The sequence below is a fragment of the Dendrobium catenatum genome, unplaced genomic scaffold (genome assembly GCF_001605985.2).
Source record: "Dendrobium catenatum unplaced genomic scaffold, ASM160598v2 fragScaff_scaffold_390, whole genome shotgun sequence".
Taxonomy (NCBI): Eukaryota; Viridiplantae; Streptophyta; class Magnoliopsida; order Asparagales; family Orchidaceae; genus Dendrobium; species Dendrobium catenatum.
Window position 1 is genome coordinate 128,684 of NW_021318852.1, and position 72,089 is coordinate 200,772.

Consider the following 72,089-nt stretch of genomic DNA (forward strand, 5'->3'; position numbering starts at 1 on the left):
ATCATATTATATGATACTAAAATCATATTGGACGATCAGTTTCAAATTGAACTAATGATACGAGCTTCTATCTATCGTATAATACTATTATGTCATATTTAACTAATCGTACTGTATGATTCCATATCGTACTATATGATCAGAGTTCACTAAATTAAAAATTTAGGATTTTCTTACGCCTGGTTTACATATTGGCTTAAAGCCAAAAGAGAGATCAATCTTTAGGTTATTGAAGGAACTCTGAGGGAGAACTCTTGAGAGAATTATAGTGTTTTAGAGAAGGAGAAGGTGGGATAGAGTGGGAGGGAGGAGTGCTACCTTATTTCCTCCAAGGACTTGGTGAGTTTTTGTGGTAACTCAAGAAAGAGAAGTTTCAATGTCAAAGGTCGAGGTTATCTGCCTTCACTAAGAGAGTAAAAAAGGATTTCAAGTTATGTTGTCGTCACCAGGGGGTGGCATAGCTTTGAGATTCTCTGCCTTCATGAGGAAGGTGAAAAAGTTCCAATGTACTCTATCGTCACCATGAGGGTGGCATAGCTTTGAGGTTCTCTGCCTTTACCAGGAGGATGAAAAAGGATTCCAAGGTACGCTGCCTTCACCAAGAGGGTAGCATAGCTTTGAGATTCTCTTCCTTCACTAGGAGGGTGAAAAAGGATTCCAAGGTACACTACCATCACCAGAAATGTGGAAGAGAGTAAAAAAGGATTCCAAGTTATGTTGTCGTCATCAGGGGGTGGCATAGCTTTGAGATTCTGTACTTTCATGAGGAGGGTGAAAAAGTCTTCCAATGTACTCTATCGTCACCATGAGGGTGGCATAGCTTTGAGGTTCTCTGCCTTTACCAGGAGGATGAAAAAGGATTCCAAGGTACGCTGCCTTCACCAAGAGGGTAGCATAGCTTTGAGATTCTCTTCCTTCACTAGGAGGGTGAAAAAGGATTCCAAGGTACACTACCATCACCAGAAATGTGGCATATATAGCTTTCGTGTTCTCTACTTTCACTAGGAGAGTGAAAGATTTTCGTTCTCCACTGCATCAAGTTTGTTGGAAGTTATTTGTAAAGGCTTCTCCATCTTGTCGTGGGGGATAAAAGAGAGACACCACAGGAGTTAGTGCAATACCAGGAGAGAAGGACTATAAGGAGCAAACGTAGGTCAAATTTTGACTGAACCGCTATAAAATTTCTAGTGTGCTCATTCTTTTACTTGCATTTTCCTTTATCACATTTTATTTCTTGCATATTATTCTTGGGAAATATGTGGTGATAAATTTTATAATATATATGTATTAGTTTCTGTGAGTAAGAATTAATAGAAATAAAATATGAAACTCAAAAGTAACAAAAAAATATTTTTTAAATCAAACAAAAATATAAATAGCATTTTTGTCTCTGATATTTGCTTATGCTAGTATTTTTATTTGACATTGTTTGTAGAGAGGAACCTTTAAGGAACAAAATTTTAAAATATCAATTCACCACCTCCCGTTCTCGTGGTGTCCCTAAGGACCATTCAACGAGGTTTAACACTCTCCATTTAACTTTTAGTTTTATGTGACCAAAGCAGCAAATCATCTAAGATTCTCTCTAAGCTTATCTAATACTGGAGCTACTTCAACCATTTTACATATATACTCATTTCACATTGTCTTTAATGCATTAAGTCACTCATCCACATGAGCATCCTCATTTCTGCAATATTATACTTAGGCTTAGTTTGGGAAGACTTTTTTTACTGTATTTTTTTAAATGGAGTTTTAGTATAAAAATTGAAAATTTTATAATAAAATTTCATTTTAAGAAGCAATAAAAAGTCGTCACAAACTAAGCCTTAATCATATGTTTCTCTGTTGAGGGTCAATCATAAAGTATTGCAAGTTTCACAAATATCTTACAAAATTTTTCCTTATATTTGATTATTATTAATCTATCACACAACAGGCCTCATGAATTCCTCCACTTGAATTCTACTAATAATATCCTCATCTACTTCATAATCACTTTAATTCTTTGAACAATAGATTTGAGATATCTAAAAAAAAAGTATTCTTTTTAGTGACTTGATCACCTGTGTAAGATATTTGAAATAAATAATATGCAAAATATAGTGAGAGGTTATCACAGTTTTTTTTATTTTAATTTTTTTTAACCAAAAAAGCCTCATCTTACTCGAATAACGAAATTTCAGCAGGGAAAAAAAAAAGAAAGAAATTAACGTGACTTCTCACATGGTCATAACTTCAGCCACATGCTATTCAATTTTCAATTTGTATTCGCTTCTATATTTTATCTTTTTCCCATAGAAAGGCGTTCACTATGAGATAAATTGCTGGTTACATTTTTTTTTTAATTTGTTTTTAGAAAGAAATTAAATTATTTTACTGATTTATATAAAAGAACCGTAAAATGATTTTAATATGAAAAAAAAAGTTTGGATGTGCAAATAGATTATTTGAGCTAATGAAATTAGTTAATTAAATAAATATTTAGTTGTTTTTTTAAATAAATATTTAGTTATGATGGCTAGGCAATGGATGATTAGGTCTTTAAATTATGAGTTAAATTAAGTAATTTATTGTTCATTAAGTATCTATTAAGAATAACTACACGTTAATTAATACTTATTAACACTTTTAAATTATAATAATTTTTAGGTATTCCAATTTTTTTTTAACAGCTACCCGTTTGTCGCTCTAAAGAGAACGCTTGGCAGCGGAACCTAGCGAAACCATCCACCCGCATCGGGCTCATACTTGCTTTGCTCTGCTAAAGAGGCGAGGCCCATACTTGCTTTGTCCCATATAAAGGCGAGGTTGAAGTAGGGGAGATTCAAATCGAGGATGAGGGTTCCAAAATTTGCTCATTCACCAACCACCCTAAACCTCGGTGGATTTAGGTATTACAATTCAGCATATATTTAATATTGTTTAAAAAAATTAAAATGATTTAATTAATAAAAAATATAAATAAAACTCTTATGTTATTAATTAACTAATACATAACTAAATTAATTAGAACTTAAATAGATTTTATTATTGTTAAATCGTTGATACAATAAAGATGGAATAATTTTGACAATTAAAATATATTTTTATTACGATTATTAAAATAAAATTAATAATAAATAAATAAATTCAACATATAAGCAAGCCTTGATTGTCTCATTCGAGTTTAACGTCAGAGTTCAGACCTCAATGTTTCCTTCGTTCTCCAATTTTTTCCATCAACTAAGCCCACCACCTCAAGTACCCATAAAAACTCTCGCGGTCTTCTGCTTCATTCCCGTGATTAGGCTCTCTTCTCAGGCGTTCTCTCCCTTTTGAGATCTGATCGTGTCGGAGGTCGGAATAGTCTCAGAAATTTTCGATTTTTGTTGTTTAACTTCCCTGCGCCTAGCATACTTTGGCTTGAGAGGGAACAGTAAGCCATGGATGCCTACTGTTTGGGACTAAAGGGCAATGCTTTTGCCTTTCAAGTGGGCAGAGGAAGAAGTTTGGGAAGTGATGGTGGAATTTGGGGAGATGAAAATTGTTTCAGGTCTAAGGTTTTTGGGAGTAGGAAATGTGTTAAAGGAAGGAGTTTTGATGGAAGGGGCAAGGAAAGACCTGTTGTCTCTATTCTAACATCAGACGTCAACAAAGAAACTATGGTAAGAAGGTTTTCAGTGCATTCTAATACAGTTCTTTAACGATTTTTTTTGGTTTGTTTTTTCAAATTCTGAGGTTGCAAATCTATATAATATAAATTATGCTAAAAGATTGTATGTTTGATGAGTTCTATTAGTCTGTGATCTATGCTTTATGTATGATCATCTTAGATTTTAGAAAGGGCTTTCAATGTCCTTATGTTGTGGTTTATTAAGTGCGTAGATTTTACTTAAAGCTTTACGGTACAGGGCTTTTTAAGTTAATTTTTTTATCTATATTTTGTTTTTGTGTGTAATGAGACTATGAGAGCAAGACGGAGCTATTGGTTTTTTGGTTGAAAAGTTATTTTTCTTTCTGTTTTCATGAAAGAATGTTCTTTCATCATTCATCATTCATCTTTTCATTAAACGAAGTGGCAAAAGACGAAAAAACTGACTTTCTAGTTTTCTTTTTTCCTTTTTTAACTGTGTATTTGAACCCTTAAACATCCTTCCCTTCTTTTAATATGGCTATTTAAAAGTTTGATTTTCTTTCTCTGCATGTATATGTCCTGTTGGTTTTTTAAAGTATTAAAATTAAAATAATTAGATGTATAAGTATTGCTACTATCTCAAATATCTTTAAATGCTAGCTAGACAATAGGGATAAGTGCAACCTACTTTTTATATGGTTTTATTGTTTTAGTAGGGTAAAAAGATAGTAGCCTTTTGATGCCATCTTTTCATTTCTCCATAAAGATTTTTGCTTCTGTAGCTTGTAAGGTGAAACCCTGAAAAAGGCAAAAAGAAAAAAGCTTCATGTCTATTTACATATTACTAAAGCATAATTAGAAAGAGTGTTCTCCCAAATTTCTAGAAAAGCTTGTGAGTTCTATTTCAAAATAGTATTCTCGTCACTTTTTGATGATTATAAAATCAGATATAGAGGACATCTTCTCATTCATGAATTGCAAAATTTTAAATTTTTTGGTGAGATATTTTCCCTTTCTTTTTAATTTTTAAAATATCAAATATAAGAAAGAACAAAAAAATTTGAGCAAAAAAATACACAAATATGTTAGACTAATAATAATAATGTCTTATCAAATGATTTTTTAGAGTGTGATGTTAGAATTTGATGGGATCCTTATTTTTGTCTTTTCCAATCATTGTTGATATATCTGATGTTTCATATTGAAAGAATGTCATAAATTTCTCACAAGTGCATTTAAAACTACATATTTTTAAAATTTCCTATACCTTTGTAAAAATCTTTTATAATATATTAAGAATAAAAAAACCTGGTGAAGAAAATACACAAAAATGAAACATTATATTTTCTTATGACTTCAATAGTAAAGGTTATTTGTGAGTATGATATAAGTTAAGATCAACAATAAAGAATGACTTGAATAACCATTGAACTATTACTCCATAGATTGATTGTTGGAATATATCGTATTGGAAGCAACCTGAGAAGCTCTTTGCTGTTAGGGGTGGAGATTCAATCTCACCTTTGTCAGACATGCATTTCTTACCTGTTTATTTATTTTATTGTTCATAATTTCCTACAGTAAGGAATGTATGATTCAATGGATTTTTTGTTTTACAAATATTATATTTCCTGGCAATGCAAAATATATTTTCATGCTGTTCTTCTATACACATAGTTGTAACCAAAATTTACCAAAAGTCCCCCTTTGCTAAATCAGCCAATAATTTCAGGTTTTTGAAGCTCCAATGTTTGCAAGAGAAAGGGCAGAACCGAAGAATATTGCTTCCGTCATATTGGGAGGTGGAACTGGAGCAGAGCTCTTCCCTCTCACTAGTACAAGAGCTACAGCAGCTGTAAGAAACCGTTACCTGGGACCTCGGTTTGCAATTTTTTTTCAGTACTAGAATCTAAAGTCTTAGGAGAGAATAAGTACATAAAATTTTGCTTATTTGCCAATTTATTGTTCTTCACTTCTGGCATTTTTCACAAGTATTTTTATGAAAGAAAAAAATTATATTTCTGTTGGAGGGAGTTGAGCACATATCACCATTAATGCTGAAGTAGAAGTATGTGGATAAATTGTTGTTCATGAATCATGCTTCAATTTTAGGGGAAAAAGGCTTTAATTTCTTTAAGCTGCAGACTTGTATAATTATTTTGTACAGGAACTTTCCTCTGGGAGTTGACCTCTGTGGTGTTGTTTGTTGCATATTTTTTCCCATCCAAATTGGAAGAATAAAATTTTTAATTGTAACTTCTACATTCCATATCCCAATACCACACCCCATTCCTTAACAAAAATACACTGCACAAAAGAGCTGTTTATCCTGATAAATGCCACCTACCATTCTTTGGTTCTATTGACGTTGTTATGCTAAAAAAATGTTTTTTCAAATTAGCCAGCTTAAAATCTTTAAAAATCACATGAACAGCTTTCTTTTTGGCAATTAGGTTCCCATTGGAGGATGCTACAGGCTTATTGATATTCCAATGAGCAACTGTATAAACAGCGGCATAAACAAGATCTTCATCATGACCCAGTTTAACTCTGCATCTCTTAATCGACATATTGCTCGTACTTACAATTTCAGTAATGGAGTCAACTTCGGAGATGGATTTGTCGAGGTATGATTTTCCATTTGCTTTTCACTGCTTCACTTCTTGTTTACTTCTGCCCCACATTATTTGATACTTCAAGTTGAAACTTTTAATGCTACTGGTTAATCTGGGTCTTGCCTCCTACTAATAATGCCTGTTTTAAGAGCAGTGAATTTCAGACATTTTTGCAGTTTAATGAAAAAGAATAAATCTTAATTTAAAAATAAAACTTAACGATCTCAAATAAATTTATTTATTTTATTTGTTTAAAACCTGAAACAGTCATTATCTAATATTTGGTTTGAAGCTCTAATTTCTACTCTATATAATGTTCAGTTCGAATGGTTTTTGAAGGTCATCCAAAATGAATTTGATAAGTTTTCTTGAGAATTTGTTATAGATCCCTGTGTGATAAGCACACCACAATTTTTTCACTGATATTTATGTTTTATTGCCCGAAATAACAGGTTCTAGCAGCCACACAAACACCTGGAGAAACTGGAATGAACTGGTTCCAAGGAACAGCTGATGCCGTAAGACAATTCAGTTGGGTCTTCGAGGTTAGTGTTTGTAAACAAAAGAAATGAAAATCCAGTGAATTTTGGTGTCATTTCTTTGAAACAAGTAATAGTTATCTGCTTTATGTTTCTTTGTATTTGAACATATATACAGGATAACAGGAATAAGAACATTGAGCACATACTTATTTTGTCTGGTGACCACCTTTATCGCATGGACTACATGGACTTTGTGCAGGCAAGGAAATACTTCATTTATATATATATATATATATATATAGATTGTCTTGGTAGCATACTTTACCTGAATATTACATGATATTGGCTGCAGAAGCATATTGATGCGGGAGCAGATATCAGTGTTTCTTGTATTCCTATAGATGAAAGGTTTGTCTAATTTCCCATAGCTGTTTATTGTCTTTTAAGTTAATATCAATTTGCATACTAAGGCTCTTTCTTTTTATGGAACGCTCATTTTAGGAGGCAATGATGCCCTTCTTATGTGGAATCGATTTGTAATTAGTCTTGTGCATCCTTATTTCTAATTGGGCTCGTGTCTACTTATTTGTAACTGGCCTTCCTCCTTTCTTTCAATTAATAAAATATTTAGGATAGTTTATATTGTTTAAAAAATTGTTCTAATGAGTATTACCTGTATTTTATTTTCTATTATGACTGTCCAGAATTTGTACAATATATATTTTCTTTTGCTCTGATTTAAGGCGATTTCTATAATTCTCCCTTCTATTAAAATTTTGCTGATGTTCAACTAATCTCTAAGCAGAGGTTTGTCAACCGAAGTCATCTATAACTAAAAACAATAAAGGCATTAAAGCTTAGTAATCTATTTCTGTCATCTCTCTTACATAAGTAGTATAGATTAAATCTTAATGCACAAACAGTTGTATGAATGTTGTTCTGCTTATGGATCTATGAAGTTTACTAACCTTTTCCAAATTCTTTCTTTCACTATTTTATTCTTTTTAAATGTTACAATTTTCTCTAACTTTACTCTCTCTTATACTTTGAAAGCCGGGCATCCGACTGTGGCTTAATTAAGATTGATAAAACAGGCCACATTGTCCAATTCTCTGAGAAACCCAAGGGTGCAGACCTAGAATGTATGGTAAGAAGCTGTTCCTATCATTCCATTATTGCTAGCTCAGTCTAAATGCAACCAACATCTTCTCTAATGGAAATCTAATGGGTGATGGCAGAAAGCTGACACAACAGTCTTCAGTCTCTCTCACAAAGAGGCCATGAAATACCCCTATATTGCATCCATGGGGGTATATGTTTTCAGAAGAGATGTTCTGTTGAAGTTACTTAAGTATGTTTCACTTTTGAAGGTTAATTAATTACTTTGGAACTCTGTAAGTAGAATGATGTTCCTCATTTATGGATTCCCATAATGTTTGTTCCAGGTGGAGGTTTCCTACATCGAATGATTTTGGTTCTGAGATACTTCCTTCAGCTTTGCAAGAGTATAATGTTCAGGTGAGAAAGATTTGAACTTGTTTTACCACTCAACTCTCCTTTTTTCTGTTCTTTGTAGTTTATGGAAGTGTGTCCTTTATCAATTAACTTTTGATACCCAAAATGGATGCCAGAGTTATTTTATTTCACAAAATCCTAAGCATCATGAAAATTGCTAGGTCCTAATTGGAAAGCTGAAATTGGCAATTGGATTCCCAAACATGGTACTAGTCTCTAACATACCCTGCAATGAAACCTAAATGTGTAAATAAAAAGTATAATTACACTAGAGAATAGTGTGGGATAAATAAATGCAAAATATAGGAGAGTAAGAAAGGGAAAAGTAATATAGAGAAAGTGAACTACACAAAGAAGATCAAAATTTTACTTGGTTCAGCTATTTTTGATGTCTGAATCCACTTCTCAAGCCCTTTCTTGGGGATTCTACTAATCAACTTCACCAACTATGAAGGCCAAGCTAGTACAAGGTAACACTTCTTCCACTAAGAGAAACAACACAGGACTTTTTCTTGACTCATAGCCAACCATTACCCTTGGTATTATTTGTTTTCTCAAGATCAACCCTAAAAGTCAGCTCTTCCACTACCACTGAGAAGCTCCACGTGGACCAGTCACCAGACCATCAAGGAAACAAACTCATTACCGCCTCAACATATCCTAGCACTACATCTGTAAAGCTCGCCACACAAGCCTCTGTATAAATACATAGAGCTATAGTAAAGCCATAAATAAGAAATCTGAAACAGTGAAATGAATTCCTACATTCTAAGTTTCATTCTCTGTATGCGTTACTATTCTACCCTCTGTTTTAATTTCTCTGTTTATCTGCTTGTCTTAGTTTTACATGGTATCTTAGCCATTTCTGGCTCGCAGCCCGTACCCATCCTCCTCTCAACCCTTAGATAATCTCCCATAGAATTCACTCCCTCTTCTCACATCAGTGAGGATGTTCAAGACAGCACCACTATTCTCTCCTCCCTAAAATTTTTGATCTCCAATATCAAAAATATCGTTCCCATAGCCCTCTCTACTGATAACTTTCCCTCATGGAAATCCTCGATTCTCAAGTTGTTTAGAGCAAACAACTATGCCTCCTTGATCCCTCAGCAGTGGTACCTCCTTGCCTCGTTATGCAACCAGATGGAATTTCTTGACCAAACCATCTCTGTACCCAATTGATGCTGATCGATCAGAACTTAGCAGCCGCACTGTGCTCTACACTCTTTCCCTCCATCCTTCCCTACATCCTTATCCTAGACTAATGCGCGGACATATGGACGACGCTTGAGCGTCGACTATAGGCAACTAATCGTTCCCGAGTCATTCAGCTCAAGAACGAGGTGCACAACATATCTATGGGACAATACACAATGCTTTAGTACCTTACCACCATCAAGACATTAGTTGATAACATAGCTGCCGCCGGAGCCACCATTGATCCAGAAGATATTCTCCTTTACACTCTCAACGGTCTGCCATCTCTATCAGGCTTTTAAGACTCCCATCCGCACGACGCTATCTTCTATCAGCCTCGAAGATAAGTACTCCCTTCTTCTGAGCGAGGAATTAACCGCTCAGCTGACTTGGCCAAAGAAGCCGCAACTCCACAGCTCCAGACAGCCCTCTACACCTCTGGTGGAAGAGGCTGAGGCAAAGGCCGCTTCTCCTAAAACTCCTATAGAGGTCGCAGCAACACTTCATTCTCCCCAAGATCACCACAGCCTTCAACCAACGTGAGAATCACATGTCTGGTTTGCGGGAAATGGGGACATCCAACAAACTCATGCTGGGACAGACTCAACCTACAATACCCTACCCAGTCATCTCAGCCTACAACACTAGTCGCAGCCTTGCCAAAGCCCAGTCTCGACTGAATACTGGACTTCAGCGCCTCATCCCAACTCACCAACAGTCTCGACAACATCTTTCAATCGTCCGACTATGAAAGCATAGGCACAGTCACCATCGGAGATGGTCTCCATCTTCATATTACCCATTCAAGTCCCGACCACCTCTCGTAATCTCCTCCTTCATATTCTATTTCATCTACCGCAACTTTACTACAATCATATAGACAATAATCTCTTCATCCTTTTTATGATTTTGGCTTTCAAATAAAGGTCCGGACGACCAATTTAGTACTTCTTTCGGGACCCTGCCGTGATGGGATCTACTCTATCTCATCCAATTCAGCTTGTCATCCACCTGTTACGGCATTATCGGTTCACATTCCAACCTCTCTTTGGTGGCACCACCGCCTGAGACATTCTCATCAGCAAACCATGGTCACCATCTCCAAGTCCAACAAATCACTAGCTATTCCCACCTCCTCTCCCTGCTCATCATGTAAGATCTCTAAAGGTCATAAACTTCCATTCTCTAGCTCTCTAAATCATACTTACAAACCCTTGGAATTTATTCACACAAATGTATGGGGTCCTGCCCCCTTTTCATCAATTCAAGGCTTTAAATATTATGTATCATTTATCAATAATTCCTCTCTCTTTACTTGGGTTTACCCATTAATGTACAAATCAGATGTGTTTTCTACATTTGTTAAATTTCATATTGCACTAGAAAATCAATTCTTTTGCAAAGTAAATTGTGTATGCAATGATGGAGGAAAATAATACCTTAACACCAATCTACAAAATTACCTTCAAACTAATGGAATAACGAATCAGATCAGCTGACCCTACACCCCGAAACAAAATGGTCTTGCGGAAAGAAAGCATCGCAACATCCTCAAAACCATAAGAACCCTTCTACATACTATTCACCTTCCCTACCACCTGTAGCTCGATACCATTCTCGCCGTAGTCTACCACATCAACATGATGCTATCCCCCACTACCTCCAACATCTCCCTACACCAAATCCTATACAGCAAACCTCCACAGAATGACCACCTCATAATATATGGTTACGGCTGTTATCCACTTCTTCCACCTCCAACCAGACACAACTTTCCCCCAAATCCCCTCTCTGTGTATTCATCGGATATGTACAATCATACAAAGGATACAAAGGCCTTGACCCAACCACCGAGAAAATATACATATCTAGACACATCACCTTCGACGAATCAATTTTTCCCTTCTCCACCCAATCTCCAAATACCCCTCCAACATCCCATAACTGCTCACCAAACCCAAACCTCCTTCTCCCAACTTCTCTTTCAACATCCCGCTCAGTTCCCCCCTCTTTCCCAACACAGGCTCCATCAAACTCCACCCCCTCCCCCTCTACCTCAACCACTTCTCCCTTACCTGGAAACAACCCATCACCACCTCCTCACACTCGTCCAACCTCCAATCACCCTATGATAACCTGGTCTCAAACTAGCACTCTCAAACCTTGCCAAATACTTGGCCTTTACTCTTCAATCATCCCCGACCCTACCACCTATGTCGAAGCATATAAATACCCTCATTGGTGAGCTGTCATGGCATTTGAATTTCTAGCTCTCCAACAACAAGGCACTTGGCTCCTTGTACCTCCACCCCCAACCAACCGATTTGTGGATGTTGCTGGACATTCAAAACCAAACGAAATGCGGATGGCTCCATCGCCTGATACAAGGATCGTTTACACAAGGAAACCATAAAAAATACAGCTTCAACTACACTGAGACCTTCAGCCCTCTAGCCAAATTCCCCTCAATTCAGGTTTTCAAAATTGCAGTCACCCATCAATGGCCTATTCACAAACTCGATGTCACGAATGCATTTCTTCATGGATCCCTCAATGACACTATTCACATGGGTCAGCCTCGTGGTTTTGAAGATACAACCCTTCCCAATCACGTTTGCCTACTTTAAATCTCACTTTATGGCATTAAACAGGCTCCTCGCTAGTGGTTCCAAACATTTTCCACCCATCTCCTCTCTCTCGGGTTTTAGAAAAGCATGGCTGACCGGGCCCTCTTCACCCTTAAACAAACCTCTGTTCAGGCCTATCTTCTCATTTATGTGGATGGCATCCTCCTTATTGGTAACTATCCTCCATTCGTCCACAAATAATCTCCTCCCTCAGCCACCTATTCTTAATCAAACACCTCGAACAGCCTTCAACTTTCCTTGGCATTCAGATACTTTCTCACAATCATCAACTACATCTCTCTCAATCTTCCTATGCGGCCTCAATCCTACACCAAACCGGTCTGATCGATTGCAATCCACTAGCTAATCCTTCCCTCACCAAACCACTTATTGATCATCCCATCGATCTTTGTATTTCAAACCCCACTACTTATCGTCACATCACCGGATCTCTACAATATCTCACCATAACTTGACCGGAATTATCCTTTGTCGTCAATACATTATGTCAATATATATGCATGCTCCTTAAAAAAATGAAAAATATATATATGCATGCTCCTTCACCCTCTTACTATCACCTACTAAAACGCCTACTTTGCTATATCAAAGGAACCTTTAATCTTAGACTTCCCATATAACACTCTTTGCTCCAACTCTCGGCCTTCAAGGTGCTTTACCTCAGGTTATTGTTGCTTCCTAGGGGACACCCTCATCTCCTGGATGGTAAAGAAATAGCAAACTGTAGCTCGTTCCTCCACCGAGGCGAAATATTGTTCTTTGGCAGCAGCTATAGCGGAAGTAATCTGGATTCTCCGCCTATTTTCATATTTCAACCTTCCACAACATCAACCTACAGACATAGATTGTGACAACACCTCTGCAATTGCTTTGGCAAACATGCCAATGTTTCATTCCCGGAGCAGGCATATTGATGTGGATTTTCACTTCATCCGCGACCACATTCTGTCCAAGGTGGTTTGTATAGTACCAATTAGTACCATTGATCAAATTGCTGACATCTTAACAAAGCCGCTCCCTACATCAAGATATCATCTCCTCAGAACCAAACTAACCATTCAACCTTCATCATTAGTTTGTGGGGGGTGTAAAAGCCACCTCTTCCACTACCACTGAGCAGCTCCATGTGGACCAGTCACCACACCATCAAGGAAACAAACTCAGAACCAGTTCAACCTATCCTAATACTACATCTGTAAAGCTTACCGCACTAGCCTCTTTATAAATACATACAGCTACAGTAAAGCCGTAAATGAGAAATCTGAAACAGTGAAATGAATTCCGGCATTCTAAGTTTCGTTCTCTGTATGTGTTATTATTCTGTGCTCTGTTTTAATTTCTCTGCTTAGCTGCTTGTCTTAGTTTCACAAACCCTCAAAACTTTTAATTGGGATCATCTATAGCCCAAAATAAAGTAGAGATCATAACAACCTAAAGGAAGAATCCTCTAGCACAAGATATCAATAATAAAAAACAAATAAATATGTTTGTATTGCTATAAGGATTACTAATGCAAAACTATTCAACCAAGCCAAAATTACTTTGCAAATTTAATATCTCTAGGTAAAAAATGATATCAAAGATCATAATAATAATCTCAAAAAGTCCCATCTTCAAAAATCTCAACACTTGCTAAATTTACCTCATGAGGCTAAGCAAATGAAAGCACCAAGTAGCTTATGGAGATTTAAGAGGAAGGAAGCTGATGCGGACATCCAACCGTCCATGCAAATCCGAGGAGGAGCTGAAATAGACGCCCGAGATCTCTTTGTTTTATTTTCGTTTATTAAGTGTATTTTAATTTAGTTTTGCAATTTCCCTTTTTTACCCTCTTGTCTTATGTAAGCCCAAGGGGTAAATGTGTCTTTTAATTTCTTTTGAGGCCTATATATAGAGGCCCCTTCTCTTGTATTAGGATGATGGATTATTAATAAAAAAAATTTGCATTTTGCACTTGGGTTCTTTGGGAAGAACGTTAGTGAAATCCCTATGGGAGGGAGTCGGAGTTTCCACCAGCCGCAGGATGGGTCCGGGCTCGTGGCGTGAAGTCCCTTGGAGAAGGGCAAAGTAGTACCCGTCAGCCGCAGGATGTGTCCGGGCTCGCGGTTGTATCTTTGATATTTTGTTTATTTGCTTTTGTTCCTTCTTATTGCTCTTCGTCATTATCTTCATCTTCTTCCTCCTCTCCATCTTCGTTTGGCCTCCGGATTCTAGCCTCACCCGAAAACCCCTCTTTTCCCCGTCGAACACCCACGGCCAACATTCCACCCAAGCTCCCATACCGCCGGCCAACCCTCTAACCACCGGTTCCCCATCCACCTCCTCATCCCCATTAATTCCTTGATTAATTTGGGTAATTTAATTTTGGGCGGTTTTCAAATTTCAAATCCAACTAATTTGAAATTTGAAATTTTTCATAATTTATCGTTCCATTTTTGGAAAGTTGTAAATGAGTTCTATTTGAATTGTAAATTCAAATGGATCTAAATAATTCTTTCCTAAATCCCAAAACCCAAATTAGGTAACCCAATTGATTTCTCTAGACCCATCTTTCCCTTTGGATGCTGCCGGCCTCTTCCTCCACCTTGGTTGTAGGAAACAATTTCAATTCCCGTAACAAGATTTGTTCATCACATCCAAATCCTGGAATACCCTTTTAATTGCTGCCATTTGTATTATTCTCAACATTGCACAGTTTGTTTTATTTCCAAACAGTATTCTTATTTGGAAATAATTTCAATTGCCGTAACCTCTCTAGCCGAATTTCCCTGAGCTTTATTTCCAATTTTTATTTCCCAAATCAAGCCTCTGATTTGAAAAATAAAAATTCCTTAACCCACACTGTCATCCCGCCGTCCCCTCTCCATAATAACTTGCATTTTGAAATCTATCCTTAAATGCAGTTTATTCCTTTGGAAAGATTTCCAAAATCTGATTGCTGTTGGCCGAAATCTCTCTGGCTACTTCCTTGGGATTCTTACCAAACTCCTCCTCTCTTCACCAAATTCTGAAACTTAATTCAGGTTTTGTTTTGGGCCCTCTCTTCCAAAACCTGTAAAGGGATTTTGCTCTCAACTTTCTATTCCCAACCACTAAAATCTGAGAATTTCTCTCAGATTTTTGGTGGAAATCTGAGTTTGTTTTCAGAAATTAAGAGAAGAGGTGTGGAGCTTGCAACCTCTCTCTTACCAAGCGAAAATCTAAGATTCTTTTCAGGTTTTGGGCAAAGAAGTCCGAATTTCCTTCAGATTTTGGAACCCGTTCTACATCAGAAGCTCAGGAACAGGATATGGAGAGCTTATCAAAATAATTGAAGAATGGAGAAAGGAGTTTTAAAAACTTTAAAATTTGGAGGTATTTATAACGGTAGGAGGCACAGATGAGTACATGAAATCAGAGTAAAAAGATTTGGAGCCAAATTAAAAGTATTGTTATTTATGAATCCAATACTTTATCCAATTAAGATCATTAGACTCAAAAGTAAGTTGAAGGTTACTATGAAAGGCCCATAGCCAATTATGGTTTAGATTTGATTAAAAGGGTGTAATTTTGGTGTTAATCGAACCAGATTATCCATTGAAAAGCATGCTTAGTGGATGAAAATTGCATGGCAATCAATTTATGATAGAATTAGATTGCGCAAATCAGACAGCACTAATAATGTTGATTGGCAGTTGAAAGACCTAATCGAAGGGGGTCAATCTATTACATGCTAAAATTAGCCAGCCCAAATTGGTTGACAGCCCTTGACCCAGACATTTGGTTGATTTGGGATGTAACTTTGTCTCTTAAAGTGGCCGATGCTATGAACTTTTTTGAAGCACAAAAGTGGTCCTAGCTATTGTTGAGTATTTTTGAGAGTTAATAATTTAAAATATTGATTTTGAGTTTCCATATTATCTACACGGTATATCGTAAGTAGATGTCAAAGTCTAAAATAATTTCTTAAATATCCTATGTAATGTGACTAGACATTTTTAGTGGTGCTTACAACAAACAAAAACAACAACAACAACAACATCAAGCCTTTGTCCCACTATGTTGGGTCGGCTACATGAATCTTTTTTCGTCATTTTGTCATGTTAAAAGTTAAATTCTCATTTAAATCTAATAGAAAAAGATAATTTCTAATATTTTCTAACCAAGTCTTTTTAGGTCTACCTTTACCTTTCTTAACATAAGTCAAATTTAGTACCTCAACTTTCCTAATCGGGTCATCGGAAGGCCTCCGTTTAATGTAACCAAACCATCTAAGACGACTCTCTCTAATCTTATCTTCTACTGGACCTACTCCAACCTTTTCATGTATGTACTCATTTCGTATCCTATCTCTAATCTTATCTTACAACAAAGCCTAAAAAAATTTAAAATATTTTGTAAATCCTCTTAGGCAATATTTGGGACTTGATCAACATTAGCATTATCTTCAGTTGCATGATTTAAAGCACTTTGACTATCCATTAGAGAACCTAGCTATATCAACTTGAAGACACGTGATTAATCCACAAATTATGGTGATTGTACTCAATAGACAGCATGGGGTGTCGACAATTATATGTACATTTAATCTCTTTTATGCTTACAGATTTTCACTTAATCACTCATTTCTTGATAAAGTTTTATGACCCATGCCAATATGTTAGTTTTTATTTTATTCAACATGGTGATATGATCGTGAATACTCATATCTTGGCAGGCATATCTGTTTAATGATTACTGGGAGGACATTGGAAAATTGAATTCCTTTTTTAATGCAAATTTGGCCCTCACCGAGCAGGTTCTGGTGGTTCTATCTTTATTATGAATTGCATTTTATGTTATTCCGAATATTTTAACATTTAAGCATTTTTATTTACGTACGCTTGTGAGTGTCACATTTTTATTTATAACTTGGCTTATTATTTTATGTTGTACCTACAGCCTCCAAATTTCCACTTCTATGATCCAAAGACACCCTTCTATACATCACCACGATTTTTACCACCTACGAAAGTGGATAAGAGCAGGGTATCCTGCCTTTTTTCTCTAATGCTCGTTATTTATTTATTTTTTTGCTTGTTTATCACACTTCTGAATTTGAATGTGCAGATTGTCGATGCAATTGTATCACATGGCTGCTTCCTGCGTGAGTGCAGTGTTCAGCATTCTATAGTAGGCGTTCGTTCAAGGTTGGATTATGGTGTAGAACTGAAGGTATTATGCTATAATATTTTCGCATTTTTTATTCTTCTTTCATGTCACCATTTAAACCCTTTGCTTGCATTTGTCATAGGTGCTTTGTTTAAACATTGGGCAAACACATTGTTTTAAACTTTGTAAGCATGGATTTGGTATGATTTTCTGCTTATCATTTTCCAGCTATTCTCCACAGTAAGGAGAGCCAGCTAAAGCCTCATCGTCCCACATAATGATCAACAATTAATAACATCTTTATGATTTTCTCTGCTAATTGTGGCATTATAACAAAGTAGAATATTTTTTGTTTATACTGTACCAAAAATGGCTATATATGTTTCAATAACTTTCATATATATTTCAATCTCTCATGTATGTCTGAAGCATTAAAACTTATTGGAATGTGTTCAAGGAAAATTTCCACCATTTGAATCTACTGTTGTTATTCCTCTTCATTGTATTAGAAAAAGAAAGCTTAAATGAGCACCCTTCTATTCATTTTTTTCTCTCCACCACTATTCCCACCTAATTTCCCATCCTGGTGGCTGGAAAGGTTGTCAATCTTGTCTATACCACTATGCCTTTGTCTCTTGACATCATCATCCCCATTGTGCAACTCTCACTGATACTCACACTCCATAAGTACCTATCATGAAGAGCTCAATTCAACTCTTTTTTTTTTTTTGAGGTTATAATCTTCTTGGGTATATTGTTGGCTTCCTGTCCCAACCACCTCCCACAATCATGCAAAACACTCTGCAAACTCCCATTCCCTTTAGAACTCATTGAAAAGTACCAATTTGCAAACTCCCGATCCAAAACAATCTGCAAACAAAATCAATTTATCTTTCATGCCATGTTTGCCTCTCTTTCATGAATCTTCTATAGCTTATATAGCATCCTCAACATCATCTGATGATGCCTAGGGTATACCCATTGTTCTATATGCCAATCACTCTCATTATAGAATTCTCTTCCTCACAGGGAAACTCTCTCTCACCATCAAAGGTGACAAATTTATCACCGAATTTTTGCATACTCTCAAAGGCCTTACTAATCAGTTAGCACATGGTGTTTCACCTATCCAAGATGATGATCTCATTTTTTTTTTTCTTTCTGGTATTGAACCTGAATTTAAGAAAATTTTTTATGTTTGTGTAAGACAACAACCCAATCATTTGAAGAAGTTCTTGACAAACTGGTTGAGTATGATGACTTTCTCAAATGTTCATCCAATGATGCTAATCCTCTCCTAGTTATAATAAATTAAAACCATATATCTACACTCATAACCCGCCACACACTCATCTCTCACTTACTACCAGCCGACCAACACAACTAACCCATACCCCAGCCCTCATGCGACTTCGACGTCCAACCTCACCTACTTGCCACCCTCTTCGCACTCGAATCTCACCGCCAGCCACTTGCCAACCACCACCACTTGACCCGTTGCTGGCAGTCAAGGCTGCCTCCTCCCTCTTCTGCAATCTCTTAGTCTCCTCTTTCTCCTTCTTCTTCTCCTAATATTTTCTCCTTCCGACACATTCTCCCTTGCCTTCTCCAACCTCCTCTCTCTCTCTCACACACACACACATACCTCCTTTGTCTCTCTAAACAAATAGAAAAATTGCATTTTCAGAATACAATTGCATTGCGCAAATGCATCATTGAACATGCAAATATCATGCAAGTGTGCAATTGCATTGCTTAAATGCATTAAAATATGTGTGTCACATAAGTGCAATACAAAATATAAAAGTACGTTGCATGAATGCACGTTGAAAAATGCAAATACCCCATACAAGTGCATGAAAAAAAAAAGTGTAAAAAATGTTAGATCATTGAATCCAAAATTCACATATGTGCTCTTAACAAATATGATAAATGCTTAAATTTATCGTCCGAGAGGAACTAAATAAAAATAAATGAGCTCTACCATTATTTTACTTTAAAATTTATACCTCTTTTAAAATTAAATTACCAGCATATGCTGTAACTTATGCATTGAACTCCTTAAGGTCTGAGAATGTTGCACATGTTAAATATGAATTTTGATTTCAAGGCTAATCTCCCTCAAAATGGTTGGAGTTGACGAGACTTGAATTAATAGGCGAGCATGTAGCTGTTAAATTCATATAAGAATATAAGTTTTTACATTCACATTAGACCTTTAAAGTTTTTTTTTTGAGGAAAATTTATTACAAATACAAACCCTTTGATTCAATGCATGTGTAATAATTCATAAACCTGATATCAAATTCAATCCACTGTCGGTGGATAAATAGATTTGATAAGGATCTAATAATATAATGAAAAAGAAAGGATACTGAACTGGTTAAGTATGGACTCAAATATTAAGTCCAATCCCTCCTCTTAAAAAGACTAAAGTTGACAAGACTTGAGTTAATAAGTAAATACAGGGCCATGAAATCCATGAAACTATTTAATTTTTTACTTTCATATTAGAACTTGAAAGTCTTATTTGAGAAAAAATCATTAACAAAATATAAACTCTTGTATTTAACACTCTTATAATAATTCGCAAGGTTTATATGCAAGTTTGATCCTTTGTTAACAGGCCAATTGATTTTAAAATGTTAAAATATCAAATTAAAACACTATAATAGTCATGCTGAAAGTGAATCTTAACTGGAGGGATCAATTCTCTAAATCTATACAAAATTTTATAATTCAATATTTATTACTGTTCGAATATTTAAATTAAAGCAAAATTCATTCGCTCTCTGTAATTGTTTGTCATTGGTGATAAATTTAAGAATAATCTCAATCACAAATAGCGATCGTATATTTGTTTGATAGTTCGAGCCATGTTGACTCCTATCTATTCACATGGAAGAATCAGGCTCGAACATAAGTTCATTTCTTAACCCGCATAGCATCCTCAGATGTCACATGAGCGAATAATCATATTTAAATGCATGGGTGGGGGTTTCTACAATATCAAACTGTAATTAGTTTTGCAGGTGGTGATCATTTGGAGAATGTGCAAGTTTGTATTTAAGGGCCTATAAACACCTTTTGTCCACTTGTACGGATGTTGCAGATCCGATGGCGTAGTGTTGTACTTCATTTATTGCGCATCAATAGTGCTATTTAACTCATTTCATCTTTTGCAAGCTATCATTTTCTTCAGTATTCAATCCACAGGAGTATATCTCTGCCAATAAATCCGTTGTACGACGCATCAGGAGTCTTCTACTTATTGCTTGCAAGCAAGCTAATTTATTTGATGTGATGGACTAGCATTGCAAATTTACTGCCACATCTTATCTGTTGCCCGCAATTTTTACTATTGATTCTCTGTTTTTACTTACAGGTAAATCATAACGTTATGTTTTGTGTCACTCGTTATCCCTTGCGAGCGAGTTATTATGCATGACAAGCTTTATTTAATGTTGTTTGTGGTTCATCAATGTGTATCCATGGGCTAGTAGTGGTTGCATCATTTTCAACGCAAATCTTCCACCATAGCTTGTGGGTAGGTTGTGGCGATGCGCTATGAGTCGCTTGTTGTTGTATGCAGGTAGACTGTCGTGCTGTAACGAATCTCCTGCAATATTGCGTAGGTGCTTGCATTTGTTCCACATTATCTTCTCTTACAAGAAGCTAACATATTTACTTGACATTGAATGGTTTTTTAATAGAAAGGGTGTTGTAACATCCATTGTTTGTTTCCTACTATCGTCTATGTGTAGATTATTATGTTTATTTCATATCTCTAGTTACTATTCATAAGTAGTTTGCTACATAATGAGCTTCTGTTGTTTGCAAGTGTTGCCACGGATCAACTGCCACTTCCTATCATCATTGCTTGCAGGCGGGTTGTCACCTTCGTCTGTATTGATTGCAGGGATGTCGCACCATTCATTGTGTGTTGTTTATATATGCTTGTAGGAGGCATATTGTTTGCAAGCGAGTTAGTGTACTTGATTGTATATAGGCTATTGTAAGAGCACGTCACATTCATCGCGCTTCAATCATTATTGCTTATAGGGTTTAATGCATTTATTTGCATTTATTGTTGATGCTTGTTTGCACTTATTTGCATTTTGCAAGTTAATTAAATTTCATTGCCTGTCAATCGCATTGAGGGCTTGTTCACCACGATTTCCCTTTCCCTTGTTTGATCATTGATATTCATTTGAATAATCCAAATTTGTAATAATTGTTTGCATTGTTAATTTGATTAATTGTTTATCAATTTAATGTTCGGTTTCTTATAGATCAATTCATAAGTTATGTTCCTTATGAATTTAGGTTTGGTCCCTTACATTTTGGTTCAAGTCAAGTTCACTAATAATCTGCAAGTTTAGTCCTTTGTTTATTTAAGAGTCCTATATATTGAATAATTCGGCAGCTTCCTAGCGTCTCCACTGTTTATGCGAAATTTGGGGAGTCTGAGCCTTTCCACTATGCTAGGGAAAAACTTGTAACGTAAGTGTCAAATAAAAAGAGGGCTTCCACCTTCCTCATAAAAAGATAAATCAACAATTTTACCCACACAGTTAATCACAAGAAAAATAAATGCAGAAATAATAAAAAGAAATAATACATCAGATTTATAGTGATTCGGTCCAACCTGACCTACGTCCACTCCTTGGAGGCACCTTCCGAGTATTGCACTAAACCTTTAGTGACTCTCCTTTGACCCCCATAGCTAAGCAGAGAAGCCGTTATAAATCACTTCCACCTTCCCCAGTGCAGCAGAGTAGCTGGGTCCTTTGACACTAAAGAGATCTTCCCAAAACTTCCCTAAAGACGAACCTTGAATCCGATGGTACTAAGATGCAAGTTTGCCGGAGCAACCATGTGAAATCCCCTCCACACTCCCTTGAAACCTCCTCTAAGGATCTTTTCCCTCTCAAACTCAACCCTTTTTTTCTCTCCCTTCCAAGTTCTCTCTTCAAGTTTTCTCTAAAAAAACTAAGACACAATGGTTGTCAAAGACACTTACCAAGTGCCTTGTCAAAGCTTATATTGAGGGATTTGAAAAATCCTAAAAATTCAATTATGCTAATAAAAATTGTGCAGTACGATTCTTAAGATCATCCTATATGATTAGTACAAAATAGCCCTTTCAGCCAATACGATCAGCATTGTTCTGTGCAATCAGTTTAAGTTTTTGCATAAATCATCAAGTACAATCCTGAGATCGTTTCGGACGATTAGTTCAATTGGAATGCAGTTTGTCCATGACAAAACATGGGACAACCCAAAATCGTCACTGTTGATCGTACAATATGATCCAAATATCAAAATTAACAAGATTCGATTGACTAATCACAAGATTAATTTAGGCATGATTTTCATAGATCGTCCGGTACGATGAACATCATCCAGGATGATTAGAATAATATATGAAATTCAAAATCTTGCCAAAATTTTGGTTTAGGCGGTTATTTTTTATGATCATAACTGATCGTCCAGTACGATTAGTTATATGAGCTGATCGTACAATACGATATAAATCGTACAGTACAATTAGTTCAAAAATTGAACTTTTGGTTTTTACTCAATCTCACTCCCCTTCAGTGTGTGTGTGTGTATGGTCACCAAGCTAGCATACACACTTACAAGATATGACTCAAGAAATCAAAAATATATCTATGAATATTAGAACAATTTTTATATTATAACATATCCTACCCAATCTTAAGCCTTGAATCTTCATTGGATGATGCATGATATTCCTGAAATGTTAGTTCATACATAAACAATATATATTGCAAATACAATTAAACATAATGATGTGAGGCACAATGTTTGTTATCATCAAAAATATAAACTCATAAGCTCGAGTTATAACAATCTCTTCCTTTTTTATGATGACAAACGTTACAAGATGAACATATGCAGCTTAAACAAAAATACAACCAATCAAGCACATTCTCCCTCTTTGACATTATAAAAAAAAAGATGGGAAACACAAAAAAATTAAATTGGAACACACATAACAGACTCTGATTAGGTATAGGTGGTGCTGATGTTTAAGAAGAACCAATTAATTTCAAAAAAATTTCTCAAAATAAGAAAGTTACTTTTGATTTTATTCCAAAAATATAGTAAGAAATGAATTGTCCGCACTAAGATCCAAAAAGGTTGAAAATTTGAATTTTATCAACCCTAGTTCAAGCTTCTTACAAGTTAAAATCTTTTTTAAACAAAAATCTAATTCAAAAAATAATTAGAGAAGAAAAAATATCTTTTTCAATCTTCTTATATTAAATATATCTAATAGAATATCTACAAAAATTGTGAGTCGTGAATCATGATTTTCAAACTCAATGATCAAAATTATCATTAGGCACATGAGTTTTCTAAGATTTAAAAATACAAGAAAGGTTAGTTAACTTTTTATGGACTCATTTTGTATCACTTTATCAGTTTTTGATGCACTCTGTGCATCTTTTAATTTTTGATACACTTTTGTGCATCTTTTAATTTTTGTGTACATTACGCATCTTTTCATCTTTGGGCTCATTTTGTGTCTTTTTTCATTTTTATAATTTTACTTTCTTTCTTAATCTTTAAAGACTCATAAAAAATTTGATCTAATGATAAAAATAGATAACTTGATTAAGAAAATTATGAAGTAGATTCATCAGTTTGCAAATGATTTCTATGAGATAGAAGAAATGTATAAGGAAAAAAGATTTAATTTTAAAGTTTAATTCTTAAATTGATATAGTTTTTTATTAAAAAGTGCAATAGCCTGATTAAGGAAATAAGAATGAAAGTCATAATCCTAAATTTCTTTTCTTTAATAATTTAGACTAGTCAATCACCACTTAAAACTTTTAGGTAAAGAGGTAAAATTTTCATTAAAAAAAATTGAGATAAGTGAATTGATTCTATTATATAAATACAATGTGAATAGTGATTTATGTGTGTTGATCATAGATAAATCACAAAAACATACAAGAAAAAATAAAATAAAATGATTATAAAAAAATATCAAAAATAACACAAAAAATATTTAATGAACAAAACAAAATAAAGAACATATATGGATGTATTAACTACAACACATAAACACACAAACAAAACTTTATACCTCATTATCTTGCTCATGGTTTGATGATTTAGAAACTATGTATACTCAGGAGATTTTTTTGCTTTTTATAAGTTGTCCTTATTGCATTTTGCTTATTTTTATCATTTTTCTTTGTTGGAAGAGTTTTTACATTAGTGCACTTATTTTTCATATGTCCGAATTTCATACATGCAAAATAAATAATATCAGAAGAAATCTTATTATTCTTATCATTTTTATCTTTATTTCACTTTTATTGATGTTGATGCTTGTGCTTTAGTAGATTTTCAAATTTATTTGTAATTGATGTTATTTCTTTACTCTTAACATTTACTAAGTTGCTTTCATTCATATCTTCAGCTTTTATCACTATAGTTTCACCTGTATCCAAAAGTTGTTGACTCAAAATTTGCTCGTAGGCAATGAGTGAGCCAATTAGATTATCAATAGAATATTCTTTTAAATTTTTTGATTCAAAAATAGCAACGACTTTGGCATCAAACTTATCAAGTAGACAACGTAGAATTTTATTGACTTTTTTTAAGTTTAAAAGTTCTTTACCTAAGATGTGTAATGATGTCACTATTTGAATAAATTTAGTATACATGTTTAGAATAGTCTCATAAGGTTTAATGCAAAATAATTCATAATTATACATTAAAATATTCAACCTGGATTGCTTGACTTCACTAGTACCTTCTTATGTAGTATATAATTTATCCCAAATTTTCTTGTCAGTAGAGCATGTGGATATTAACATATAATTTTGAGAATTCAAAGTAAAAAAAAATTAAGCATTTAGCATTCAATTGAGCATTGATTTGTTCTACTCTACTCCATTTAGTAAAAAAAATATAAGTTTTTACTCCATATAATACGTGACGGTACAGAATAACCAGTTTGAATCATATGCCATATTCGATAATCAATTTTTTGTAAAAAAGTAGACATACGAATATTTCAAAAATCAAAAGAAATATTTTCAAATAAAGATAATCATGTAATTGAATATCATTCCGCAATGTTAAGATTTCCAAAGTTAGCCATTGATTTTTTTTCAAAAGTTTTCTAAAACATAATTTATGAATCTCACTCTTACACCATTTAAAAGTTCATTAGGGGTTTTAAACCCTAAAGAATTTATGAGGCTCACCAAGAGGGGGGTGAATTGGTATTTAAAAAATTCTTTAACGATGAAAAAAAAAATCATTTTATAACTTGATGCGGAAACGAATTAAATTCACAATAAAAAGTTAAATTAACAATTTCACCCACGGAGTTAATCGCAAGAAAAATAAATGCAAAAATAATAAAAGGAAAGAACACATCAAATTTATAGTGGTTCGGTCCAACCTGACCTACGTCCACTCCCCGGAAGCATTCTCCGAGTATTGCACTAAACATTTAGTGACTCTCCTTTAGCCCCCAAAGCTAGGCGGAGAAACCCTTATAAAATCACTTAAACCTTCCTCGGTGCGGCTGAGTAACCGGGTCCTTTGACACCAAAGAGATCTTTTTCTTCCCAAAACTTTCCTCAAGACGAACTTTGAATCCGATGGTGCTAAGATGAAAGCTTATCGGAGCAACCGTGTGAAATTCCCTCCACACTCCCTTGAAACCCCCCTCCAAAGATCTTCTCTCTCTCAAACTTCACCCTTTCCTCTCTCCCTTTCAAGTTTTATCTTTAAGTTTTTTCAAGAAGAACGAAAACACAATGAATGTCAAAGACACTTACCAAGTACCATGACGAAGCTTAAATAGAGGATTTTGAAAAGCCCTAAAAATTCAATTTTGCTAACAAAGATCGTATAGTGCGATATTGAGATCGTCATGTACGATTAGTACAAAATAGCCCTTTCAACCAGTATGAATAGTATTGTCCTGCACGATTAGTTCAAGTTTTTGTATTGATCATCCAGTACTATCCTGAGATTGTCTCGGACAGTTAGTTCTATCGAAATGCAGTTCGTCTAGGATAAAACATGAGACGACCCAAAATCGTCACTGCTGATCGTACAGTACGATCCAGATCATATAGTACGATCCGAATATCAAAGTTAATCAGATTCGATTGACTAATCACAGGATTAATTTAGGCATGATTTTTATAGATCGACCGGTACGATGGACATTCGTTCTTGATGATTATAATAAAATATGAAATTCAAAATTTTGCCTAAATTGTGGTTGACAGTTATTTTGCATGATCATAACTGATCGTACTTGACGATCTTGATCGTCCAGTACGATTAGTTATATAAGCTGATCGTATAATACGATATAAATTATACATTATGATTAGTTCAAAAATTGAATTTCTGATTTTGACTCAATCCCACTACCCCTAAGTGTGTGTATGTATGATCACCAAGCTAGCATACCCTTATAGGACATGACTCAAGAAATCAAAAATACATCAATGAATATTAAAACAATCTTTACAATATAACATATCATACCCAATCTTGAGCCTTGAATCTTCATTGGATGGTGCATGACATTCCTTAAATGTTAGCTCACACACAAACAAATATATATTGCAAATGCAACTAGACATAAGGATGTGAGCCAAAATATTTGTTATCATCAAAAACATAAATTTGTGAGCTCGAGTTGCAACAAAAAGCGCGTACAAGGCCTACCACTTCGCTGCAAGCTTCGCACAGGATTTCCTTCCACAATGCTAGAGAAAAGATTGTATAGGTGATTTTCTGGTGCATCACGAGCTCCAATAATAGGATTTTGAATTTATGGCGTTATACCTTTGCGCGATAAAGCGGTGACTGTATCAGTTACAGGGGCACTTGGATCGAGGCGCAAATGTGCACAAAATTTTCTCTTCCTTTCTTTTTTTTATTTCCCTATTTTGTCTCTTTTTTATAATAATAATAATAATAATAATAATGATAACAATAACAGTAACATTAAACGTTATTAATATCAAAATATTAGAGTGAGTGAGGTCGTGTGATTACCTTGGCTAAATAAATGGGTTAGAGGTAGTGAGTTTGGGTTGCTTTTATGAGTAGGTTTGGGTTGTGTTGTGGGTTGAAATGGAGAAGATGAGCTATTGTAGGTAGAGTTGTGAGGAGGGGTGTATTGGGCTTGTTGTTTGTGGACTGCAACTTTTGATTGCTATAGGTTTGCTGATTAGGATTTGTTGGGTTTGAGCTGGTGCTTGAGATATTGGGCTGTGTTGTGCTGTTGGGTTGTTGGGCCTTGGATAACAGATGGCTTAGGCTGTGAGAAGGTGTGGGCTGCTATTTTTGACAGAGAAAAGCACGTAGATGAGGGTTGATGCTAGAGTGGGATGGTATGACTATACACAAGTCGCAAGAGACGAAGTAGCAACTACTATGAGTACGAGGTTGAAGTGCTTGCCGATTGGTGTAGAGTAGGGAGATCTGAATGTTTTGCATGTGGTTAGAATAGGGAACAAACGGCCGGGGTTCGACTGTTCTGTGCGTGAACCGACAGGGAGTTTATAGCTGCTGTCCAATGTCTAAAGTTTCACGCGAGAAAGTTTGTGTGAGGAGGCGATAGGGTTGACTATGGAGGGAGGATCGCAGGTGTGGCTCGGTTGAAAGGAGATCGGCATGTGGATAAAGTAGTTGGATCTTCCGATTGGGTGGTAAGGAGGTCATGCAGTTCAAAACGGGTTCTAGATTGGCAAGGTAGGTCGTTCAATCAGAATTTTGCGCATCTTGAAATTCGTGTGTCGATCCCTTGATTTACATGTGTTTTCTCAGAATTCGAGTATTTTGCATTGGGATGCGCTCTGATTTTCTCGTGTGACTTTCTTTGAACAAATTTATAGTCATTTTTTGGTATTATCAATGTTCTGAATGCAATGGTGAAGTCCATTTGGTGATCTGAAGTCATTTGGGCAGTGTCACGCGTCTATTTTTGGTGCCTGTCACCGAATTTGACCCTTTACGCCCAAATTGGCTGCGAGGTATTCCAACTTAAGCGAATTCAACGTTTTGAAACGGTATAGTCCGTTTGGAAATTGGATGTCATTTGACCTTTCAAATGACGTGCCGCGCCCGCTCGCCGTCACTTAAGTTGTTGATTTTCTCTCCTTTCGTGCATCTTGAGTGTGTGGGTCAACATTGTTTCATCTCTATCATGATCTAAGACTTCATCTCTACCCACGATCTAAGGCTTCATCTCATATCTAACTCATCTAGCTTGTTTATGCGAGCTGACATTAACCTTCATCAAAGAGTTCGTTGGCTCTAGCCTGCTGTATTGATTCAAGAGCTCATCATCTTTAATAGCCTGCATACTTCAATACTCTATGTCCTTTGACACCCTACATCCTCCAACACCCTTTTCCCTCAAAAGGATGATAGAGAATTGAACATTAGAGAATTGAACATTAAATCTCCAACAGACAATGGGAACCGTTTGTAGGTGGCAATAAGAGATGTATAAACAACAAATACATGGAGAAAATTGATGGTAAATGCAGCCCGACCAATGATCAAATGACAAATGGTAGAGGATCATAGTAACCTGTATGCAAGTGGCAACGGGAGACACATTGTCAATGTGAAAAATCTCTTGATTGTACAGGAATTGTGTGAGAGGGTTTAATGACATTGCAAGAGACTCATACCACAACCAACATGTCAGTTGAAACCAAAAAGATTTAACATACAGAGAAAACAATGATGTGATACATCGGAATGCATTCAAGTTAGCGTCAATACATTGTATTGCACCTATCGAAATTAATGATCAATGTTTGACAAATGTGTTGTTAAGGATCAATGCAAATCTTGGTGTTCTAAACTCACAAATACAAGCAAAAAGTACACCCGCTACTCCAACTATATCAAGCTATGCAATAATCATTTTAGGAATAAATATCTCGTATATTTCTCCTATACGACCTGATGCGCTTTCAATCGGTACAAAGCCCACTCGAGGCAGTAACTATTGATTTTGCCGTGTAAGACGTCGGCAAGGGCACAATCATCCAAGGTTGAAATGATTGATTCTTTATTTAAGCCAACACCAAAAGATGACGATGATGGTATAATCAAGGAGTTGCCCACTAATTCCTATACGAGTTCTAGGAAGAGAAAGCCAGATCAAATCATTATGGAATGAGTGAATCTCAGTTCAACCAGGTTCTGAACATTGAGTTGGATAAAATTATTGAGGCCTGCAAGTTTCTTGATGAATAGTGGTCGTACATCCAACATATCTTCTACGTACAAATATTAAAGTACTATAACAAACGCAAACTTCTACAAGTCGTCATAGAAAACCGATCAAATGTCCAAAATGCCCCATATATGCACTGTAATATGTATGCACATATGTACACAAAAAGGGGCATGTTTAATTGTATACCTGCATGGACCCCAGTGAGCATATTATAAATACACACATGGCGTCTAGGGATGTTGTGCAGTAGTTCGAGCCCGATTCTTTTTATATGGATAGATAGGAGTCGATACGGCTCGAACTATTAAACAGACATATGGTAAGAGTATCGACTGTATTATTTATTTTAAACATTCATATAAGGTCTTCAACAAAGAAAAATCATCAACATAGGCTATGAAACCTGATCCTCTGTTGACAACTAGACAGAGTCGACAAGGTTCAATCCACAAATAGAAATGATCCCATACCCCGATGATGGACGTATTGAACGTAGATCTCGGTCGGATGGATTAATTCTAAATATTTCAAACAATCAATCATCTACAAAATCCAAACTCCAAAAAATTCAAAATTCAAAATATTTAAAATAGAAATCTAATCATTAACCACTTAAAGTAAAATCCATCCACCCTCCGCAAAAGTTTGCCGATGTGAATAAATTGAAATTTACTTCAGCTGGAGCTAATGCCTAGTCGAAAATATCACAATGATGCATTCTCAAATAATCTCCTTTCAGTAAGGACGTGGTACATGTCCTCTAACCGATGGTTTTGTCGCCAAATGACACCGTAGGATAAATGGTTATGAGCCAGGGCCCTCTGAACCGAATGTTTTTGCCGTGAAATGGCACCACGGGATAACCGTTATGGTCAGACATAATACGCTCCTTATGACATCAAATCCTTGAGATATGAATCAATAAGATATGATCGATAGGGCACAAAGCCCTATGTTAGCTAAGGTGGATTCAAATTTATTCCTTTAGACAAACACCCACTCCAGGTCTACAAGGTACCCTTGGACAAAGCAACTCATGGTTGGCAACAAGGATCCTTCTATCAGGTTGGGTCGACTACCTCCTCTAACTAAGTAGACCAGGGAACACGATGGCCCAGGACGACGGAACCATGGGATCTTGATAGGATCCATCATCCATTCCCCCACTATCCTTTAAGTTCAAGATAGTGAAATTTTTAATTTTAAATATTAAATCTTCAAATTCCCAAATTTCATAAGCTCATGCTGCTACTATATGCCAGATAACACCTATTTTTTATTTATCTGATTGACGACTATCCTTAATCGAAAGTTCTCTCTCTTTATCGGGAGGGGTAATTAACTATAGGGGTTTGCGCCTATAGGAAATCAGAACTCAGATCATAAAATCCTCGTAAAATGAGGACGAAATCTTTGGGTGGTGTCTTATCTACGAATCCATCTGCCTTCCCAAAATTTACCCTAGAACTTAATTCCGTTAAAACTCCCCCGAAGAAAAGCAGCAGGCGGAGGCCGGGGCCAAATTTTTTAAGCCCGCACTCTTAGAACTCATCAATTATGGTTTGTAGCATATCAATGATTTGTTTTCTCTCGACAGTCTTCTCTGGGCTTCCTTCAATGAATTATCATGCAACTTCATGATAATCATATTAGCCAATAATTTAGATGTTTTTGGTGTATGCTCGGGTAAAAAATAATTATTTTGATCATTTTAATTTTAATTATTCATCTTGGAAAGTAATTATGTGGCACATTAATGAGTGATCTATGCTTCTATTAAATTTCTAAAGCCTCAATGGCAAATCAAAGATGTAAGTCATGTCATGAATTTGAGAATCTGTTGATCAAGTGATTGTTTTCAATCAAAGGCCATATAAGATATATAATGATATATTGGAGTATTAATGAATGTTTTAATCAAGTCTATATAGCCAAGGATTTTTAAATAGAATGTGAGATTGTTAGTTTTAGCCATTGAGATCTCTCCATTGATGATTATTTCCTTGGATTATATAATTTATGGGTCGAATTTGTTAACATCATCTGTGCTTATGTACCGATCGAGTCTTTTTTTATAGTTCAAGAGATTCACGGAAAAGCAAAATATTTATTTATTTTTATTAAACTTTATCCTCTATTGAGATTATTCATTTCAATTTAATGAATCATGACCCTTAACCTTCTTTGGATGTGTGCTTTAAAGAATTTCTTTGTGAATAGCAATGTCTTGTGACACAAACCACCTTTCAATAGAATAAGATGTCCAAGAATGCAATTTCTTAACAGCCTACAGTATAGACAAGGAAAGAGATATGCAGCAAGTTCAAAGCTTCATACCGCATTTCATATGAGAAACTTGTTCCACTTATTAGGTTTGGAAGCTTATATTTTTTTCTCTGGTATTTTCCTGCCAAAATAAGTATATAAATGATCTAACTACTTTATTTGGCCTCAAAAAACTTCTCATGCGGCTTCTCCTTGAAACTAAACACAGTATCTTAATGAAGAATGTGATCTTCTTACTAATCCCTTTGTATATCAATAGTTGATAGTCAGCATGAACCATTTGACATTTACTGAACATAATATTTCAATGAAAGTTTAACAAGTCAGTCAATTTATGTAAACTCCTCATCATTTATATTTAGCTATTGTTGATCATACAATAGCTTAGGATGACATTGAGCTATGATTTTTTCTTTCTTATTGATTCTACTAGTTCAACATCTATAACAAACATAAAAACAATAAATGACATGAAGTTTTCCACTGATATTTTCTTCTTACAAACTGTACAAATTATGAACAACAGGATACTGTGATGATGGGTGCTGACTTCTATGAAACAGAAGCTGAAATCGCTTCTCTTCTATCAGAGGATAAGGTTCCCATTGGTGTAGGTGAAAACACTAAGATCAGGTGAGATATAAATAATACTTCTACTAAACAAAATATATCAGATACTGAAATGAAAAAAAAATAATTAAAAAAAAAGTTCAGAATATTCTAACATAAATTTCATCAGTCTTGTCTTAAAAAATTGATGCATTTGTTCTTATGATCAGCTTCATATTTTATTATTTTTTCAAGTATTTTAGAGTAAATATCTTTATTATTTTTTAATTTCTCTAATAAACATCTTAGACTTTATTTGGGACAGCTTTCGTACTACTTCCTAAAACAGCTTTCTAGTATAAAATTTTCTAATTCAAGAAAATTTTGTACTAGAAAACCTTTAGAAAGCAACAAAAAAATTGTCCCAAACGAAGCCTTGATTAAATTTGGATCAAAATATTCTGAATCATTCTAATCAGTTGATTCTCCTTTCATCAGAAACTGCATCATCGATATGAATGCAAGGGTTGGGAAGAATGTGATCATAGAAAACAAAGAGGTATGTAAAAATTACCTAATTCTGATTTTCTCTCCACCAAATGCTTAGATTTTAACTAATGGAAAGAAAATTTATTTGTGCAAATAGGGTGTTAGAGAAGCTAACAGGGAAAGTGAAGGGTACGTTATAAAGGATGGTATCACAATAGTTCTAAAGAACGCAACAATCAAAGATGGGACAATTATATAGAAATGATCCTCTAGAGAAGCTGTCGGAGTAACTTTGTCAAAGATAAGAAGACCAGTAGGCGACGCAGTTGGAAGGTTCTCTGTAAAGTTCAGTGAATAAAATATGGTCAGATGATATGGAACTCAGAATATCTATCAAAGTAGTTCTACTTTGTTCTCATAAACTGCACTGTGTTGGCTTTTTCATGTAGCTTTCAGCTAGCTGTACCTCACAAGCAGCAATAAACTGAGGGTAGCTGTGCCGTTCAGATGTAAATATATTATCTTTAGTTATTATGTGATATATTTTATAATAAAAATTTCAAAATAATCCTCAGACTATTCATGTGTTGCAAATTTAGCTCTAAAATATCACTTTGCTCTGATATAATCTCTTGATTATATATAATTAATTAAAAATGACTTCTCATATTATAATTGTAATATAGAAGTGATCCAATTTAATGCCTCATTTTTTGCTTTCTTATTATTTTGTGAAACAGCATTTTTTATATTTTTTAGTTTAAAAAAATTTTGTACTAAAAAGCTGTTTTAAGAATCATTAAGAAAGTTGTCTCAAATGAAACTTTAGTCTTAAAGGGAATATTTTGGATCATTTTTTTTTATAGTTGAGGTATAAAATTAAAGCTTCTTTTGGGACAGTTTTTTGTTGCTTTTTAAAATAGCCTTTCAGTACAAAATTTTTTTGAATTAAAAAGTTGTGTATTAGAAAGTTGTTTTAGAAGGCAAGAAGAAAACTGTCCTAAATAAAAACTAAGGTTTTGTTTGAGACAGTTTTTTTTATTGCTTCTTAAAACTATTTTTTAGTTTAAAAATAAAAATTTTTATATTAAAAAGTTGTTTTAAGAAGCCATAAGAAAGTCGTCATAAACAAAGCCTAAGGCTTCGATTGGGACAGCTTTTTAATTGTTTTTTAGTTAAAATTTTTAATTTTTATACTAAAAAGCTGCTTTAAGAAACAGTAAGAAAACCGTCCCAAACGAAGCCTAAATCGGACGAACATTTGGGGACTTTTAAAATTTACCCTTTTATACTATATATCTCTGTGGAGGGCAGAAGCATCATATCAGCAACCATAGCATAAGGGCAAATTTTAAATCTGATGTCTTTTTTTTATTATAATTAAAAAATATTTGAGATATGAGTTTCTATTTTTTTTTTTAATGGATAATATTTTTGTTATATCATGATTTTAAAAATTGGATTAGATCGTGAACTAGACAGATGGTGAGTCCAATCCATTTATATATATATATATATATATATATATATATATAAAGTGAGTGCATATAAATAAAGGTAATAATGATCAACGCATATTTTTATATTTAAGTATAATGACATGTAAGCCCTACTGAGTTTTATAACTCTTCTTAAGTTTTTAATTTTTGTATATGATTTTTAGATTAATCTGTAGGACATAAAAGCAATCAAAGATAAATAAAGACTTAGGATGCTTACTATTATATTTTATAAATTATCTTAAGTTAATGCAATATTATACTTTCTTATATTATTAAAACTCTTTATTATACATCTTATATAAACCACTACAATTAAATATTTATGTAGTTATATTTGAGCAAAGGTGGATGACATATTTTACTAAACTTTTTAAAGAAGAATGTGAAAATATGATTGACTTTAGTGACTTTAGCACCCTAAATGGAAATAAATTTTTTAATTTTTATCAGAATATTAGTAAAACCAAAGGTAGAGATGTTTTAAAAAAAATTAAGTGTGAAAAGTTGTTGGACCTGGTGATATTCCAATAGATATGTGGAAATTCTTAGGAGATAAAAGGAATTTCTTGGCTTACTAAACTATTAATATTGTTTTGAAGACTAAAAAGATGTCAAATGAGTGGAGAATGAGTGTGGTAATTCCTATTTTTAAGAATAAAAGTGTTGCACAAGAGTGTACGAATTATAGAGGAATTAAGTTAATGTGTCATACTATGGGAGCAAATTATGGAGCATAGGTTGCGGCGTGATACTAATGTTTCTCAAAATCAATTTGGATTCATGCTGGGTAGGTAGACTATGGAAGTCATACATTTATTAAGAGGTTTGACGGAGAAAAATATAGAGAAAACAAGGAGGATCTACATATGATATTTATTGATTTAGAAAAAGCATATGATAAAATTCCAAGAGAAGTGTTATGGAGAGTAATTGAAAAGAAATGAGTTAATAATGCTTATATTCAAATTATTAAAGATATGTATGCAAGAGCTATTACTTGTTTTCAAACACAAGGTGTTTTGACTAATTATTTCCCTATTTCGGTTGGGTTACATCAAGGATCAACCTTAAGCCCATATCTTTTTGCTTTAGTCATGGATGTTCTTACTAGACATTTGCATGAGGATGTACATTGGTGTATGCTTTTTGCTAATCATATTCTTCTTGTTTATAAGACTAGAGAGGGAGTTGAAGGAAAACTTGAATTATGGAGGTCAACCTTAGAGTCTAAAGGTTTTCGCTTGAGTAGATCTAAAATAGAATATATGGAGTGTAATTTTAGTAGTAATAGACCTAGTGAGGGGATTGTGACTTTGGGCAATCAAGTCCTTAATAAGAGTACACATTTTAGATATCTTGGATCTATTGTTCAGAGTGATGGTGAAATAGATGGGGATATTATCAGCATAATTCAAGTTGGATGGTTGAAGTGGAGGAATGCATCGGGCTTGTTGTGTGATAGAAAATTACCCCTCAAACTTAAGGGAAAATTCTATAAGATGGTGGTGAGGCCTGCAATGCTTTATGGTGCTGAAGATTGGCCATTAAAAGAGAAGCAAAATACTAAGTTAAGTGTGGCAGAGATGAGGATGCTCAGGTGGATGAGTGGCTTTACCCTTTTGTATATGATATGAAATAAGCCTATACGTAAAAAGGTTAGAGTAGCTCCAATAGAATATAAGATTAGAGAGAGTCATCTTAGATGGTTTTGTCACATAAAATGGCAGCCTTCCGATGACCCGGTTAGGAAAGTAGAGTTATTAGATTTGACTTGTGTTAAGAAAGGTAGAGGCAGACCTAAGAAGACTTGGTTAGAAAATATTAAAAATGATCTTTCTTTATTAGATTTAAATTATCGAGAATTTGACTTTTAATAGAACACAATGAAGAATAAAGATTCATGTAGCCGACCCCATGTAGTGGGATAAAGGCTTGATGTTATTGTTGTTGTTGTTGTCATACTTTAAAATTATTGGAGCGAGTTATGGAGCGTAGGTTGCGGCGTGATACTAATGTTTCTCAAAATCAAATCAAATTCATACCGGCTAAGTCTACTATGGAAGCCATACATTTATTGAAAGGTTGGATGGAGAAATATAGAGAGAACAAGGAGGATCTACCTATGATATTTATTGATTTAGAGAAATCATATGAAAAAATTCCAAGAGAAGTGCTATGGAGAGTTCTTGAAAAGAAAGGAGCTAATAACACTTATATTCAAATCATTAAAGATATGTATACATGAGCTATTACTTGTGTTGAACCACAAGGTGGTTTGACCAAGTAATTTTCTTATTTCAGTTGGATTACATCAAGGATCAGCCTTAAGTCCATATCATTTTGCTTTAGTCATCGATGTTCTCACTAGAAATTTGCAAGAGGATGTACCTTGGTGTATGTTTTTTTGTTGATGATATTCTTATTGATAAGACTAGAGAGGGAGTTGAAGGTAAACTTGAATTATGGAGGTCAACCTTAGAGTCTAAAGGTTTTCGCTGAATAGATCTAAAATTGAATATATGGTGTATAATTTTAGTAGCAATAGACCTAGTAAGATGATTGTGACTTTGGACGATCAAGTCATTAATAAGAGTACACATTTTAGATATCTTGGATAGATCGTTCAGAGTGATGGTGAAATATATAGGGATATTATCAGCAGAATTCAAGTTGGATGGTTGAAGTGGAGGAATACATCGGGCTTGTTGTTCGATAGAAAAGTCCCTCTCAAACATAAGGGAAAATTCCATATGATGGTGGTGAGACATGCAATGCTTTATGGTGCCGAATGTTGTCCATTAAAAGAGAAGCATAATACTAAGTTAAGTGTTGCAGAGATGAGGATGCTTAGATGGATGAGTGGCTTTACCCTTAGAGATAGGATACGAAATGAGCATATACGTGAAAAGGTTGGAGTGGCTCCAGTGGAAGATAAGATTAGAGAGAGTCGCCTTAAATTGTTTGGTCACATTAAACGTAGGCCTTTCGATGACCTGATTAGGAAAGTTGAGGTATTAGATTTTACTTATGTTAAGAAAGGTAAAGGTAGACCTAAAAAGACTAGGTTAGAAAATATTAGAAATGATCTTTCTTATTAGATTTGAATGTGAATTTGACTTTTAACAGGACAGAATGGAGAAAAAGGATTCATGTAACCGATACAACGTAGTGGGTCAAAGGCTTGATGTTGTTATTGTTGTTGTTATATATTTGAAAATATTGATAGGACCCAAAATTTTTATTTAATGATTTTGGAATTATAAATAAATATTAGGTATCATTTTGAAAATATTTAGCAGACCAAGACAATTTTGGTATCATATCAACATTTTACATGACATTTAGTATTAGAAAATATTTATGTCATATCACATGACATCTAGAATTATAAAACATTTATGACACTTAGTTTTAGAAATATATATATATGACATATGTGTTCATATATTCAATTAAATATAATCTTGATGATTAGAACACCAATATAATTGACATAATTTATTTATTAGGATATCATAAAATTGACTTAATCTAGTTTTGTTGATGAGAATGGATCCTTCATACAAGAGGATATTCTATGGGAGAGTTTCCATAGTGTAATCCTCTAGAGTTTGAGGAAACAACCAACCCAATAATAGTTGGATATTGGATCCAATGAATGGTGAAAATCTTCAAGAAAGGAGAACTGAGTTAGTTGTATTCATGTTAGAAGAAGAGGCAAATTGTTGATAGGCATCACAAAGAAGAACAAAGTTTATGAGGATAACATCCAATGGGTTGAGTTTGAGCAAGGCTTTTATGATAAAAACTTTCCTAGACAACTTATACATAATAAGGGAGCAGAATTTATGTGGTTTATACAAGGAAACTTACTTTTTCAAGAATACGAGGCAAAGTTTTAGGAGTTATCATGATTTTCTCCTCAAGTGATTCAAAATGAGGAGGATAAAGCAATGAAATTTTTAATTGGATTGAGAGATGGGATTCTTGATCAGATTACACTTCTAGAGTTAAGAATTACGATGATTTAGTATAAAAAGGATTAATTTCTAAAGAATGCCAAGTAGCAAGGTGGGTACATCAATCTAAGAAACAACCACATAATAATCAAATTTTAAGGAAGAAAGTAAGAAGAATGAAGAGGTATTTTAACCTTCCAATGATAAATAAACATCAAATCAATTACACATTATGTTGGAAAGCTTTATGTTGGAGGATTGTTACAAGCTAAATCATCAATGTTTCATTTCCAACTATCCAAAGAGGAATAATGTAGACCATATACGGGGGATAATAAAACCAGGCCTAACAAATCTAAGATAGAGTATTTTCTTTAACAAGTAAAGAAACCCAAACTTTAAATGCCATTGTAGAAGGTTCATTATTTTCCTTTGGAGTTTCAATCTATTCTTTCTAATTCTTGATATCCTCATTATTTTATATCAAATACACTTATTTCCAAACATAAACTCAAATCCCAACCATATAAAACTCAACTCATTATCTCAACACCTTTAGGATGATACTTTCAAACTAAAATATATTATCCAAATCATGAAATAATAATTCAATCACAAAGTGTGCATATCAACTTACTAAAAGTTTGAGTATGTTGTTAGACCTAACAGAACTGTCCTAAGGCTAACCAAGAGGGGGAGGGGGAGGGGGGTGAATTGGTAATTTAAAAAATTCTCTTGGATTTTAGAAAACCAACTTAAGATATTTAACACAATGATAGATTTTTACAAAATACTTTTTCAACCATAGTAACTAAAAGTGCTGAAATAAAAATGTACTAAAAAGTAAAAGAATACTAAATTTTATAGTGGTTTGTTCCAACTATACCTACGTCCACTCCATGAAGACTCCTTCTTGAAGTATTGCACTAAATCAAAGTGACTCTCCTTTTGCTCCCATAGCAAGGCGGAGAAGCCCTTAAAAAATCTCTCTTCCACCATCCCGGTGCGGCAGAGTATCAACGTTCTTTCTCACTCTACTAGTGATGGCAGAGTACCAATGTCCTTTCTCACCCTTCTAGTGATGGCAGAGCACTAATGTCCTTTCTCACCCTTCTGGTGATGGCAGAGCACCAACATCCTTTTTCACCCTCTTGGTGATGATAGAGTATCATGATCTTCTTTGAAAATATTCTCTCAAAAGTCTTTAAGGAAGTAGGGAGAAAACTTAAATAACAAATAAGAGATTCTTACCTTTGAGTAACCTTGTGAATCCTCTCATAATTTTCTCTCATAAGATCTCTGAATCTTCACTCCTAAATTGCTCTCCCAAACACTCTCCTTTTTATCTCTTGAAAGAAATTCACAGCAAGATAATTGGAGTGTTAGGTTTTATGACAATTATATATGAAATATAAGAAAAATCATTCATAAAACTAAAAATTCCAACTTAAACATACTCATATCATATAGAATGATTATACTTCATTTGTACGAATAACTCAAAAATCCATATACGATCCTATATGAACCTGATTTTGTACTCTGTTAGTCGTCTGTACAAACTAACATCATATAGTATGAATAGTTGAAAACTGAACCAATTCATCCGGTATAATTCTATATCAAAGTTTATTAGGATTATTAAGCCCTTATGAACTAGCCTAAGGCTAAGTAAGAGGAGGGGGGGGGGGGGGGGGGGGGGGGGGGTGAATTGGTAGTCTTAAAAAAATTCTTAAACAGATAGAAAAATCTTTTTGAATATTTTAAAATAAACATAATCAACAACAAAAATAAAAAAATAGAAACTAAAGTGCAGGAATAAATCAGAAAGAACACACCATATTTTATAGTGTTTTGATCAACTTGACCTACATCCACTCCCGGAGCCTCTCTTCTAGGTATTTCACTAAAACCACAGTGACTCTCCTTTTACTCCCATAATAAGGTGGAGACGCCTTTACAAACTCTTTTTCATTAACCCCGATGAGGCAGAGAACCTTGACTCATTTCTCTTTCTCCTGAAGCACGAAGAAAACCCCAACTCCTTTTGCTTTCTCTAGAAGAATATAAAGAACCTTGATCTAATAATGAAAAAGACCTCCCTAGATTCACCAAGGTGAAAAGGATGATGATTAGAGAAGATGACTCAAATCCTTGCTTGGAGTAACCTTTGTAAACACCTCACAAACTCCCCCTCATAAGATTCTCTCTCTCTCCCAAGCTCTCGCTCTCCTTCTCTAAGCTCTCTCAGGTTAGGACAACAACAAAATATTCTCTCATTAACAAATAAGAGATATTATAAAGAAGGTTTTAAATATTTCCCTAATTTGAAATTTGCCATCAAAGATCGTCTGGGATGATCGACAAATCATCCTATATGATTATTGTAATTCAACCCTTCCAATCAGGATGATCTGTATCTACTGTATGATTAGAACACATTATTTGTCTTGATCTTCTAGGATGATAATTAGATCATTATGTCTGATTTGTTCAAATTCATACATATCATCCAACAGCTTTCGGGACATCGAGGAGATACATATTGTACGATAAAGAAATATAATTGATCGTTCTTGGATGTTTGGATCATCCTTTATGATTAGTTCAAAATTAGTGATTATCATCTAGCAGATAATTTAGGTCATCGAGGAGAAACATCTGGATGATGAAAATTTATAATTGATCTTTCAATAGATAGTTCGGGACACCCAGATGTTTTTGGAGAAGACTAAGGATTTTCTTACTAATCATCTAGGATGATCCTGTGATCGTTTAGAACAATATGATCAATCAGTCTAACCTTAATTACTTTCCTTAATCACCTAACTAATTTAGGCATGATTGTAATGAATCACCTAGGATGATATGGGATCATCCTTTATGATTAGAACAAAATTCTAAAAATAATATCTTGCCTAAATGAGTTTGGCGGTAGAGTATTTATGATTTGAGCATATCGTCCAGGATGATGGGAGTATCATCCAGGATAATTTTCTTAAACAAGTTTACATGACCCAGATGCCCTAATTAGGGTAAGAGTTTTTGAATAATCATCTAGGATGATATCAAATCATCCTGTATGATATGATCAAAAATAAAATAAAAAAACTAACTCATTAAATTTCTCCTACTGAGAGTGTGTGTACAAGTTTACTTAGCTTCAGGATCCACCAAGATATATTTGACTCAAGAAAAGGTAAAAATTACACTAAAATAGAAATTATATACTGACTCAATCCTAGTCTACCTGATCTTGAGCTGATTGATATTCCAAGTGAACTTGTAGACCTGAAAGGTTAGTGACTTGGGAACATAAAATAAATATGCAAGAATGATAGTAGTCAAGGAACAATAATGTTTGTTATCAACAAAGTCATAGTGCTTGGGTCCAGATCTATAACAATCTTTCTCTTTTTGATGATATCAAATATTATTATTGGATTAGTTAAAATCACATATTTTTCTTCTTTTTAATTTATTAAAAAAAATGAAACATAAAATAAAGGTGGCCAATATAAGTAAAGCAAAGAAAATTTTACTAAAACAAACAAACGATGCAACACTAACACTAACTACTCCCCTTTTTGACATTACAAAAGGAGGAAACAAAAAAAAAACAACTGCTAAATAGAACCAATTACAAAAATAAGTACAAAACATCACATAAAATACTGAGCAATCTATAGGTATAAAGGAGAAAATTGCTCCCCAAACCAGGCCATATCCTGGTCTTGCTATTGCTATTGTTAAGCCACATATGCGTTAAAATGATCAACATTTGATGCATGTTGTTGCTCCTATGCAATGACGTAGGAGTTAAACATAGCCTCCCACAGGTCAAACTCTCCACTAACTGATCCAGTTATGACTGGTGATGGATAGAAGTAGGTTTAGGAAAAGCCTCTTCCTCTGCTCCCTCAGCCTCCTCATACTCTGGATGGATGTGAGTGCTATGAAGGATGTGGAAAGAGTTATTGGTGTAGAAGGTAGATTGGTAGTTTGGTGAAGTAAGATACTAAAGGTCATAATTTGTTTCAAGAATATATGCAATGATGTGTCCCAGGGTCAAATTTAGTTTCTTCTTATGGCTGGGATCTCGAATGCCAGTCAAGTATTCAATATATAGAAAAAGAATATCATTAGCATTGAATTACCTACGAGAGTAAAGGAGTAATGTGAATACGATCACCGACTTTTGGAAACACAGAGGTTCTAAGGACATGTTAAATGGTCTTAAAGTCTTTTATTAAAGAACTGGAGGCACCGCCATGAAAAGTGTCATTGGTGTATCTTAAGTATTGATTAACATGGCTCCAGTTGAAGTCAGGATCTAAAGCTATGATATGAAGTTTGTCACCAGTAGTGGAAAGTTGAAGAAGTTCAGATAGTCTGATAGGTGATATATACATATCTCTTATTGACATAGGATTGCAACGCAGTGTAGGTAGAGTTAATTTAAAGATTGGAAAAAAATTCATACAAAAGCTCAGAGTGGAATGAGAGTGCAATGGTCAGAATAAAATTAAGGATAATATGGGCAAAGAGATCAAGTACCAGATAAGTCAGATTACAGGGATTTACGATCTTGGAGGAAGTAATCCCTATAGTTTTATACCAGAGGTAAGTAGCCTGATCTATTGCCTCAGTGAATTGAGGGTCTAAAGTTACCCTTGAGCAGCTTCCAGTAAGCATCCTAGAACACTTTAAAAAGACATATATAAGAATTTGACTAGAAGAGAGAAGGATTTGAAGGGTTGGAGTAAAGAAAATGGTTTAAATCAACTATTTATAAAGAGTTGGCCAAATCGTCCAGGACGATCATGGAATTGTCCAAGATGATCATGGAATCGTCCAGGATGATCATGGAATTATCTAGAACAATCAGGAGCAATAATGATGTCCAGGATGATTGGTCAAAAAGGCATTTATATCATCCAGGATAATCAAACATTGTCCATGATGATTAGACACTAATCATCCCGAGGAGTCAGCCAGTATGATCTTTTACTTTAAGTATCATCTAGGATGAACAGATGGATCATCTTGGATGATTAATAATAATAGTTCATACCAGATAAATTTAAAATGCCTAATCATTTTTGTCAATTGTATCATCTAGGATGAATAGGTGGATCACTAGGATATGATCACTAATAATTGAGGCAGAATTTGATCAGATTGTCCAAGATGATGTGGATCATCCAAGATGATCTCAAATAATAGAGTTAGATCTGCCATCAGATGGATGATGAATGGTGGATGGATGATATCATCCTTGATGATAGAAAAATTATCCAGGATGATGTGAACAAAAATTGAAAATATGATGATGGAAAAAAGATGATCAGAAGAGGTCCCAAAAAAATAAAACATAATAAAAATGAGTAAAAAAACAACTAAAAGTTGATAAAAATAGTAAAAAGAATAGAAACCAAGTTTTTTTTAATAAATGCTAGACAATGATAAATTTTCCTTATGATTGGATTAAAAAATTAATAAAAAAATGAATTAATATTGCTAAAATTAAAAAATGGTAAAACTACCAATCATGTTATCCCTAGTATGAACTTCTTATAGGGCAAACCATCTTTCAAAAATAAAGATCTAACTTAGAAAAAGTAATCGGATAAAAAAGTGATCCATTCAAAACTTAATCCCAGAAAAATATCTTATAGAATAATATAGCAAAGTGATTAGTCACGATAATGAGTTTCAAAATCAAGTTTTTTGAAAATATTAAGTTACATATGAATTCTTCTAAGATTTAAAGGATTGAAAGAGAAGGAAGCTTGATTTCTTGTGAGCTCATTTTGTACCTCTTATCAATTATTTGATGCACTTTGTGCATCTTTTAATTCTTGATACACTTTTTATATCTTTCATTTTTTTTGGCGATCATTGCTCATCTTTTTCAATTTTCTTTTTGGGCTCGTTTTATATCTTTTTTTTATTTTTGCAAGCTAGCTCTCTTTCCAAACCTTTAAAGACTCTCATATATGATATTATCTTTCAGATAATAGTGGAAAAAACTCACCCTCTAATATAAGGAGTAAAATACAAATCATAATCATATTCATATGATAAATGCAACAACAAGATAAAAAAAGCTTGAAAGTGATTTAATGACTTTGAACATTATTTATATGAGATAAATTATTGTAAGAAGATAGAAAATAATTGAATTTCAAAGACCAATTGTTAATTTGAAATTGACTTTTGCTTAGAAAAATAAATTACACAGCTAAAAAGAGTTAAAGGAAGGGAAACAATCAATGGTGTTTCTTCTTTTAATTGATTTAGGGATGTCAATTATTGATTATAAATTTTTTAAAAAATTGAAGGAAAATTAAGTCATTCTACCAGTAATTAATAAAATAAAACTGAAGTGAAAAATAACATAATAAAAAAAAACAAAAAAAAAATAACAGCACATAAACAAAAATAAATAAGAAAATAAGAAGAAAAGAAACTAAAGAAATATCAAAAAATAGAAAATTCAGAGTTCATTAATCATCAAGTTCATGCATTTCTGTCTATGACACATAATTTGATTCTTAAGATGCTGAAAGTTTCAAAGGGTAGTAGTTTGATAAAGATATTAGCTAGTTGGTTTTCAGTTGCTGCATGGTGTAGCTCAATGTCTCCTTTAGTAATATGGTCCCTAATAAAGTGATGTCTTATGTCAATGTGTTTAGTTCTAGAATATTGGATATAATTTTTATAAATATAGATGACACCATTGTTATCATATATAATTGATATTATGTCAACAGGTAATTCTAAATCCAGAATCTGTTACTTTAACCAAAGGATTTGGGCCACAACTTCCTAAGGCTATATATTCAGTTTCAATAATGGAAAGTGCAACTGAGTTTTGTTTTTTTTTTTTTTGGCAAGAGACTAAGGTTGTCCTATGAATTGACACATTTCAGAGGTACTCTTTCTATCGACCCTACATCGTGCAAAGTCTGAATCAGAATATCCTAAAATCTCAAAAGAAGTGTTATGCCTTGGATACCATATTCCCAAGTTTTGGGTTCCTAAGATATATCTAAGAATTCTCTTAACTGTATTCAGGTGGGACTCCTTGGGATTAGCTTGAAATCTAGTATAAAGATAAACACTAAACATTATATCAGGTATGTCAACTATTAAGTAAAGGAGCGATCCAATTATTTCTCTATATTTCTTTTGATCAACTAATTTTCCATTTGAGTCTTTATCTAATTGAACACTGGAGCTCATGTGAGTGTTTATTGACTTGGCTTTATCCAATTCATATTTCTTCAAGATATCCTTAATGTATTTTGATTGATTAAGAAAGGTTTCATCATCCATTTGTCTTATGTTAAACCAGAAAAAAGGATAATTCTTCCATCAAACTCATCTCAAATTTCCTATTCATTATTTTAGAAAAATCATTAAATAAATATTTATCAGAAGATCTAAAAAGTATATCATCAACATAGATCTGAATAATGAGTAATTCATCTTTTACTCTCCTCAGAAAAAGGGTGGTGTCTATACTCCCCTTAATAAACCCCCTTTTCCACTAGGAATATGCTAAGCCTCTCATACCATGCTCTGGGTGTCTATTTTAATCCATCCAAAGTCTTTTTTTAATATGAAAACATGATTTGAAATTGGGAATTCTCAAAGCATGGGGGTTGCTCTATAAACACATCTTCCTTTATTACCACATTTAAAAAGATACTCTTGACATCAATTTGGAAAAGCTTAAATTCCTTGTAATTGGCAAAGGTTAGTAGCACTCTAATCACTTCCAATCTTGCTAAAGGTGCAAAAATATCCTTAAAATCAATCCCTTCTATTTGATTATACCCCTTAGCTTCCAATCTTGCCTTATTCCTAACCACTACACCAGAATCATTCATTTTATTCTTAAAGACCCATTTAGTTCCTACTACACATTAATTCTTAGGTCTTTCTACTTGCACCCAAATATTATTCCTAATAAATTAGTTTAGTTCTTCTTGCATAGCTAGGATCTATAATTCATAAGAAAGGGCTCGATTGATATTGGTGGGTTCATTCATTTTTCCGGCGGCTTTTCCGGCGGCTTTTCCATTTTTCCGGCGGCTTTTAAAAATTAAAAAATAATAATAAATTTTAAACTATTTAAATGATTTAACAAATAATTATTAAAAGTTATATTAACTATTTAATAAATATTCATTTTTAAATTAATTAGTTAGGTAATTTTTATATTATATTAAATATTAATTTTTTTATTTTAAATTAATTAGTTCATTTTTTTTATGACCGCCTGAGAGCCGCCGGAATAATTCGCCGCCGGTAAAAACCGCCGGTAATTATTTTCCTACGCCATTTTTTCCGGCGGTAAATGAACCGCCGGAAAACCTCAAAACTGCCGGAAAAGGCCGCCGGAAATCGGTGATTTTCCTGTAGTGTTGGGTTTCTCCACATCCTTCTCCTTGCTTGGGTGAGCCTTAAATGTAGGGCAATAAGCTTTTACATTTTCCAGCTTCCTGCATTCAAAGCAACTCACATCAAAAAAATCTTTAGAATTCTTATTATTCTTACCTTTGTTCTATTTCTGATGGTGCTTTTGTTTCTTCCTTAAGAAGCTCTTTAATTGCCTAGTAATTAAGGCAACATCATCACTTTCAGAACCAGAAGAATCAATATCCATATCATTAGCCTTTAAGGCTACAATTTTCTTCTTCTTTTTCTTTCCTACATCATGTTGTCTTTGGTTCATTCCTTAATCATAAGCAATTAGTGATCCAAGTAAGTTATTGATAGAATAAATATTCAAATAATTGGATTCAATTATTTCAATAATCTTAGTATCAATGGAAGAAGGTGAACATCTCAAAATTTTATTAACTTTATCATAGTTAGTTAGCTCTCTTCATAAGGCACACAGGGATATAACAATTTGTATAAACCTAATATACATTTTAGATATTGACTCATTAGGTTTCATGCAAAAAAGTTTATAGTCATGAAGTAAAATATTCAACCTAGATTGCTTAACTTCACTTGTGCCTTTATAAGTAATGCATAATATATCCCAGATTTTTACCAGTTGCACATGTTTAAATACATATGTAATCTTTAAATTTTAATGTATTTAAAAAATAGTTTAAATATTTTGCATTAAGTCATACTATATCCCTATTATCAAAAGACTATTTAGTAAAAGGAAGTTTAGTTTTCATGCCATTGATTTCACATGTTGGTATAAAATAACCTTTTTTTACAAGCATCCACATGCGATAATCTATAGATTGTAAAAAAGTGGACATGCAAGTTTTTTAAAAATCAAATGGTATGTTATCAAACAAGGGTGGTCAAGTAATGGAAACTCTTTCCTAGTGTTTTGATTACAAAAGTTAGCCATGGATCAAAATTTAAAAGTTTTCAAAAACTTGATTTTAAGAATCCCGCTCTAATACCACTTGAAGGTTTATTAGGGTTGTTAAGCCCTTATGAATTAGCCTAATGCTAACCAAGAGGGGAGTGAATTGGTAGTTTTAAAAAATTTTAAACAAACATAAAAATCTTTTTGAATATTTTAAAACAAACACAATCAATCACGAAAATTAAAATGCAAAAAATAAAGTGCAGGAATAAATCAGGAATAACACACTAGATTTTATAGTGGATAGGTCAACTTGACCTACATCCAATCCCCATAGCCTCTCCTCCAAGTATTACACTAAAACCATAGTGACTCTCCTTTTGCTCCAACGTCAAGGCGAAGAAGCCTTTACATACTCCTTTTTACTGACCCCGATGAGGCAGAGAACCTATACTCATTTTGCTTCCTCCTAAAGCAGGCAGAGAACCCCAACTTCTTTTGCTTCCTCCTGAAGTAGAAAGAGAACCTTAATATAATGTTGAAGAAGACCTCCATAGAGCCACCAAGGAGCAAAGGATGATGATTGGAGAAGACGACTCAAATCTTTGCTTGGAGATACCTTTATGAATACCTCATAAACTCCCCCGCAAGATTCTCTCTCTCTCTCCCAAGCTCTCCCTCTTCTTCTCTAAGCTCTCTCATTTCAGGACAACTATAAAAGATTCGCTCATTAACAAATAAGAGATATTATAAAGAAGGCCTTAAAAATTATCCTAATTTACAACTTATCATAAAAGATCATCCAGGATGATAGATATATTGTCCTGCATGATTAATGTAATTCATCCCTTCCAATCAGGATGATTTAGGTCTGTTGTATGATTATAACACATTATTTGTTCTAATCATCTAGGATGATACTTGATTGTCATGTACATGTTATCTAGTTTATAATTTGGGATGTTTAGGAGATACATGTTAGACGATGAAGAAATATAATTGATCGTTTTGGACGATTCTTAGATCATCTTGTACGATTAGTTAAAAAATAATTATTATCATCCAACAGATAATTCAGGTCATCCAAGAGAAAAATCTAGATGATGAAAATTATAACTAATCATATAATAGATAATTTGGGACATCTAGGTTATTTAGGAGAAGATTAAGGTTTTTCTTACTGATTTTCTAGGATGATCCTGCGATCGTCTAGGATGATATGATCGATAAATCTAAACTCAATTACTTTTCTTAATCATATGACTAATTTAGACATGATTGTATGGGATCACCCTGCATGATTAGAACAAAATTCTAGGAATAATATCTTGCTTAAATGAGTTTAGCGGCTGAGTATTTCTGATTTGAGCATATCGTCCAGGACAATGAGAGTATCATCTAGGATAATTTACTTAAGCAATTTCACATGACCTAGATTTCCTAATTAGGGTTTCTATTTTTTGACTGATTGTCCAGGTTAATACTAAATCATATTGTACGATATGATCAAAAATAAAAAAACTCTAACTCACTAAATTTCTCTCCTTGAGTGTGTGTGTGTGCAAGATTATTTAGCTTCAGGATCCACCAAGATACATTTGACTCAAAAAAAGAAAAAAAATATATATTGAAATAGAAATTACAGACTGACTTAATCCTAGTCAATCTGATCTTGATCTGATTAATATTCAAAGCGAACTTGTGGACTTGAAAGGTTAGTGAGTAGGGCACATAAAATATACATGCATGAATGGAAATAATGAATGAACAATAATGTTTGTTATCATCAAAATCAAAGTGCTTGGGTCAAGATCTGTAACACTATATGAACTCATTTTGTATACTATGAATCATTTGTACAAACCATACATCATATAGTACAAAATGCTTAAATAAATTATCTTTGTTTGATACGAACATGGTCGACCCTATTTTGTACTCTATGAGTCATATGTACGAACCCAACATCATATAATATGATCAGATCAAAAATTGATGAGATAATTTTTAATGAATTGGTACGCACCCATTTCATACTCAATGAGTCATTTATATAAACCCAGCATTGTACAGTACGATCAGTTAAAAAATTGAAGAGTTTGTTTAGGATGAACTGGTACGCACCCATTTCATAATCTGTGAGTCATATGTATGAAACATTATCATATAGTATGAATAGCACAAAAAATTTTCCCGGACATGATTTGATTAACTTTGTTTCGGAGGAACTACCATAACAAATCATCAAATACAATTTGAAATCATATAGTATAATTAGTTTTAAAATTTAAAGTTTTGACTCACTCCTAATGTGTGAGTGTACTGTTACCCAATTACAATCACATTCTCTCAGACTCAATAAAAGTAGAAAAATTATAGACTTCATTACATGAAATTTTAATCTAATCTGTCTTGAAGTATTTGGCAATCTAGCGTATGATTTTTCTGAAATGTTAGTACCCACGAACAACACAATGAAAATATATCCGATGTATGTTAGGAGAAACAGTAATCAAAATAATAATATTCTGGTATTATTAAAAACTCACATGATATAAAACTTAATCTTGAAATGTAAGTTACAACAATCTCCCCCTTTTTTATGATGGTAAAATAATTATTATTTGAGTTAACACTTAAAGTCATTTTTCTCCTAAGTTCCCCCTCAATGAATGCTTAATTAAAAAATAAGGAATTTCAATGAAAATTAAAACAACAAATTAAAAACAAACCCTTAAACAAATTCTAAAAATACATATAAAACACAACTATAAGATTTAAAAATAAACAAAACATACATTACACCAAACATAATAATAAAACATACATACACAAAAGAAATAACAATCAGCAACAATCAAGGATGATCAAAGAGATAATAATATTCATAAAAACATAACCATCAAAGATATAACAATCAAACACACTAAACACACAGGATTAAATTGCACAATCAAATAATAAACACTAACTCCCCCATTTGACAATAGCCAAAAGGGAAGTAAGTACTTCTTGAAAGGATAAATTTCTATTAATAAATCAAATATATTATAAAGAAGAAGATTTTAAACTATTTATAAAGACAATATTAACATCCTAATGCAAAATGGAAAGCCTGAAATTTTAAATCAAAGAATAATTAATATAAAAAAATTTAATCAGCTTCATAATTCATTCTAGACCTATCAAATAAAAATAATTTTTTGTGAAATTATTGAAATAAAAATTAATTAGTTTATAATTCATTAGTATATATTATTATTGATTAAATGTTTTTGAATAAAAGATAAAAATATAAAGGAAAGAACTGAATGAAACTTTCAAATGGCGACATTGTGTATTTTTTCAAATTTTTGCACACTTCATGCATCTTTTTAGTTTGAGCTAATTTTGTGCCTCTTTTCACTTTGGAAAATATTGCGCATCTTTTTAAACTTGTGACACACTTTGTGCATTTTTTTAATTGTTGGCACACTGTGTGCATCTTTTACATTTTCGATCTTTCTAATATAAATAAATCTTAAAAAGTCTAATAATTAACAAAAATAAACACATTGAAAAGGAAAATAAAATAAAATAAAATAAAAAAATCTATTATGTAAAAATTAAAACTAAATAATATTTATCTATAAGAACATGAATATGATCTTCTAATCTACACCAAACCATAATTTAATTTAAAATTTTAAGAAATTAAATTTTACAAGAAAATTTCATTTATAGAGCAAAGTATTTTAAAATTTTATTCTAACAAAATTTAACTAGTCTATGAAAACTTAAAATATTTCAAGAAGAATAATTTCAACATAAAACAAAACATCAATCCATTAAGCACATGTAACACATATAACTAATACATCATATCAAAAAGGAAAAACACAACATAGCGAAGCCATCACATGAGATCAAAAGATATAACACAATGACAAGTTCAATAAAAAATTACAACTAAAATCCTGAGGGATCCTAGTCTAGAGGTTTATGAGGGGTGAAAATCATAAATTAGCTATTTATCATAGCTACTTACATGTTGATAAAGTCAAACTGTCCTCTAATCCACCCCATGTATTCATTGTACCTTGCATTATGTTGATTTAGGTGAGTCTCAATTTAATCAAAAAGTTGATCAAAATGAGATTCTAATCTATCAAAACACTGGACCATTTCTTGATAAAAATGCTGATCGGGTCCAGGGGCAGGTGTAGGTGCTGGAGCAGGTGTTCCTTCTTCATCAGATTCTTCTCCCTTAGTTCCTTGGTCTCAGTTAAAAAATGCACAGAAAGAAGCATCGATAAATAGATAAGAAGCTGAGTAGGTGGATCAGTATGAATCAAGTTGTACTTCTTTTCTAAAATATAGGCTATCAAATGTCATAAAGTAACATTTTTCTTTCTCATGTTATAAGTCCAATATCGGAAAGCTTATAGATATAATCCATAACCAGTTGGGCTTCATCTATTGGAGTGTTGGTCATGATAAGGCATGATTGTAGAAAATAAAGGAGTTAAGATAATATGATCACCAAGTTTAGGTATAATAGAAGTTCTCAAAACATGTTGGATGATCCTAAAATTTTGATTCAGGGTGTACACACGAGATATGTGATTGACTTGAGCAACACATCTAAGAGTTTGGTTAATTTTAGACCAGACAAAATCAAATCTATAGGTCATTGTGTGCACCCTAACTCCTTCAGTCCTAAGATGCACTACAAGAAAATCGTTAATTACATGCAGATTTTTATGGCGGCTTGCAGTCAAATTATTTTCTGACAATATTCTGGCGGCTTTTCGGTGACCTATTTTTTCAGAAGAATTTCTAGCAGTTTTTCGACGACGTTCCAGTGGCCTAATTTTTCTAAAGAATTTCTAGTAGTTTCCTGGCGGGCTTTTCGGTGATTTTTCATAGTATTTTTGGAAAATCCATATTTTCTTAAATAATTTAATTAATTAATAGCATATAGCTCAGGTAGGCAAGGCGGGAGTTCCAGCAGGCATTGGGCAGCTCGGGAGGGTAGGGCGGGAACTCCAGCGGGCAGGGCGGTGGTGGCTAGGTAGCCTGTCAGTTTTTTTTTTGAATTAAATTTTAGATATTTTCCGGTGGCCTTTTTTTGCCAGAAAGAATTGCTGTCTGAAAATACTGGTGGAAATATGTTCCTATGCATATTTTATTGGTGAAAATTTTTCCGTCGAAAAGCCATCAAAAGTATACAAAATAGCCAAAAAATGACGATTTTCTGCCAGAAAATATTGCTGGTAATATTTGATTTTCATGTAGTGATGTAGGAAGGTGCCTAAATCTTTCTTGGTTATTTCTACTCGCTGCTTAAAGATATATGAAGTCATCCTAGTGTGATATTCATTTACTCACATGTTTTCCAGGAAAAAAATGGAATGTGTCATGATGATAGGTATAAATTAGAGTGAGGATAAAAGAGAATTGAGTTGAAGCAAAAAGAGGCATGATTGGAAAGTTGATGTCTCTTTAGATTAGGAGATGAGATGGGATAATCTTAGCTTCAAAGTAACGACCGTAGGCTTCCTCATTGTCTTACGTGAGAAAGTTCTCGTCAAGTCTACTAGAATGTGAGGAGGAGGCCTGGGAAGTTTGTGGGCTCTTGTTGTTGCTAGCCATTTCAAGAGCTTGGACATGAGATAGTTTGAGATCAAAGAAGATTGTAAAGAAAAATCATCGAATACCTTCCAATTTAATGAAAAATGACATATCGTACAATACAAAAATTTATTTATATGTATAATTTTAAAATCATATGAGACAAAAATAATTTTGTACATACGAATGCAAATTGCAAAAAATGAAACTACTATTTATAAGTTGTTATTCTCACAAAGTCATTTCATTCATCTTTTTGACCATACGATCATAGAGATGAACACCTCTTTGTCCGGGATGATCAGAATAATAATTATCATTTCTGGCAGTTAGGTTCATCCACTTGAAAAAATGACAACATAATCATATAGAAAAAATGGGATTTCATACGTACGATCTATGAAAAATAACTGACATTTGGAAAACCATCCCCAATCGTACAAAGAAAAAATAATATATCATATAGTATGAAGATGCATCATACAATACAATAGGCTTAAAAATTCTCATTTTTATCTATTCAACTAAAAAAAATAACATTTATAATTTATAGAATTCGTATAATATGAAAATGATTTATACGGTACGAATAAAGACAAAACTCTATACATGATAAACAAAACTCTATTTTAAAAAAAAAATCACACAAGATCCATGACATGCAACACTATAAACAAAAACAAAAATAATACAAATGAAAGAAAAATAAACAAAAACTTGAGAAACAAACAATCACTATCAAACAAACAAAGTAACAAAACAAACACATCAACATACATGAAATACATTATAAATCCAATTTGCAAAATTATAATTTCAAGCATTAGTATCAATCACACCTAATCTGGTTCTTAAGATGCTAAATGTTTCAAAAGCTAGTAGTTTTGTGAAAATATCTACAAGTTGATTCTTAGTAGAAACATGATATAATTTAATTTCTCCTTTAGCTATATGATCTCTAATGAAGTGATGCCTTATATCTATATGCTTTGTTCTAGAATATTGAATAAGATTCTTTGAAATGCATATGACACTTATATTATCATAGAAAATTAGAATAGTGACAATAGAAAATCCTAAATCAATTAGTTGTAGTTTTAACCAAAGAACATGGGTCACATAACTACCTACGGCAATATATTCTACTTTAGTAGTAGAAAGGGCTAATGAGTTCTATTTTTTGCAAAATTAAGAAACTAAAGAGTTTCCTATGAATTGATAAGTTTTAGAAGTGCTTGTTTGATCAACCTTGTATCCAGCAAAATCTGAATCAAAATATCTAATGATTTCAAACAAAGAGTTGTGCTTAGAATACCAAATTCCTAAGATTTGTGCTCAAAAGATATCTCAAAATTCTTTTAACAGTAATCATATGTGATTCCTATGGATCAGCTTGAAATCTAGCACACAAATAAATACTAAATATGATGTCTCATCTGTTAACAATTAAGTAAATTAATGATCTAATTCTTCCTCTAAATTTCTTTTGATCATTAGATTTTCTCTTAGAGTCCTTATCTAATTACACTGAGAAACTCATTAGTGTAATCACTGGTTTAGCACTATCCATTTCATATTTATTAACAATGTCCTTAATATACTTTGACAGGATAAGAAATGTTCCATAATCATTATGATTTATTTTAAAACCAAGAAAATAGCTTAAGTCTCCCATCAAACTCATTTCAAAATCACTAATCAATGTTTTTCAAAAATCATCACAAAGATTTTTATTTATTGATCCAAATAAGATATCATCAACATGTATTTGAATAATGAGTATGTTATCTCCTACCCTTTTTAAGAAGATAGTGGTGTCAACATTTCATTTAATAAATGACCTTTCTAGTAGGACAGTGCTTAGCCTCTCATATCAAGCCCTAGATGCATATTTTAGTCCATACAATTCCTTTTTCAATTTAAACATGTGATTAAGGAATTTTGAATTTTCAAAACTTGGAGGTATCTCAACAGAAACATCCTCTTATATCACCCCATTAAGAAATACATACTTAACATCCATTTGAAATAATTTAAAACATTTAAAACAAGCAAAGGCTAATAATACCCTTATCACTTCAAGACTGGCTACAAGGACAAAAGCTTATTCAAAATCAATTCATTCTATTTGATTATATCCCATGGCCACAAATCTTGCCTTATTTTTAACCACTACACCTAAATCATTCTTTTTTTTTTTTTGAATAACCACTTACTTCTAATAATACTTTAATTTTTTTCTTTTCAATTCCTTGGGAGATATCTTAAATATGTACTCCCTCTAACTTTGGCTCTTCAGAAGAACTAGATTAATCAAAAACTACATGTGTGGTCTCCTTAACTACCAAAGTTCTCTTGTTAAAAACCCTATAACACTAGAATATCCTAGAAAAATTCCTTCATCAGATTTAGAATCAAATTTTACTAAAGGAGTTTTATTATTATTATGAATGAACACCTTAGATCAAAAAGTATATAAATGTGAAAGATTAAGTGTTCTCCCCTTAAGAAGTTCATTAGGTGCCTTATTTAACTTGATTCTAATATTCACCTTATTCAAAATATAATAAGTTGTGCTAACCTCTTCAGCCCAAAATTATTTTGGAAGTAAATATTCAGCCAATATTACTCTAGCAATTTCTATCAAAGTTCTAATCTTTCTTTCAATAACCCCATTCTACTGAGGGGTTAAAGGTGCTGAAAAATTGTGATCAATTCCTTGCTCATGACAAAAAAATTTAATTTTTTTTTATTTTCAAACTCTTCTCTATGATCACTTTGAATTTTTAATATTTCAAACACTAAATCTAAGTTTGTGACTTTCTCTTCTACTTCTATTTTTGAGGAATCTATAGTTGAGTCCACCATAAAGCTCTCTACAGTCTTTCTTACCCTTCCTAACATTAGTTTTCTCCTCAACTTTCTTCTTTCTATCATTAGTTTTGAGATTCAAGAAATTGGATTTAATATGTCCAGGCTTCCGGCATTCATAATAAATTATGTCATTAGAAACTTTTGTATTTTTATAGAACTTACCCTTATTCCACTACTGACATATCCGTTGTTTTCTTCTTAGGAAACTTTTGAATTGTCTCATCATGAGTTTAATATCATCTTCATCCTCAGGCTGTGACTGATCACTTTCTAAGTCATCCACTTTCAACACAATATTTTTCTCCTTCCACATCTGTCTTTGTGTCACTCATTGCTCATCAGAAATCAGTGATTCAAGTAGATTACCAAAATTAATAAATAGTTATGCCTTTTGACTCAATTATGACAGTTATCTTTACATCATGAGTAGTAGGTAATTTATATATAATTTCATTAATATTTTTAGAATTCGTTAGTTCCTAACCTAAAGCATGCAATGTGGTAATTATATGTGTAAAATGAGTATACATGTTAGTGATTGATTCATTCAATTTCATGCAAAATATGTTCATAGTCGTGTAGTAGAATATTCAATCTGGAATGTTTCACCTCATTAGTTTCTTCATATAGGTTTTCAAAAAGTCAAAAGGAATGTTACCAAACACTGATGGTTTAGTGTTCGAATATCTTTTAGGAGTGTTATGGCTTCCAAAAGTAGCCATGATTGTTTTTCAAAAATTGTCTAAACCTTAATATTTGAAATAGTAATACCACTTGAAAGTTCGAGTAGGTTATTAGACTTAACAGAATTTTCCTAAAGCTAACCAAGAGAGGGGTGAATTGATAATTAAAAAAATTCTCATGGATTTAATAAAACCAAATTAAGATATTTAACACAATGATAGATTTTTACAAAATATTTTTTAACCATAGTATCTAAAAGCGCGGAAAAGAAAAATGTAGTAAAAAGTAAAAGAATAGAAGAACATCAAATTTTATAGTGATTCGATCTAACTAGACCTACATCCACTACCTGAAGACTCCTTCTTCATGTATTGCATTAAATCAAAGTGACTCTCCTTTTTCTCCCATAGTAAGGCAGAGAAGTCCTTAGAAAACCAATCTTCCACTAACCCAGTGTGATATAATACCGACATCCTTTCTAACCCTTCTAGTGATGACAGAGTATCAACATCTTTCTCACCCTCCTATTGATGGCAGAGCACCAACGTCCTTTTTCATCCTCTTGGTGAAGGAAGAGTATCGTTATATTCTTTAAACATCTTCTCTCACAAGCCTTCAAGGAAGTAGGGAGAAACTTTGAAGAAAAAATAAGAGATCCTTACCTTTGAGTAACCATGTGAATCCCCTCATAATTTCCTCTGATAAGATCTCTCAATCTTCACTCCAAAAACACTATCCCAAACACTCTCCTTTTCCTCTCTTGAAAGAAATTTGCAGCAAGATAATTAGAGTGTCAGTTTTTAGGACACTTATATATGAAAAATAAGAAAAACCATTAAGAAGATAAAAAATTTCAACTTGAACTACTCAAATCATACAATACAATCATACTTCGTCTGTACAAATAACTCAAAATTTCATGTACGATCATATACAAACTTCATTTCATATTATGTTACTCGTCTGTATGAACTAATATTATATAGAATGAATAATTCAAAACTGAACCAATTCATTTGATACAATTCTGTACGAACTTATTTCATACACTGTGAATTGTCTATATGAACCATATATCATATAGTATAAACTGTTTAAACAACCATGCTTCATTTGATACAAATGTGAACGACCCCATTTTGTACTCTGTGAGTCATTTGTGTGAACCCAACTCCGTATAATATGATCATATAAAAAATTAATGAGATCATTTTGGATGAACTAATATGCACCAATTTTGTACTATGTGAGGCATTCGTACGATTTAGGCGAGTCTTAATTGTACCTCACATCTTGTTGATTTAGGTGAGTCTCAATTTGATCAAAATGAGATTCTAATATATCAAAACATTGGATCATTTATAGATAGAAATGTTGATCGGGTCTAGGGGCAGGTGTAGGTGCTAGAGCAGGTGCTCCTTCTTCATCAGATTCTTCTCCCTCAGTTCCTTAGTCTTAGTTAAAAAGTGCAAAGAAAGAAGCATCGGTAAAATAGATAGGAAGCTGAGTAGGTTGATTAGAATGAATCAAGTTGTACTTCTTTTCCAAAATGTAGGCTACCAAGTGTCTTAAATCAGGTGTAAAGGTCATTGTATGCGCCCTAACCCCTTCAGTCCTAAGATGTAGGAAGGTGCTTAAATCTTCCTTGGTTATTTCTACTCTCTACTTAAAGATATATAAAGTCATCCTAGTGTGATCTTCATTTACTCACATATTTTCCAGGAAAAAAAATGGAATGTGTCATGATGATAGGTATAAATTAAAGTGAGGATAAAAGAGAATTGAGTTGAAGCAAAAAGAGGTATAATTGAAAATTTAATATCTCTTTAGATTAGGAGATGAGATGGGATAATCTTAACTTCAAAGTAACGACCGTAGCCTTCCTCATTGTCTTTCAAGATAAAGTTCTCGTTGAGTCTACTAGAATGAGAGGATGAGGCCTTGGAAGTTCATGGGTGCTTGTTGTTGCTAACTATTTCTAGAGCTTGGACACAAGATGGTTTGAGATCGAAGAAGATTGTAAAGAAAAATAATCAAATACCTTCCAACTTAAAGAAAAATGACCTATCATACAATACAAAAATTTGGTTGCACGTATAATTTTAGAATCGTATGGGATAAAAATAATTTTGTACCTACAAATGAAAATTGCCAAAAATGAAACTACTTTTCATAAACTATTATTCTCAAGGAGTCATTTCATACATCTTTTTGACCATACGATCGTACAGATGAATACTTGTTCGTCTGGGACGATCAGAATAATAATGATCATTTCTGGCATTTAGGTTTATCCACATGAAAAATGGACAACATGATCGTATAGGTGAAATGGATTTCATACGTACGATCTGTGAGAAATAACTAACATCTGGAAAACAATCCCCAATCGTACAAAAGAAAAATAATATATCGTATAGTACGAAGATGCATTATACAGTATGATAGGCATAAAAAATCTAATTTTTATCTATTCAACTTTGAAAAAATATCATGTATAATTTATAGAATTTGCACAATATGAAAATGGTTTGTACAGTACGAATAAAGATGAAACTCAAGACATGATAAACGAAAAATCTATTAAAAAAACAAATCACCCAAGATCCATGACAAGTAATAATATAAACAAAAAACAAAAAAAAAAAATACAAATGAAAGAAAAACAAACACAAACATAAGAAACAAATAATTACTAACAAATAAACTAACAAACAAAACAAACACATCAACATACATTAAATACATTACAAATCCAATTTCCTAAATTATAATTTTAAGCATTAATATCAATCACACCTAATTTGGTTCTTAAGGTGCTAAATGTTTCAAAATCCAGTAGTTTTGTAAAAATATATGTAAGTTGATTCTCAATAGCAACATGGTGTAATTCAATTTCTCCTTTAGCCATATAATCTCTAATGAAGTGATGCCTTATGGCACTTGTTGAATAGGATTCTTTGACATGTATATGGCACTTATATTATCACAGAAAATTGGAATAGTGCAAATAAAAAATCCTATATCAATTAGTTATTATTTCAACCAAAGAACTTGGGTCACACAACTACATAAGTCAATGTATTCTACTTTAGTAGTAGAAAGGGCTATTAAATTCTATTTTTTGGAAAAACCAAGAAACTAAAGTGTTTCCTATAAATTGACAAGTTTTAGAAGTACTTTTTATATCAAATTGGCATCCAGTAAAATCTGAATCAGAATATCTAATGATTTCAAATGAAGAGTTGTGCTTAGGATACCGAATTCCTAAGTTTTGAGTTCCCAAAAGATATCTCAGAATTTTTTTAACAGTAGTCAAATGTGATTCATTTGGATCAACTTGAAATCTAGTACATAAATAAACACTAAATATAATATATGGTCTACTAACAATTAAGTAAAGTAATGATCCAATTATTCCTCTAATTTTTTTTTTTATTATTAATTTTTCTCTTAGAGTCCTTATCTAACCACACTGAGAAACTCATTGTTGTAATCACTAGTTTAGCACCATCTATTTTGTATTTTTTAATGATATCCTTAATATACTTTGACTGGCTAAGAAATGTTCCATCCTCATTCTTCTTTATGCTAAAACTAACAAAATAGCTTTAGTCTCCCATCAAACACATTTCAAATTCACTACTCATTATTTTTTAAAAAATCATCACAAATATTTTTAATTATGAATCCCAATAAGATATTATCAACATGTATTTGAATAATGAGTATGTTATCTCCTACCCTTTTTAAGAAAAGAGTGGTGTCCACGCTTCATTTAATAAATGACCTTTCTAGTAGGAAAGTGTTTAGCCTCTCATATCAAGTCCAAGGTGCCTGTTTTTGTCCATGCAATGCCTTTTTAAATTTAAACACATGATTAAAGAATTTTGAATTTTCAAAACTTGGAGATTGCTCAACATAAACATCCTCTTATATCACCCCATGAAGAAAGACACCCTTAAAATTCATTTGAAATAATTTAAAACCTTTAAAATAGACAAAGGCTAACAATACCCTTATCGCTTCAAGTCTAGCTGCAAGGGCAAAAGTTTCTTCAAAATTAATTCCGTCTATTTGACTATACTCCTTAGCCACACATCTTGCCTTATTTCTAACCACTACACCTGAATCATTCATTTTATTTTTGAATACTCACTCAGTTCCAATAGTACTTTGATCTTTAGGCCTTTCAATCAATTCTCAAACATCGTTTCTAACAAATTGATTCAATTCTTCTTGCATGGCTAAAATCCAAAATTCATCATAAAGTGATTGATTTATATTAGTGGGTTCAATCATTAATATAACGATATAGTAGTTCACTTTTTTTTTAAGATCATTCCTAGTTCTAACACCCTCATTTGGTTCACCTAAAATCAATTCTTTTGGGGTGACTTTTAAAAAATTTTCATTTTCTTGGAAAAATATTTTCTATTCCAACATTCTCTTTAAAATTTGTGTTTTTAATTCTTTGGGACATATCTTAAATATGTTTTTCCTCTAACCTTGGCTTTTCAAAAGTACCAAATTAATCAAAACCTACATATGTGTTCTCCTCAACTACCAAAGTTCTCTTGTTAAAAACCTTATAGGATTTGCCAACAGTAGAATATCCCAAAAAAATTCCTTCATTGGATTTAGAAATAAATTTTCTTAAAATAGTTTTACCATTATTATAAATGAACACCTTAGATCCAAAATTATATAAATGTTAAAGATTAGGTGTTCTCCTCTTAAGAAGTTCATAGGGAATCTTATTTAACTTGGATCTAATGTTTACCCTATTTAGAATATAACAAGTTGTATTAACTACTTCAGGCCAAAAATAATTTGGAAGTAAATATTTAGCCAATATTGCTCTAGCAGTTTTTATTAAAGTTTTGTTCTATCTTTCAACAACCCCATTCTACTGAGGGGTTAAAGGTGCTATAAAATTATGATTAATTCCTTTCTCTCTATAAAAATCTTCAAATTTTTTATTTTTCAAACTCTCCTCCAATGTCACTCTAAATTATTAAAATTTCAGACCCTGTCTTCCTTTAAATCTAAGTAGAAAATTTTTTAAATTCATCAAATGATTCACTCTTATGAGATAAGAATTTGACCCAAGTGAATCTTGACAAATCATCAATGATTACATACCTAAAAACATTACCTCCTAGACTTACAATGCTAACCAGTCTAAAAAGATCCATATGAATGACTTCTAGTAGTTAGTTATTTCTAAGATCTTTAATTGAATTAAAGGAGGACTTCACCCATTTTCCTAATTTACATGCATCACACAGGTGATCCATTGTGAAGTCTAATTTGGGTATTCCTCTAACCAACTCTTTATGGGTAATCTTCCTAAGATTTTTCATGCTTGCATAAAAAAGTCTTATATGTCATAACCATGATTTATCAATGGTTGTTTTGAGATAAAAAGCATTAGAAGATTTAACAAAGTTAAAATCAAACATGTATATGTTATTTACCCTATTTCTATGCAACACATCAATTCCATTTTAGCTTATAATACAGCTTATAGGAAAAAAGTTAACATTATAACCCTTATCACAAAGCTGACTAATACTCAACAAGTTATATTTTAAGACTTCAACTAATAATACATTCTCAATAAAGAATTTTTTCTTATTGCCAATCATATTTTTAGCCTAGTGTCACTTTGCCTCCATTCCTAGGTTCCAGCGATATGAAGTGAGTTGTATCTCCAATCATATGCTTTGAACATCCATTTTCCAGGCACTAAATGCTCTCACAAGAAATTGTATGAGAGCGTTTCTAAAAAATTATCAAATGTTAGATTTGGGAACCCAAATGAATTTGGGTTCTCGTTTTAGCTTTGAAATCTATATGCATATTTGATATGCTGTGCTTTTTGCTTCTTAGATCTCCACACTATAAGTGTTCTACTATGAATAGTATAAGTGTGTGAGATATGTCCTATCATTCCACATGAAAAGCATATAGCACCAGGAATAGGATTTATCAATCTATGTGAATTATAATATCTTTTCCTAGTATTTAAAACTATAAGATTGGAAAATTGTTCAAGTGTTGGGGGTGTCCTGTTTTACTTAGAAGCTTTCAATTTCTCTTTAAGATATGAGTTTGTGCTTTTTAAAATAGCATTATTAATTTTTAACTCAAGTTCTCTTTAATTTGATTCATCTATAAACACCTTACATTCATTTTCAAGTTCAATATAGGATGCTATTAATAAATCATTTTTCTTATTTAAATAATCAAATTCATCCTATAACTCATCAAAGGATATATCATATACCTCTTCTTGATTGGACTGATCAAGCTTGTTTTTCATTAAGCACAAGTTTGTCACTACCTCTTATACTTCTATTTTTTTAGGAATATGAAGTTGAGTCCACCTAGAAATCTCTCTTTAGCCTTTTCTTGCCCTTCCTAACATTAGTTTTCTCCTCAACTTTCTCCTTGCTAGGATTAGCTTTGAGATTCAGACAATCAAATTTAATATATCCAGGCTTCCTACATTCATAACAAATTATGTCATTAGAAACTTTTGCATTCTTATGGAACTTACCCTTATTCCACTACTGACATCTCTTTTGCTTTCTTCTTAGGAAACTTTTGAATTTTCTAGCCATAAGTGCAATATCATCTTCATCCTCAGGCTGTAATTATTTTCTTTCTGATTCATCCACTTTCAATGCAATATTTTTCTACTTCCTTTTGCACCTGCATTAATCTATCTTTATGTCACTCCTTGCTTATAAGCAATCAATGATCCAAGCATATTGTGAATAGAATAAAAAGTTATGTCTTTTGACTCAATTATGGAAATTATCTTTGCATCATAAGCAGTAGGTAAATAACATAGAATTTTATTAATTCTTTTAAAATTTGTTAATTCCCTACCTAAAGCGTGCAATGAGGTGACTATCTATACAAAATGAGTATACATGTTAGTAATTGATTCATTCAGTTTCATGAAAAAAAGTTCATAGTCTTGTAGTAGAATGTTCAATCTAGATTTTTTCACCTCATTAGTTTCTTCATACATTAAGCAAAGTCTATCTCAAATTTCTTTTTTAGTTTTACAAATTGAAACACGTATATAGTCCTCATATTTCATGGCATAGAAAAAATATTTAAACATTTTGTATTTAACTGAGCTAATTCTTTTTCCTCTATTGTCTAATCAGTAAATGATGTTTTAGTCCTAATGCCATCAACAAGTCTAGTGGGTCTAGTTTAACCTTCCTGTACTAAAATTCACATGTGATTGTTAAGTGACTGTAGAAAAGTAGATATACAAGTTTTGAAAAAGTCGAAAGAAATGTTACTAAATAGTGGTGATCTAGTGATTGAATATCTTTTAAGAATGTTTCGGTTTCCAAAAGTAGCCATTATCATTTTTCAAAAAGTTGTCTAAAACTTAATATTTCAAATAGGCTCTGATACAACTTAAAAAAGTTTGAGTAGGTTGTTAGATCTAATAGAATTATCCCAAGGCTAACCAAGAGGGTGATAAATTGATAATTAAAAAAGTTCTCATGGATTTTAGAAAATCAAATTAAGATATTTAACACAATGATATATTTTCACAAAATATTTTTTTAACCATAGTAATTAAAAGTACGAAAAATAAAAATGCAGTAAAAAGTATAAGAACAAAAGAACACCAAATTTTATAGTGATTCCAACGAGACCTACATCCACTCCCTAAAGACTCCTTCTCCACGTATTGCACTAAATCAAAGTAACTCTCCTTTTGCTCCCATAGCATGGCAGAGAAGCCCTTATAAAACCTCTCTTCCACTAACCCAGTGCGGTACAATACTGACATCCTTTCTCACCCTCCTAGTGATGGTAGAGTACCAATATTCTTTCTCACCCTCCTAGTAATGGTAGAGCACCAATGTCCTTTCTCACCCTCCTAGTGATGGAAGAGCACCAATATTCTTTTTCACCCTCCTAGTGATGGCAGAGTACTGTGATCTTCTTTGAAAATCTTCTCTCAAAAGCCTTCAAGGAAGTAACGAGAAAACTTGAAGAAGAAATAAGAGATCCTTACCTTTGAGTAACCTTTGTGAATCCCATCATAATTTACTCTCATAAGATCACTCAATCTTCACTCCTAAAACACTATCCCAAACACTATCCTTTTCCTCTCTTGAAAGAAATTCACAGCAAGATAATTAGAGTGTCAATTTTTAGGACACTTATATATGAAAGATAAGAAAAACTATCCAGAAAACTAAAAATTTCAACTTAATCTACTTAAATCATACAGTACGATCATACTTCATCTGTACAAACAATTCAAAAATCCATGTATAATCTTGTCCAAACATGATTTCATACTATGTCACTCTTTTGTACAAACTGATATTATATAGTACGAATAGTTTAAAACTGAACCAATTCATGCGATACGATTCTGTACGAACTTATTTCATACACTATGAATCATCTGTATGAACCATATGTTTAAACAAATCATGCTTCATTTTATACTATATGAGTTGTTTGTACGAACCCAGCTTCGTACAATATGATCAGATCAAAAACTGATGAGATCATTTTGGATGAACTGGTACGCATTCATTTTGTACTATGTTAGTCATTTGTATAAACCCAACATCATATAGTACGATCAATTCAAAAATTTAATTGTTCGTTTGGGACGAACTGGTATGCACCCATTTCATACAGTGTAAGTCATATGTACGAAACATTATTGTATAGTATGAATAGTACAAAAAAATTTCTCAGGCATTATTTGATTAACTTTGTGTTGGAGGAATTACCATGATAAATTATCCAGTATGATTTAAAATCATATAGTACGATTAGTTTAAAATTTAAAGTTTTGACTCACTCCCCTAGTGTGTATGTGTGTGTGCACAGTTACCCAATTACAATCACAAACAGTCTCTTAAACTCAAGAAAATAAAAAAAATTATAAACTATATTACATGAAATCCTAATTTAATATATCTTGAAGTCTTCGATACTCTGGAGTATGATTTTCTTGAAATATTAGTACACACAAGCAACATAAAGAAAATATATCTAATGTATATTAGGAGAAAGAGTAATCATAATAAGAATATTCAGGTATCATCAAAAGCTCACATGATATAAAACTTAATCTTGAAATCTAAGTTGCAACAATTACTTCCTTTTCCCAATTAAAGTCTTTTGAATTATTCTTGGAATTGATCGGTTATCAAACTGGAAGGGCAGCATTGATTTCTTTAAGAAAAGAGTGAAATTTTATCCTTAAATCAACAATCTTTTTTTCTTTTAAGGAGATAGAAATTCTATGATGAGATTAGCATCTTTATATATTGAGGAAGTGCATGTAGTCAAATAATTCCAAGATCTCTTTCTAAAAAATTTGCCTAGTTTGCCACCAAAAAGAGAGGTGGATTTTATAATTTATTTAATACTAACAACTTCACTAATTTCTAAGGCACCTTATGGAATGTCGATCTTAGAACTTCAAATTTTGAAATTACAACTTCAAGAACTTTTTGGTTTGGGATTTATTAGGTTCAGTGTTTCACCCTGGGGTGCTCAGGTACTCTTTGTTAAGAAAAATGATAGATGTTTTCAATTAGTTATATATTATCATGCTTTAAATTAAGTGACTATAATGAATAAGTACTCATTACCAAGGATTGATGACTTATTCAATCAATTAAGGTGCCAATGTATTTTAAAAAATAGGCCTTCATTTGGGTTATCACCAACTAAGAATTTGTGATTAGGATATTCCAAAGATGGCTTTTAAAATAAGATACAATAATTATGAATTTATTTTCATGCCTTTTGGATTAACTAATGCTCAGCTGTATTTATGGATATAATGAATAGAATATTTTATCCATTCCTTGATCAAGTTTTGATAGTCTTTATTGATTATATCCTAATCTACTCCCCTATTCCTGAAGCTCATGAACAACATCTTAGAATAGTTTTCCAAATGCCTAAAGATCACCTGTAATATAAAAAATTAAATGTGTGAATATTGGCTAGAAACTACAACTTTCCTTGGTGATATAGTAAATAAATATGGGATATTAATAGATCCTCAAAAGATCAAAGCAACATTAAATTGGCCAACTCCTACAAGTATTACTAAAATAAGAAGTTTACTAGGATTTACTATCAAAGTTTTGTGTAGTGAGTTTTGAAAGTGCACTGATACCACATGATAACGCATATGGCACACCAAGGGGGTGAATTAATATTCTAAAGATCATTTGCTTAAAATTAAAATGTGATATGTGGAAGATTTTAAAGAAAATACAATATTAAAACTAAAATCCAAAAAGTAAATAAGTTTTTTTGTTAATTTTAAAATTTTGTATATATATATATATATATTTAATTTCAAACAAAAACTTTAATCAATATTTTATAACCCACAAATTTTTTCCACAGAGATAATCAAAAGTGAACTGAAAACATTATTCACAAAGATAACCAAATGTAAACTCAAGAAATCTTCCACAAAGATAATAAAAGATAAAATCAAAGCATGCAAAAATAAAATGCAATAAAGTAAATAAAATCAAATTTATAGTGGTTCCATCAAAAATAACCTACATACACACCCCATAGGATTGACCTGTTTGGGTATTGCACTAAAATTGACTCTCCTTTAGCACATAGCTAGGAGGAGAAGCCTTCCATTGACTAGCCAGAGAATAATATTTATAGACCTTGAAGAGTCTCACTCCTTCCAACTCCTGGCCCGACGAAGATGCCCTCCAACCTTTAACTCCTCGCTTCTATGGCTTCACCTACTATGTCCAATAGAGATGCTGGTCCAACCTATTGCCTCCTCAATATAGGCTCTTTAAAATACATAATAATTTAGACATAGACGTTACACTATTTTGAGCCTTAATTCTTCACTTTTGCTTGATGTATATTATACATGAAATGGTTAGTGAAACAAGAAAAATATCAAATATATAAAATAGAAATAAGAAATATTCATCCAATAATATTTGTAATCATCATAACACAAGGTTAGGCTCCTGGATTGTAACAATCTCTCTTTTTTATGATGATAAATATTGCTAGTGCAAGGTACTTTAACACATAGGCTATGATGTAATAGTCAAAATTTCTAAAAAAAAAATTGAAAAAAGAAAAAAAATCTAAAGTTTTGTTTAAACTAGTGTGCTCCAGTGTTAGGCCTAATGCACATTATTTTTTTCAATAATTATAAACAATTATAATTATTGTTTTTTAGTAAAAAGAGGAGAAAGAAAGGGAAATATAGATTTTTTATCTCCGGATTGCTTTGCCACTTTTTCAAAAATTGATTAGATCTAAGTAGAAGATTCTAATCCTCTCTCTATTTTTAAAGATTTTGATTTTAACTGGAGACTTCTCCTCAAAACCACTTTACTTTTTTTTTTACTTTATTGAACATTTATCACACAACCTTTTGTATATGATCATACGAATTAGCATGGATATCATCTTAACTGTTGCATTTATGAATTTCACCAAGTAAATAAAAGTTTTTAAATTTTATATGATTTATACTATATAAAAATTTTGTATTTTTTTTTATTTAAACATACTATTAATAAAACCATTCATAATAAAAATGTATAAATTATTGGGTAACAGCTAGTTGTTATTACTTTTATTGTGATGTGTGTAAAAGATAAGTAAATTTGGTTGACTTGTCAGTTAAAGATTAATTGACCTGTACAGGATGGTGGGCTCATGGACTTTTCTTTAAATATTAAGGCTGGGTATTATCCTGTACTGACATAATGATATAATGATTGGGAGTTATGAGGATCTATTACTATACTGATGGATAAAGAAATATGACTTTATTTACTAAGCCAATAATTATCGACACCAGTTATTGATTATAAAAAATCACTATGTTAGATAGGACTTTTTACTTGTTTAAGTTTGACTATCAAAATGCAAGTCACAAATTCATTATTATTATATAGCTTCAAAAATACTATATTAATTTACTATCACCGTACATATTGATTGTAATTGTATTACTTTACTATTACTGCCATTAGTTTTATTGACAATAATATACAGATACTATTACTTATATGAATATTGATATTATTTGATACTAACACTGATTCACTATACTGATATTGAACATGTGACATATAGACCATTTGATATACTAAGCATGTGATTAAAATAATAATTTGATATTATTATAGAATAATTGGATAGCATGTGTATACCTTTAGAAGATTTTATTATATTGATATGATTCTGACAATCTTTATCGATGCTTTGGTTTTATCACTTTATATGATTTCTTTACTAAATGATAGTACCGATATAATGATTATTTTATTGATTCGATGCTTGTACTATTTTATTGGTTTCCCCACTATACTATTTTATTGGCTTTCATACTCTACTATTTTACAGTTTATATATTTCTACTACTACTACATATGAGTTTTACTATTTCTGCACTAATTATTAATCATATGATTATTTTTTGTGATGAATTGACTAGTAACAAGCATACTGCTTATTTACCATACTTTGAATTTAGTTATAAGATTTTAGTGTAATCTGTTGAGTTCTTTAGCTAGTTATAAGTTTAAATAATTTTATGTCAATGCAAGAGAGAAGGAATAAGAAATTGATCAGGATCCCTCTTTTTTTTTTTAATTATTCTTTATACTAAGGAATGTAAGGATATACTATGATTATATGACTCCTAAGTATTGTATAAACTTTTTTGAGTAATGAATATACATGTACATTAATATTTTAAATTATAAAATTTATTTTTGTTGATAATTATTGATAAATAAATTAAATTAGATAGCACTAATTATTATCTAATAAATGAAAAAAAAAAGATAATTCTTCTAAATTAAATGTTAGGATGTTACAAGTGGTATTAGAGCATAATTATTGGAAGAATTTAATTATTAATAGCTATAGGAATTGATAGTGAGTTTGGTGGATTAGATAGATTAAAGTACATTATTTTACATAAATAATTAATTGAACGTATAAATTATTTAGATTAGACAAAATTATGCAAAAGTGATCAGTTGAAATAGACCTACAAGAGCAAGATGTGTCAAATGAATAATACAATGTAGCTCCAGTATTGTCAAACACTATTATGTAGATGGCTAGTATTCTAGCACATGTAATAGGTAATACTCATAGTAAGCCATTAGGGAGCAAAGAAGAAGAGGGAGATAAATATTTTTAGGTATTTTATAAGTTAAAGCCCATACTTTTTAAAGGAGTTGTAGGACCCCATGCTATAAAAATTGGTTAATGGTGATCTTTAATAGCATTCAATAACCAGAGAACAAGAAGGCACCATTAGGTGTTTTTTTATTTGAAAGAGAGGCTTAGAGATGGTGGACTGGGCAGTATAGAGAGATATTTCAAGGCAAGATAAATGTTGATATCACTTGAGATGAGATCACTATTGTATTTAAAAAGTGGTTTATACCTCCATCAACCTGACGATATATACATGAAGTTTTTATCAAGTTGGAGCAGGGATGCAAGAAAATAATGTAGTATGAGGCCTAGTTTATTTCTCTTATTAGGCATATTCTTCACTAGATCTCTATTGTTAAAGAAAATTTCTATAGATTTCTACAATGTCCTAAATGGGAGCAATGACATATGTTAGTGCCTCTATAAGTTTGGGAGTTTTTTTAGTTTGTGGAGTAGTCCAAACTGATAGAGCTTGATTTGGCAAGATTGATAACCAGGTATGATATGGGTCTAGATATGATATTGGCAGGAGAAGGAGCAGAGATGAGGAAAGGAGGGATATATATAGAGATGGTGATAAGAAAATTGATATAGTGATTCGAAGGGATTTGGATTGATTACATCCACTGATAATTTTAATGCATGTATATGTTATAGAAAGAAGCATGGAGGTTAGTGCAACCTTCTGACATGGTATTAATTTTGATGTGGATAATAAGGACACAAGGTAGTGGTTTATTGATAGAGAGGATAAATTTATTTAAGAGCAGGATAATCTAGGTAGACTAAAGGACAAAGGGTTGTAGGAGAGATAGCATTTAGTGAAAGGTTGGTAAATAGCCTAATGATAGAGTTGTCAGTGGTAGTCAAAGGGAGTTTATTATAACGATTAGACCTACCCCAATGATGCCACTTATGGAAGATTTATAATAACCTCAGACTTCTATTGGTAATAAATTTATTTGAATGATTGAATGCCTCATTTCAGGCATAAGTGGTTGATTTTTTATGCAATGAATTGTATGACCATATGATTCAACAAACTTTTGATTTGATTTTGATTTGATCTGAGTTTTGATCATACAACTTTATTTTATATTGATTCTTATGCCCAAATCCTTAATGAAAGTGTAAGGGAAAACATTATTTCTATGATGGATAGATAATAACAATCTGAATTTCTAAAAAAAATAAAAATAAAAAAATAAAATTTCTATTTAAGCTAGAGCATTACAATGTTAGGCCTAGAGCACATAATTCTTTTTAGCACATGTAAATTATTACAAATATTTTTTTTTTGAAGGAAGAGAGAAAGGGAAATTTTGATTTTTGGTCTCTAGATTGCTTTATCGCTTTAACAAAAATTATTCAGAAAAAAAATGATTCTAATCCTAAAAACCTAAATGCTTTCTAGAAAAATAAAAAATGGCATGCAACAATAAGAAACCTAAGATAATTATGAAACTCTGATTATTAAAGTTTCATGAAAGTTGTAAGACTTTTAAGAACTAGCCCGATGCTAACCAAGAGAGGGGTGAATTTGATATTTTAATAAATTCTTTAGTGAAAAAGAAATTCTTTAAAAACTTTTCAAACCCACACATGATAATCCACAAAGCAGATACATAAATAAGTAAATTTCACCAAAATAAAAGTAAATTAGATTTTTTTAACCACACATATAATTGCATCAAAAAGTGCAAAAATAATCAGAATGAACACGCCAAAATTTATAGAGATTCAGTCAACCTAACCTACATCCAATCCTTTGAGACTCCCTCTCCAAGTATTGTACTAAACAATAGTGACTCTCCTTTTTCTCTCATAATGTGGAGAAGCATATACAAATGTTGTTTCACTACCTCGGTGCAACAGAGAATCGTGACTCTTTTGTAGGTAGAGAGCCTCAACTTTATTTTCACCCTCCAGGTGATGTTCAGAGAACTACAACTCTATTTTCACCCTTTATGTGATTGTTAGAGAACCACAACTCTATTTTCACCCTCTAGGTGAGGGTTACATAACCACAACTCTA

At 32.6% G+C, this 72,089-nt stretch overlaps 1 protein-coding gene across 1 annotated transcript; it reads left to right on the plus strand.

Moving 5' to 3' along the window:
- Positions 1–3,398: 3,398 nt before the first annotated feature.
- On the plus strand, positions 3,399–33,395 carry LOC110112231 (glucose-1-phosphate adenylyltransferase large subunit 1). Its single transcript, XM_020844386.2, has 15 exons — positions 3,399–3,647; positions 5,349–5,471; positions 6,070–6,243; positions 6,684–6,776; positions 6,889–6,972; positions 7,066–7,121; positions 7,767–7,860; positions 7,952–8,064; positions 8,159–8,231; positions 16,770–16,850; positions 16,994–17,080; positions 17,162–17,266; positions 32,296–32,402; positions 32,817–32,877; positions 32,965–33,395. Exons 1-15 carry the CDS (start codon positions 3,426–3,428, stop codon positions 33,064–33,066), a joined length of 1,575 nt encoding a protein of 524 aa, XP_020700045.1. The 5' UTR covers positions 3,399–3,425; the 3' UTR covers positions 33,067–33,395.
- The last annotated feature ends 38,694 nt before the right edge of the window (positions 33,396–72,089 follow it).

Excerpts from the sequence above, each read along its gene's own strand:
- LOC110112231 (XM_020844386.2), top strand. The coding sequence starts at position 3,426 with ATGGATGCCTACTGTTTGGGACTAAAGGGCAATGCTTTTGCCTTTCAA. Across the intron at positions 8,232-16,769 it reads TGCAAGAGTATAATGTTCAG|GCATATCTGTTTAATGATTA; the intron begins GTGAGAAAGATT and ends ATATCTTGGCAG. Across the intron at positions 17,267-32,295 it reads ATTATGGTGTAGAACTGAAG|GATACTGTGATGATGGGTGC; the intron begins GTATTATGCTAT and ends TATGAACAACAG.